Source organism: Microplitis demolitor, chromosome 4 (assembly GCF_026212275.2).
Source record: "Microplitis demolitor isolate Queensland-Clemson2020A chromosome 4, iyMicDemo2.1a, whole genome shotgun sequence".
In the NCBI taxonomy this organism is placed as follows: domain Eukaryota; kingdom Metazoa; phylum Arthropoda; class Insecta; order Hymenoptera; family Braconidae; genus Microplitis; species Microplitis demolitor.
Window position 1 is genome coordinate 14096445 of NC_068548.1, and position 72089 is coordinate 14168533.

Sequence of the window (72089 nt, forward strand, 5' to 3'; positions counted from 1 at the left end):
GTTTATTTATTAATTTTTTATTCCATTTATCATAAACTTTTGATTTACATTCACTTGAAGTACATTCTTTTAATGTACTAGACATATATTCAAGTACTAATGTTTTTTCTTTTAAATTATTTAATTTTTCAATTGAATTTGAATTATTTTTCATATCTCGTTTTTGTCTGAAATTAATGTTTAAAAATTTTTCAACTTTTCTGTCCTCTTTCTTATTTAAATTCCGTGGCTTATTTCTATTGGTCAGTTCCCTACTGAATAGTGATAAAAGAGAAGTGTCATTATCATGATTAATTTCAGATAAATTTTCTTGATTTTCATTAAACAATTTATTACTGCTCATTTTTTTTACAGACGCTGTTGTTAAAAATTCTTCGTTTTCTTTTGATCCATCATATTTTTCCAATAATTTCAATTGTTTTCTCTGAATTTAAAAAATATATTTATGAAAAATTTGAATAAATAAAAAAATTTATATTAGTTACCAAATAATCGTGGACGGCTTTAACTTTTCTCTGTTCATGGTGACTCAAAAAATGGTAAGCTCTTAATAAGCGTTTTAATAATTTCATTTTTCCATGTAATTCACCAAAAAGATTATTTATTTTCTCAGTTGAATTTGATAAATTGATTTGTTTTGTTGTGTTTGTATCGGCAGATTTTCGTGCCAAGGAATAAATTTCAGGTGAAGTTAATTCTCTTGATTTTGGAAATAAAATTTTTTTTTGTTCCTCTTTTATCTGTTTACTGTCCTCTGTATCTTGAATCTTATGTTTAAACAAAACAAAATTTTTTGCGATTGAAAATTTTATAAAAACTTCTATATATAGAATTTATTAAAAAAAAAAAAAAATAATAAGGAACCTTGTATTTAGTATAATTGTAGGCATCATTTTTATTATCAACGAGCCATACCAAAAATTTTTTTAAATGTGGTGGTAATTTTAAACAATTTTTTTCTTCAAGTTCTTGCATAACGATATTATTTAAAAGTTCTTTAACTTTTTTTATAATTTCCTCTGTTTTTTCTTCCTAGATAATTATAAACAAAATGATATAAAATAACATGGCTACATTGTCAAAAAATCGTGGAGTGAACGTGGAGTGGATGATTTTTTTTTATTTATTCACTTTCTATTGGAGTAATTTACTCCAAAACTCTGAATGGTGACGCGAATTCTAATTTAAATAAAATCCATATTCACTCCGGATTTTTTACAGTGTAAATATACTACAGACATTTCCCAGATTTATTTTATCATCCGTTTGATTAATAATCTTATCATTAAATTTATTATTTCTCTGTAGTTTCAATCCACGTTTCAATGCTTCATTTTTTTCAACCTATTAAAATAAAAAAATTAATTTATTAAATTTATAAAATAATAAATTTGAATATCTGGCCATACTTGCTCAAATATTTTGTCAACAATCTCATCGGCAAGTGCTCCATTAACACGAAAATGTATTTGCGAAACATCTTTAAACTTATCTTCATTCTTATTCTCAAGTTCCCTAGCAAATCGTGTTAGTTTATATTTTTTTTTATAATATATTTTATTTTCATAAGGAAATGAAAACCTATTAAAATGGTTTTTTAAAGATTCGTGGTCTTTTGACGGGAAATTGGATTTTTTCATATAATACCTGTGGCTTGTAGAATTTTTAAATTTTAAATTCTCATAATAATTTCGAGATTTTATTTTATTATTTTTACTTTTTACAGACATACGATCTTTTTTATTAGACACTTGCATTAACCCTCGACCAAATTTTATTCTCATATCATCTTTATCATCATAATATTCCCACGGCCAATTTGATGGCTCTACAATAGATTCATGATGCATTATCGGCATACCATTTACAGACAATCGATTTTCTCTTGAATCTAAATTTTTATTTATTTTTTTATCAACTGATATATTTATTTTTCTAATTGGTTTTTCATTGTTATTTTTGGATAACTTTAAATAACTGAACCATTGATTTTTATTTAAATAATCAGGATTATATTTCTCTGGTTTTGTATCTGAAATCTAAAGGAAGATTTTTTCAAATCATATAAATAAAATAAAATTTTATTTTAAAAATATAAACCTGTGTAAGAGTATCAATTTTATCATCGATTGAATTTCCCTGTTCGATTCCTCCTTTGAACATATCATCTATAGCTTTAAGAGCATGATAGTCACTTCCAGATGACGAGGTATTCCCTACTTCTGGAGATGATCTAAAACAATGTTCCAACAAATTTATTCTAAAATTTTACCTCCTTAGTGTTATATTATTAATCCGGGTAAAAATATTTGGCCGATAATTTGATTCAGGCCATTTTTCAGTCTAATTTTCACTATAGTAATAGTTGTTAATTCAAAACAGTGACAGAGAAAAAAGATAAGATCCCTTTTATAAGGATAACAATTGTTAACAAAGTAAACTTTTAATAAAAAAATATGTGCAACATACAGATCTAAAGGAATGTCATCCAAGTAATTGGAGATATCGTCATCTTGAATCGTTCTTTTGTACTTCTGGCTATCATCTAGAGAATCAGATTCCGCAAGAGCCAACTGCGCCTGGTGATCTTGATCTCTGTGATATCGAGCTTCATGTCTGTGAAGAGTTTTAAATTAAGAAAAAAAATTCAGGATCATACCTCATTGATATTCTTCAACTGCTAACCCTTTAACGTGATCCTCCTTATAATTCTCTCCTCCATATCTTAAATTATCCGTAATTTCGTTATCACTGTCATTATCATCATCATCATCATTATCATTGTCATCATTCTGTAAATCTAATATGAATTATAAAAAATTTACTAATTAATCTTTAACGTTACATTAAATATTATCTATGTACCATTTTTAAATTGAAGACTGTTTCTCTTAAATGAAAATTTTCTAGAATTAAAATTTTTCGGACTAAGAAAAACTGTCTTAGGTTCTACATATTGTTCAGTTTTATTATTCATTTTTTTAATTAGAATTCCTCTATCTTTTACGGGCTTACATTTCTCTAATTAAAAAAGAAAAATAAAAATTCAAATTTATTTTAAAACCGTAAATAAATAACACCATTACTTAAATTGAAAAAAAAAAAAAAGGTTAATGATTAAAGTAAAATTTTAAAGAAATCAACCTCGGTGATCAATATCATAATCATTATATTCAAGAACACCATCGTTATGAAGATTCAATCTCCGATTTCGCTTTTTGAAATAAAAATCATTATCGTTATCAAAGTAATCTTGATAATCTTCATCATCATCATCATCATCATCATCATCATAAGTACTGACAACTGGCTTAATATAATTTCCATCATGGTCCCAATGACGTTTTTTATTAACTGACCGAACATTTCTGATTGCAAGTAATTTACGCCTCGTTTCAGGATATTTATTGCTGTTCATTTTAGGGTAAATCATTTGATCTATCCACTTCAATTCATCTTTGGCTTTAAGCACGTCCTTGAGAAAATTATTTAAAGCCGGACTGTTTCTTTCTCCATTTTCTATCTTAAAATTATATTATTTTCAATTATGTTTTAGTTTAACAAAAAAATTTAATTTCTATGAAATGTATGAAGCCAAAGAATTGGTAAGGTGATTGGATGATGATTACAGCATAGAAATATAGACCATTGAGACAACAATATACATTTAAATAAATGTATGAAAACCGACACGCGCGCGAAACAAGTAGACTATAACTATAGTATAATATGTATAAATGAGCAAGTAGCAGAGGGCAGATATCATGTTTGAAGAAAACAGACATCAGAGAATAAACCAGAGAGTAAAATATAAATCAGCATGTATAACTTTCACTCTTTCTCTGTCTTTTACTTTTTGTATTCTCTTTCTCTGGTTGTGACAATCCAACTGTACTCACTACTTTCTCAACTTTTTTCTGCTCTGGTTGACAACTTATAAAAATAATAATAACAATAGTAAATGATAAAAAAAGAAAAGCTCAACTATTTTTTTTTTTTTTTTCGACGCGTGCTTCCTTTCGTGGACACACGATAAGACAATGGCATTTTATACATACAGTAAGAGAGAAAGAGAGAAAAAAACAAGAGGGTGACAAAAAGAAAGAAGATATGGCGGTGCGTTATTAAAAATTCACTCCCTCCAGCAGTTGAAGTAGCCTCTGGCAATCTGCATCTCATTCCCAGCGGGCCCTTGCCACCGCTCTTACAACCGTTCGTCGTCCTTTACTTCTTGTATTCTACTTGTGTGTGCCGGTCCATCGGTCTTCTCTCAACCTACTACTATTACTAGTTGTCCTCGTCGTTGTCGTCCTCGTAGTCTATACCACTTCTATCTAGTATACCAACGTCATCTATACTCTTCTATTCAATCCAACCCATTTCCTTTCGCGTTAAATTCTTACCTGACAAACTCTCTCTCATCTCATGAATTTATTTTTATTTTTTATTCTACCGGACGCCGGAAGCGTTACCAGCGAATCAACCGATAAATTATTTTTTTTTCTCTCTTTCTTTCTTTCTTTTATTCTTTTTCTCTACTATGATGTCGTAGTCGCGGAGTCATCAGACAAACACTGATTGTTGCGATATGATGGGATGCTGATGGCGGTGGCACTTCTGTCGCCGATGGCAACACTTTTTTTTTTATTTTTTTCAAAATTTGGAGTTTCTTTTTACGCGAGACTGATATATGAAACGAGTCATCGTGTGCCACGACACAGCTACACTGAGATCAATAAGTAAATCAACTCTGTGTAATAGTAAATTTTAAAGAGAAAGAGGAAAAAAAAGTATAAATGAGAAGTGAAAATGAAGATGGAGCCAAAACTATGAGCTGTATAATCAATCAGGAGGCTAAAAGCGTACTTCTTGCTTCAGTCTCACTTACATTTTTCGTCTTTCTCATATTACGGCATCTAATGCTTCTATTAAAATTAAAAAAAAATTTTTTTTCAACTCAATAAACTTACTTTTGATTTTTTATGAATTACTTTTATTTCATTATTTTGTATTGTTATGGTGAAAATACTCATTAGTATTGATAGAAATGGTATTATCAGGTAAGTCATCTTTTTACTGATGCTACAAAAGCTTTACCTGCAAATAAAATTTATAAATTATTTTATTAATAGAGTAGAATTTTTTCATATTTGGAAATTTCTTTGAAAAATGAGAAATTTTCCGAAGCGAGTAAGTACGGATCATATTTCAATCTGAATTAACTTTGATCTGAAATTTCAGTGTTAAATTAAACATCTGTCCGAAGTGAATTTCATAAATTTTTTCAAGTCTACACGAAGAAAAAAAAACAGCAATCATTGATGCGCAGAGCAGTAATGCAGTAAATGTAAATATCATAGAACCATAGAGATTATTTTCTCTAACTATAGTGAGTAAAGTTAAGCACATGACGATAAAAGCAGTAATTGTTACCCTACTAATATCAATTGTTGACCTTTAGGAACCTAACCACACTTGTGAGTACTTGTCTCTTAATTTTATTTCAGGGTTATGACATTCATGAGTAGTGCGTACTTCACTTCAGTGGCGACTGCCAATCCCAAACACACTCGCAGTCGTACTGCGCATGCCTTACTATTGTACACTCATGAGACATGCGCAGTAGGATTGTGAATGTGATGGACAGTAATCGCACCAATGAAGTATACACTACTCAAAACTCTGTAGTAATTACGTAAAGAGACGACTCGATAGGGTTACAGTTACTTTCCAAGAGGGGAACGATTGATATTTGTAGAGTAACTATTGCTGTTATCTCTGTAATGTGCTCAGCACTAGTTACTATAGTTCGTGATAGTACTCATTGCTGTCAAAAGAGTAGCTATCGCCGTTATAGGGGTGATCCTGTTGATATGCATTACTGGTACACTATTGGTTAAAAAATATTTTTTAAAATAAAGTCATAATATTCAAAATTACAGTCTATTTAGTCTAAAAATATATATGTATATAATTAATCTTTACTTTGTCCCACATACTAAAGTTATTAATGATTGCATTATATCTAGTTTGAAATTTAGAAACTACCGCAACTAATAATTCTGAGTTATAATAAATTTATACTACCTAATTTTAAGTATCACTAATTCTTTGGTATAAAATATATATTCTTTACAAAGTAACAACTTTATTAAACTTAAATTGGATAAAATGAAATGAATAAGAAAGTATATAATACAATAAAACTCAAGAAAATAAAGTTATTTGTAGCCTTTTAACTAAATTAATAATTGCAATGACAGTAAAACAATTAATTATTAGTTTAAGAGCACTTAAATATTTCTCAATAATGTCAACTAGGTTAACAAAATAAATAAATAATGACATTAAAACTTAATAGTTTTAGTTGATTTAAATAATTAACTAACTTATTAGTTATGTATTGTCTTATATATAACTAATTTAAAAGTATATTGATATTAAAAGTAAAATAAATAAAAAAGTTTGTTGACATTATAAATCATGAACCAATAGAGTAATAAGAAGTATAAAGACGTAAATTTTATACTGGTGTAATTTTGTCGCGTCGCAATTTGCATTCTCTTAATCTAAACTCCCTCTACTTTTCGTTTCCTCTCTCGTTACTCACACTATTTTTACTCTTTATATCCAGCATCCCCACTCATACCCCATTCATACCCACACCATCTACACACACGCACACACTTAACATTGGGAAATTAAAAAACGTCCGATCGTAAAGCTTGAAAGGTGAAATATTGTTAGTGAAGTACATTGAATTATAATCAACTCTTTTTAATATCAAATAATAATTCTTTCAACAAATATATAATAAAAATATAATTATTATTCATAAACTATATCCGTGATATTATTTCCATAAATTGTATTAACGAAGTTTATGTACTTTTATTTTTAATTTTGGTGATACCCTATTTTGACCTTTACCCCTTTCTCTAAACAGTACAATTTTTAATAAAAAAAAAAAAAAAAAAAAAAAAAGATTATGAAGATTATAAAAATATAAAGAAAAAAGATAATAGTAGTCTGGTTTACTCACTAAAGACTTAAATAAACGTTATATGCAGTACTATAGTATGTATAGTGTATGTTGTATATACTACTCAATAGTTGCACGGAAGTTGTGCGCGCCCATAGAAATCTTTGTGAAGCTTACGCTTGATTTCACCCGGCTGGTTCCTTGCGATTTTTCGATTTCTTCATGTTTATAGAAAATACACAGAAAAATATAAAAGTATAAGAATGATAGAAATCGATCAGTTTCTATTTGTCATTCTTTGTTTGCTCGACCTTTACGTTTATCGCAAAACTAAAATATTCTTCTACCACAAAGTGACAAATTCCAATATTACAATTTACATACCATAGTTTGTGCACTTGCAAATTATTATTTTTTTATTTTTTTTTTCAAATAAACCCAAAGTAATTCAAGACTATTAAGACAATAAAAACTTTTAATTACTTTTACTAACTACTTATTTGCAGTAACGGATATTATAATTTTGTTGGCTACAAATTACAATAAAAACTAAGTTGACATCATTTAGTTAATTTTAAATTTATAATAAATAAAAAAGTATTAAGTAAATTTACATTTAAAATTAATTAATAAATTTTTATATATTCTAGTATTCAACTCACTGTCTCAGTATTTTATTTCAAATATTTAATTTTGATGTTCAAAAACGCAAGTTTAAATAATAAAAAAAGAGTAAGGTCGAAAAAAAAAGTGAAATTTAGCTTGAAAAGTTGAATAATGGAACGATATATTTTTTGGTTCTCTTGTAGGTAAGATTAGGGTTATGAAAAAGGGGTAAGAGGTATTTGTAGTCGTAGTAAAAAGGTAGTGAGAGAGATAAAAGATAGTAAAAAAGGTTTTTGGATTTAGGGTTTATAGTTGGTGATGATGGGACGGGACAAGGATAATGTACCGCGTAAGAGCCATTAGGTTATTAAAAACGAGATGCTGGAAAAATAGCAAATGAAAAGGAACAGAGGGAGACTGCCCATGAAGGTCCTATCCACGCGAAAAATTACCCATCTCTGTTTACGTTTCGATGATAATTTTTTATAAAAAATATAAACTTCTGAGACACTGAGAGCTTGTTGATTAGAAAAGAAAAAAAAAATAAAAGCAACAGAAATATTTGATACTTTTCAATAAATACCAGCGATATATTACCATGAATCTCTATATCTTCTCCATCCAGTCTAAAACTCATCGAAGAACGTTTAAAAATAGTTAGAAAAATAATTTAAAAAAAAAAATAAAATATAGTAAATAAAACGTGTATACTAAATATGGAGTCTTTTGTGGTTAACCGTTAGGAGACTTCGAGAGATTGTTTTTGTTTTGTGGCTTTATACGTTATTCAATGCTTTTTATTATTTTTAAAAGCTAAAAGTATATATGTATACTAAATTATTTTTTTATTTTTTTTTTACTGGCTGGACTAATTAATTAATTTTTTCCATAAATAATAGCCGGCGATTTTCGCATACCGCGGGTATATAAAAATACCGTTTAACGGTATTTACGAATAATGAACAAAAAACATTTATTTTTTTCTCATAAACCACTAAATAATGATAACAATATAAAATATAAATTCTATGAGCACATAACATAGCAATTGAAAAACAATTATTGATTTTTTTTTAATTAAAATTTTAATTAAACATTTAGTAAAAGACCTAAATACAATAATAATAATAAAATTAAAATTTTTTTTTAGCTTTTAGTAAACATAAAGTTGAAATTGTATTATGCGTATACTTAAATAAAATTAAAATTAAAATAAATATTAAAAGTTGTATTTGTGTTTTTATTATATAGTAGAGCTTTACAATGAAAGAATAAGAGAGGGAGAGAATGAGAATGAAAACAAGTAATGTGTAAAAGAGAGAATTAACATTGTCAAAGCATTTGGCTGGTGATTAGACGTAAAGTAGACGGAAATTATTGAACTCGTACAATAAAATTATTGGACGAATTTAGTTATGATGCTTGCAGCACACGCCCGATATATGCAAACTCGCGTATACGAGTATACTCTCTTTCTCCATCATACTTTGCCGTATTTGCTCTTTGTCGTATTTCTCTTTTATACTCTCGCATTTATGTTTTCTCCCTTTTCAGTATAAAGTGTGCAAGCTCGTACATAAATTTCTTGATACCACCGCGTGTACTACTTTCACCCTCTATATATATTTGCTAGCTATATCACAGAAAAGCGTACAACCGTATAACCGTATATACCGTCTACAACCATAATCATCATCATCCAGTAATTTCTAATATTTCTACAGCTATTCCATATCAGATTCGTTAATATTCAACGATCGCTAAACTATACGATTCTAGTGAATATTCAACTACTGATTGATTTCAATCCATATCCATTTTATGTATCTAGCTTTCGAATTCGAGTTTAGTCTCTAAACATATTACGACATTGCAAAAATACTATAATAAATAGTAAATATTTTTTTGAAAAAATTTCCTCAGTCAGAAATGTATATTCTTTCTCCGAAAGGTTGACGTATCAATTCTTTTTTTTTTTCATTCCGTGAAAAATTATTTAAGTAACCATTAATATTAAATATTAAAGTTATAATGAATATAGAATATACTATAGTACAATACAAAAAGGTACTTGTCGCTCTGTCGAATGACAGAGGAGTACTCGAACAAAATCGTGTTCAAATTTGGAATATAAGAGTTCTGAAATAAGTTTCTTACCAGGGACACTACAAAATGTTGGGCGCGATCTCGTGGCGAGCTCCGAACTACTTCTGGTACTGCTGCCTAGCATCGGTAACTTTCCCCTTTTCCATATCGATCTTTTTTTCTAAAAAATTTTTCTTTTGACTTGAGCAACTTTTGTTTTCTTGTTCTTTATTTTTTTTTTTTAAACAAAAAGAAAAACTTGGAGGTGTTGAATTTTCCAAAAGTACATGGTTTCTTAATGACTTTATTTTTTTTATATTATAATCAAGTCTAAGAAAATTTAACGGTTTCTGCTATCTGAAAAATATTATATACACTTTTCATTATAAAATTAAAAATTCTTACAGTTAATTAAAAAAATGAATTTTAAAAAAAAGTAAATATTAAAAAATCTTTAATTTCAGAAATATAAAAATAGATGAATTTGAAAGAGAATAAAAGGAACATAGTGTGACGAGAGTAGTGCATACAATGTAATACGTATTCCAGTGGTTGTTAAAAAAAAATAAAGCGAGAGTGATAGGAAAGGATAAAAATATAAGAGAGTAAAAGTGAATGAGTGAGATGTAAAAATGTAAAACTGCAACGTCAGCAAAACATGGTACACAAAACGCACGACGACGTTGCTTGGATTTAGCTCTTGGTGTACAACAACCCGTTGAGTTACGCAAATGCGCAAATGCGCAAGAGAGAACAAGCGAATGCACCAGCGAATAGTAGAATACAAATCGAGAGCGATACGAACAATACCCGGGAGAGTTACCGGCTTCTAATTGAACCCAAGCTTCGTTTCTCCTCCACTTGTATATAACTATATACTTGATATATACAAATAGCTTATAGGTATGGTGTATAGTGTATGATACATAACATGTATGACTTTATATGTAGTATAGTTAATTTCTTTTTATTTATTTTTTTTCTTATTCCCCTAGACGCCTAATCGTCCTGCACAGATGCGTGCCATAGTATTTTCATTTCTCTCGCACGCGGATTTAATTCTCTTTCTTTCTCATTAAATTTCTCAATTCACTCATCACAAACAAGGTATACAGGACCATATATACCATACGAAATAAAGTCAGTACACCAGCACTAGTATACGTCCATACAGTGTTTTATAAACTTCTCTTACTCTCCTTATTCTTTATTTCATACCACTTCTGCACATGTATTTAATGAGAAAAGTTTGACTATGTTTAACCCACTTAAAGAACTGGGATTGCATTTAAACAAATGGATATTTTTTTTTTATACTTATTCAATGCGAATTTAATGTATATTATTATTGTTATTATTTCGTCCATTAACTTGAATTTTATGTTTAAGTTTAAATTTAAAAGCGGCATTAAAATTATTTTTAGATAGAATTTAAAGATTGATAAAGGTGTTGAGAAAATTATAAAACCTGAACCTTTGGGAATTATACATCGTCGAATCGACGAGTAAATTATTATTTTACTATATATGAGTCACTAGGGGGTAAAACGTTAAAATGTCAACTCGAATTGTTTACGCAGTACGTATCGTCCCAGCACGTGGTCGTGGTGGTGGTGGAATTTTTTTTCATTTAAAACCAAGGGATAGAGAACACTTAACTGTAAACCGACACCTTCTGCATGTTCCTGCATTTGTAAAAAATAAAAATAAATAAAAAAAAAGTTTTACTGTTGAACCTAATCTTACCTAAAGTATCATAGAATTATTTATAAAATTACTCGGAGGATTCATATACAAATATATACTATCACAGATAAAACCTAACTTTTTCCATAAACTCTTTTTTATATTACTCTTATACATAAATTTTTATTTTTATTTTAATAAAATTTATTTAGGATCTTTAAGTTTCATTTTATTGATAAAAAAAATTTTTTAAATAATTAAAAAGACGTAAAAATACTTATGAGATAAATTGTGCAATAAATAAAAATAATATTAATGAAAAATGTTGTTAAACATTTATATTACCAGGAAAACATGATATTGTAGTAGCAGAAGAAGAAGAAGTTGAAAGTGTGTTAAGGATAAGGGAGTTTGAGAAGTACGATAAGCACTTTACTCGGAGCAGTATCTATCAAATATAACCCTTATGCTTGGCACAGTGGCTCGTGGTACACCCCGGGGATTCGAACCGGGACAGGACAACCTTATGGAATTTATACCGCGGACCTCGAGGTTGCCCTTTCAATACTATTCCTGTGCTACTACTATACCTTACATTTTTCCCTGTTCATCGAGTGTCTCCCTCTATTATGTTCCCTTTTACTCCCTCAAGATAGCCCACTGCTATCATTTATTCATGCAGCGTTACACGAGAAAAAGTTACTCCAAGTACCTCAGAAACGTTTAGTCTTGCTGCCTATACCAAGAGGACTCTTCTTTTAGCCCAGAATACACCGGGCTTGCACTTGCCGTCAATGAGTTTCGTTCTTTTCTGCTCTCTTCAGCTCTATTCTGCTCTTATGCATCCGCTCAAATATCCTATTTGAGTTTACCATTCAGCTCAATAAGGACTTCTTTATTAATTTTCATTTCAATAGTTCTGCTTTTTTTACTTCGTCAAAGGGCAAACAAAAATTTTAAACAAATATCTACTCAAAAAAAAAGTTTACTAATGCTTTTAAAAAATCATCATTCCAAGCATCACTTAAAAAATTAATGACAGTACGAATTAATTATCGATTAAATTATCAGCAATTTTTTTTTTCATTTTTTTCCTTGTAATTAATTTAACGCTTCTGTTTTTTTTCTTGTTACTGTCAAAATGAATATGCACTGTTTATCTATTGCACATAATTACAGCGATACCAAACTTGCTAAAGCTCCCCGACTCTTATCGTACAAATTCGCCGCATTTCTGTTACGCAAATTATGTTCAATATTAGACGGAAAAAACATTCGTAAAAGAAAACTAAAACTTGAATATTAACTATACACATTATATTACATTGTTTTACTGTTTGCAAGATAGTGACATGAATTATAAAAAGAAAATAATTTTTTTCTTGTTCTTTTTGATTGGTTCAATAGCAGGTCTAATTAATAGAAATATTTAGTTGATAGTAAAAAGTGAAGTAATATAAATTTAAAGTAATTTTTTACAGCTTGGGACTATAAAGACGTTGAATCATGGAAAGACGAATTTCCACAATGTGGTGGGAAACAACAATCTCCCATAAACCTTGATCAAATAGATCTATTCGATGACGTAGCAGAAGAATTAAACCTTCAGAGTTATCACATTAAACCTGTGAAAATGGCATTATCGAATAACGGACATACATGTAAGAGTAAAAATTCTTTATTTTTTCTGTTAATTTCCGTAATAAATAATCAGGAATATAGTTGATCCTGTAAGCCAGCCCCAAAACGTCCCGTCGTTTTTGAGCTCCTTAAGATTCCAGATTTTTTCCCCGTATGAAAAAAAATATATAGTTAAAATATATAAATTCATATATTTTTGCAACAAAAAAATATATGATATAGTATATTGTATATTATAAAAAATCATATAGCGCTTTTGGCCGATTTAATATAAAATTATATACAGTAGTAAATACATGTATTCCATATATGTAACATATGTTTTTTATATTAAGCTATGTATACATTTACATTTACCTTATACTATATTGTATTGACAAATTCCCTTTTATATTCAGAAACTATAAAATTTTTATATGAAGTGAAATATATGATAGCATATAATTTATATTATATATAACACCATATATTTTCTTTGTTATATTTTAGCATATATCTTATTCGGTGTACGTATATGTATATGGGTATATCATATATTCGCATCAAATTAACTAATTTTGAAAATTTTATTTGCAATTAAAAGAGTATATTAAAATTTAGATCTAATTTAATTGGAGTTGGTCATACGAATAAGAAACTTTTTTTTTCCATACACAATATAAATATATGTTTTTAAATATGATCAAAGTATATTTTTCGTATATAATAGAAATATATATTTTTATGTATGATAAAAATATATATTTCGTATATGATTGACATATATATTTTATATATGCTAAACATATACGGACTCGTATATGATGAATATTATATTTTTTAACATAAAAAAAAAAATATATCAGAAAATATAGTTAAATTCGCGACATATATTTTCTGATATTTATCATATATTTTTATATATTTTAACCATATATGTTATTTTTATACGGGTCGATTTAACCAAATTTTTTGCCACTTTGTTATGTTCGCTTTTCCCTCGTTAACAAAAAATTAAGGGTCCATTGATAGTGTTCTTTTGAATTAATTAATTTTCATAAATTTCAGTGGAATTGAAACCAGAATGGGATGACGCATTCGGTCCACCCACTATTACAGTACAAGGTATTGAATATCAACTTCAATCATTGCACTTTCATTGGGGTCTGAGTAATGATAATGGAAGTGAACACATTTTTGTTCATGATTTAAGGTTTCTATTTTAGTTTTATTATCAACTTAATAATATGTTAATAATAGACGATATTTAGCACTGCTTTTGTTTATTTTGTATATGTATAAAAAAAAAATAATATAGAACATCATTAGAAATGCATATTGTTCATTACAATCCTGAATTCGGTGATTTTGATAACAAAAACGGAGACGCAATACTTGTCGTTGGAATAATATTTGTAAAGTTTATTTACTATTTATTTTTAATTTCAAATCATTGACAATCTTGTCATTTATTCCATTGTTGAATTCAGGAAATAGGAAAATATTCAAATGCTTTGTGGGAAATATTAGACAATGCTTACCAAGTCCAAGAGCCAGAATCTGCAGTCGTTGAAATAGAACCATTTCCAATTTCAGACTTTCTCAATGAAAATTCATTTAATTATTACATTTCTTACAATGGATCTTTAACAACACCGCCATGCAGTGAAGGTGTTACATGGATTGTATTAATTCCGTTAATGGAAGTTTCTGCCTTACAGGTTAATATCATAATCAAACATATATAAATTTTAAATGATTTTATCAGTATTATGTGGATACACGGAGGAAAAACCGAGTAACTATTGCTTCATGAACAGTAATGCAGTCAATATAATATATAAAATAACCGAATATCTTATAGAAGATTACTCATGACATTGAAGACTAATACGTACTTCACTTCAGTGGCGACTGACAGTCCCAAACACAATTACAACCGTTCTGTGCATGCCTTACTATACAATGTTCAGTCGTGAGACATGCGCAGTAGGATTATGAATATAGTTTATGACACAACTGTTTACTGCGAAAGACAGTAATTCCAAAAGGGAAACGATTGATATTTGTAGAGTAACTATTGTTGCTGTCTCTGTAGTGTGTTCAGCACTATTTACTACAGTTTCTAACAATATTCGTTGCTGTGAAAAAGTAGCTATTGCTTTTATGAGATCCTTACGGTTCTATATGATATTTAGTTATTTTGTATATTATATTGACTGCATTACTATTCTGTGCGAAAATGGTTACTATTTTTTTTTCGTGTGTGTACACATGTAATGTTAATATACTATTTTTTACTTAGATGGAAGTCTTTCGATCCATAAAATTAAACCATGAGGATGATCACAATAATCGTCCTGTTCAACCAATCAACGATCGAACACCAGGAAAAATCGGTTTCTTGATCTATAAAGAAAACTCGTTTGTAAACTGAAATGCGTGGTTTTTCTTCCTACCTAAATTTACATGAATAAAAATTAATTTTTGAGATCGTTGAAAAAAAAAACATTCCCAGTTCGTCCGAAAATTTTCTTTTTCACAAATCCATTACTATCTCTAATTTGAGTGTATTTAATTGCTTCTAAACCAAAATTTTCGAAAAAAAAATTTTTTTTTAAGTTATGTAACATTTCCTGAGTTATTTGGTATAAGAAATAAAATGAAAATTTTGTAATAAACTTGACCCAAAAATTTTAATAAATTTAAATTCAATATTTGAATTAATTTTGATTTAACAGTTAATTTATCAGCTCTCTTATTTACACTGTTGCTGTCAAATTCAAAAACATTCTTTATCTTTTACGCACATAATTACAGTGTAAGTAAACTGATTAACACTTCTCCACGCTTAAGTTGTCAAAAGATAATAACATGAAGTCTCTAAATAAAAAAAGTATTTTTTTCTTAATCTGTTCAATCAATTCAATTATAGGTAAAAAAAAAAATTTGGAAAATCCAAAAGTGCACGACTTATGATGCTCATTTATTATGAAATAATAAAATAATAACAAAAAAATGGCGGGAAATACCAATTAATTTAAAATATTTAAAATTTGTTGTTGTTTTTCTTTTTTTTAATTATATTAGTAATTTTTTATAATTATGAAAGAATTTTCTTAAAATATCTCAATTAATAATAAAAAAAATATATATATATAAATAAAAACAAATAAAAAAAAAGAGAATTGTATTGAAAAAAAAAAAACGAAATAAAAAAAAACACATGAGTCGTGCAAAAAAAAAAAAGAAAAAAAAATTTTTAATTTAAAAAAAAAAACAGCTGTACTAGGAAAGTGATGCACAGGCGCCCCTGGTGGAATAAAATGTACATAATATCTATAGATATAGATATATCACCATCCATGTTAATTTTACATGGATATATATAGATATACAGTCTTGTAGTTTTCGTTTTTTATTAATTGTAATTAAACGACACTGAATTAATTAATCATTCGCATTCACCGACCTACAATCGTCGATTAGAATTTAAAAAAAAAAAAATTTAACTCAAATAATGGATTTTTTCATAAGTTACAGTGTTTCCGGGGTTTCATACATGACAGACAGGAAAATTTTTTGACCTATTTTGGTGTTTTTTTCTGATTCTATTGCAGTAAATCAATTTTTAAAAAGTATGGAATTAATCTCCATTAAATTATCTCGACAATAGTATGCAAAATATCTTGATTCCGTGAACTAACAAGGTTATAATAATAAAATAGCTGCCAAAATGAGGCGAAAAAAATTTTTCGATCGTAAAGCACTCTCTGATGCTTCGCATCATGAGTCGTGCAATTTCTAAAATAGTTTTATTAAAACTTTTATTCAGTTAATAATTTTCATTGACGGTTATACAGCCTGGAATTATAAAAACGTTGATTCGTGGAAAGACGAGTATCCAAAATGTGGTGGTCAACAACAATCTCCAATTAATCTCGACGAAATGATATTCGATGACAAAGGAAAAAAATTAAAGCTTCAACGTTAACCCAATGGGCATACACGTAAGAATAAAAAATATTTGTTGATTAAAAAAAACATTTTATAATATTTCAACGTAATTACAAGCTTCGAACATGTCAATGTTTATCAGTTAATTTATTTCACAACAAAGTTAAAATAGTTGAAAAATTTTTTCGATAAAAATAGTATATTACACACCAAGGGTATGCTATTTTTCATCAGATCTGCACCTGAAAGTTTAAAATTTTTTTTCTGCTTGTGAGAAGAATGACACATGCGCTAATTTTCATCACTTTTTAACTTCCCGCTAAGAAAATCGACGATTTTCAAAAATTTCGGGAAGTTATTGTTTTCACCCCGATTTTTGAAAATCGAGTTTTCATCAGATGTCGACGTTTTGAGGTCCTAGGAAGCTATTCTGACTATTTTCAGAATGATGTCCGTGTGTGTGTATGTGTGTGTGTGTGTGTGTGTGTGTGTGTGTGTGTGTGTGTGTGTGTGTGTGTGTGTGTGTGTGTGTGTGTGTGTGTGTGTGTATGTAAACTCTTTGTAACTTTTGAACTAATAAATCGATTCGGGTGGTTAAGGTAGCAATCGAAAGATCTTGTTGGCCGTCAACTTTCCTGAAAATTTCAGATCATTTGATCGAATAGACTCGAAAATATTTGCGAATTACGAAAAAAAAAAAAATTTTTTTTTTAGTTTTTTATTGATTTCTCAGAAACGACTCATACGATCGACTTCAAAATCTAATCAGCTCTAGTACTCAATAAAACGCGTCGATTGCTACCTCAAACATCCAAATCGGATAATTCGTTCGAGAGTTATCGCGGGAGAAAGAAATGGTGAAAAATGGTTTTTTCTAAATATTTTTGAAACGACCGACGCGATTAATTCCAAATTTTAATCAGCTCTAGAATTCAATAAAACGCGCCGATTGCCGCCTTAGATATCTCAATCGGTTAATTTGTTCGAGAGATATCGCGGGAGAAAGAAATGGTGGATAATGGTTTTTTCCAAATGTTTTCAAAATGACTGACCCGATTAATTCCAAATTTTTTTTTTTAGTATTTTTAAAGTATTTCAAAAACGAATTGATGAATCAATTCAAAAATCTGATCAGTTATAGAACTCAATAAAACATGTCGATTGTCGCCTTGAACGTCTTAATCGGTTTATTCGTTCGAGAGATATCGTTTGAAAAAAAATCGTAAAAAACGTTTTCTTTCGAAAACAAAGGCATACAAAAGTATTTTCGAGCTCGAAGAGAAAATGTATCTACAACAATTTTCTGAGCTCAAGGAGCTCGAAATAGGCGGGAAGTTTTGGGGCTGGCCCGCAGGGTCAACCGACAGACCGATTTTTTTTCTTATTACTCTCTAAAAATGAATTAGCAAAATTCACTACAAATTAGTGAAAATGCACTGAGAACCAGTTATATAATTATACCATTGATTGAATTAGTGGTGTACTTATAGTTGTAGAAATAGTGACTATTCACTGATTCACACTGAATTTCAATAATTCATTTTTAAAAAGTAAAGAAAAGAATGATTTTCTGGCCTCTATAAACAGGGCAGGAATTTAAACTTCAGCTGCAGGTATGATGAAAAACGGATTTTTGGCCATTCTGCCGTGTCCCGTTTTCTCTACATAATCGAAAATTGAGGGATCATAATAAACAATAATCCTTTTGATTAATAAATTCTAATTCAAGTGGAACTGACACCAGAATGGGATATTTCATCTGGCCCACCGACTGTCACAGCACAGGGTATTAAATATCAACTTCAATCATTACATTTTAATTGGGGTCAAAGTGATGGTAGCGGAAGTGAACACATCTATAATGATTTGAAGTTTGTGTTTTAATTTTATTATCAACTAACTAATATGGCAACCTTAAGAAGTAACTATAAGATTGCCTTTGTTTCTTATTTGCATACGTAAAAAATAAAATAATATTATAGAACACCTTTGAAAATGCATATGGTTCATTATAACTCTGAATTCGGTGATTCCGATATCAAAAATGGAGACGCAATACTTATTATTAGTATATTATTCGTAAAGTTTATTCATTATTTTTTTTTTAAATTAAAATCGAAAATAATTATCTTATTTTTTGAATTGTTTGATTTAGGAAATAGGAGAATATTCAGATACTTTGTCGAAGATATTGGATAATGCTTCTAAAATTCAAGGGCCAGAGTCTGCAGGTGTTGAATTAGAACCATCTCCAATTCCAGACTTTTTAATGAAAATTCATTTAATTATTATATTTCTTATACTGGATCTTTAACAACATCGCCATGCAGTGAAGGAGTTACATGGATTGTATTAATTCCATCAATGGAAGTTTCTGCCTCTCAGGTTAATATCATAATCAAATATATATAAATTTTGAATGATTCTATCAGTACTACGTGTATACGCGGAGGAAAAAATTAGTAATTATTGCTGCACAGGACAGTAATTAAGTCAATATAATATACAAAATATCTTATAGTATACGGATTACTCTGACGAGAGTAACAGCTTTTTTTCTAATGGCAGTGAGTACTGTCTCTAGTGAATAACGTTAAACACATTAAGGTAAAAGCAGTAATAGTTACTCTACTAATGTCAATTGTTGACCTTCAGGAACTTAACCATCATTTTGAGTACTTGTCTCTTTATTTTATTACAGAATCATGATATTCATGAGTAGTGCGTACTTCACTTCAGTGGCGACTGCCAATCAGCCAGTTCCAAACATACTCACAGTCGTACTGCGCATGCCTTACTATACAATGTTCACTCATGAGACATGCGCAGTAGGAATGTGAATGCGATGGACAGTAATCGCACCAATGAAGTATACACTACTCAAAACTCTGTAGTAATTACGTAAAGAGACGACTCGATAGGGTTATAGTTACTTTCCAAGAGGAGAACGATTAACATTTGCAGAGTAACTATTGCTCTCATCCCTGTAATGTGCTCAGCACTAGTTACTACAGTTTCTAACAGTACTAATTGCTCTCAAAAGAGTAGCTATTGCTGTGATTAGAGAGAGCCTTACAGTTCTATAAGATACAGTCGAGTCTCTCTAACTTTGACTGAGACGAATCCAAAATTCCAGGAATCAAAATTGTACAAGTACCCGTTCTTTTTACTAGAAGGGGTAGCTTAGAAAAAGTGTGAGTCAGTCGAAACGACCAACGAGTTTTAACATTTTAAAGGTTAGGTTTTTCAAAAATTAATATGTCAACTTTATTGTTGTTAAACTTCTAAAATAGAAAATCAATTTTTCCAGTGAAACTCATTTTTCATCAAGTAATAAGGTAGAAATACCGTTTTTGGCCACTTTAGGGCCTGTTTTGGCCATTTAGAAATTTCAAACAATATAATTTATAAAACACGTGATGGCATAAATAATTTTTTAGATGTATTTGAAGATACTTTTATCACATTATTACCATGAAATTTTTTTTTAATACGTTCTCGTTATTTAAAATAAAGTATTAAATATCCAAAAATGGAGCAGTGGCCACAAATGGTACTTCTAACCTAAGTTTTTTTTTTTTTAAATGATTTTCGCAATATTAAAGCTTATTTAACTTAAATGTTTATTCACGTACACGAATTTAGGGTTAGAAGATTCAGTTTACGCGCAACGCCTATACGCAGAACCGCGCTTTACCTTTGCGCATGTACAGTTGAGTGACAAAGTGGGAGAACACTTCCTCTTCAGTCGGAGGAGAAATGACAGAACGAAAAAGTTATAGAGACTCTACTGTACTTAGTTATTTTGTATATTGTCTTGACTGCATTACCGTTCTGCGCAGCAATAGTTACTGTATATTTTTTTCATGTGGATATACATCTAATATTAATATACTATTTTTTACTTAGATGGAATGCTTTCGATCCATAAAACTAAACCATGAGAATGATCACAATAATCGTCCTGTTCAATTTATCTGTATTTAATTGCTTCTAAATTAAAATTTACGAAAAAAAATTTTTTTTTTTAAGTTATGTAACATTTCCTGAGTTATTTGGTATAAGAAATAAAATGAAAATTTTGTAATAACCTTGAGCCATAAATTTTAATAAAGTTATATAACAATTAATTTATCAGCTCTCTTATTTACACTGTTGCTGTCGAATTCAAAAACATTCTTTATCTTATACACACATAATTACAGCATAAGTAAACTGATTAATACTTCTCCACGCTTATTTTTTATGCATATTTGTTGCACCTTCATTGTATAAATTGTATTCTGACATCCAAACAAAAAACATTATTCGTAAAAAAAAATGTTTTAAAATTGAATATTTAATTGGTGCTAGACATTATATGATATAGTTTTTATTTAAGTTTTCAAGTGATAACAAATGTTAACATGAAGTCTATAAAAAAAAATGTTATTTTTTTTATCTGTTTGATCCAATCAATTGCAGGTAAAAAATTCTAAAATACTTTCATTATTCTTTCATTCACCAATAATAAAAGGAAAATTGATGAAAACTTTGATTGACGATTATACAGTCTGGGACTACAAAAACGTTGATTTGTGGAAAGACGAATATCCAAAATGTGGTGGTCAACAACAATCTCCAATTAATCTTAACGAAATGATATTCCATGATAAAGGAGAAACATTAAAGCTTCAGCGCTATAACATTCAACCCGTAAAAATGACAATATCAAACAATGGGCATACACGTAAGAATAAAAACTATTTGTTCATTAAAAAAAGAAAAAATTCTCGATAATATTCTAACGTAATTATAAACATGGGTAAGTTATAAATATTTATCAGTTAATTTATTTAACAACAAAGTTAAAATAGTTGAGAAATTTTTTCGATAAAAATAGTAGATTACACAACGAGGGAGGAAAGTAGGACATTCCAACCCACATGTGTAATTGCCTAACATTTAATCTAGGACGTCCTGCTTCCCTCTCTTGGTGAGTATTCTATTTTACACCAGATTTGCACCTCAAAATTTAAATTATTGCCTCTGTTTGTGGAAAGAATAGCATATGCGTTAATTTTAATCATATTTCCTCTAAATTTTTCTAATTCAAGTGGAATTGACACCAGAATGGGATGTATCATCTAGCCCACCGACTGTCATGGTACAAGGTATTGAATATCAACTTCAATCATTCCATTTCCATTGGGGTTCAAGTGATGATAGTGGAAGTGAACATACCTATAATGCGTCAAAGTTTGTGCCTTAATTTTATTATCAACTAACTAATATTGCTACTAACCAATATTAGAAAATAACTATAAGATTACCTTTCTTTCTTTTTTGTATACGTAAATAATAAAATAACATAGGACACCGTTGGAAATGCATATTGTTCATTATAATCGTGAATTCGGCGATTTCAATTTAGAAAATGGAGACGCAGTTCTTGTCATTGGAATATTATTCGTAAAGTTTATTTACTATTTATTTTCAATTAAAAATCATTGACAATTTTCTCATTCATTAAACTGTCAAATTCAGGAAATAGGAAAATATTCAAATGCTTTGTGGAAAATATTAGATAATGTTCACAAAGTTCAAGAGCCAGAATCTGCAGGAGTTGAAATAGAACCATTTCCAATTTCCGACTTTTTCGATGAAAATTCATTTGATTATTATGTTTCTTATACAAGATCTTTAAGAAAACCGCCATGCAGTGAAGGTGTTACATGGATTATATTAATTCCATCATTGGACGTATCAGCCTCGCAGGTTTTTATATTTATCAATCAATTTACGCTATCTGTCTGTGTATTTATATATTCAATATTGATATATAATTTTTTATCACAGATGAAAATCTTTCGATCTATTAAATTAAATTGTGATGATGATGATCACAATAATTGTCCTCCTCAAACAATCAATGATCGAAAACCGGGCAAAAAGGGCTGTCTAATATATTCTTAAGAAAGCTCGGTAGTGCGCATGAATACACTGATTTATTTTTGTTTTTCACCTGTATTTCTATAAAATAAATTTTTAATTCTGTTGAAAAAAGAAAAAAAACAATCTAATTTTCTTTTATAGGACAACAAAATAGCGGGAGGAAAATGTAGGATATTTCAACCTGCATGTAGAATTTCCTAACATGCTGATTAAGATGCCCTAATTTCCTCCCTTGGTGGGTATGCTATTTTTTATCAGATCTGTACCTTAAAATTTGAAATGGTGTCTCTGTTTATGGAAAGTGTGGCACATACGATAATTTTTATCATTTGTTTGCTCTTACGAGAAAAAATTGACTTCCTTTCCGCTAAATTTATAGATGGATACTGATAGATTAAATATTTTTATTCTGCATCATGAAATAGGTAAATGTGATGGGAAGTTAAATAAATAATAATAAAAAAAAAAAAAGGTTATTTTTTTTACGACAACCGGTATTCAAACTACATCATTGAATACGGAGATAGAAAAACAGACAAATTATTACGGCGAGCGCGACTACAAGTGAAATAGCTCAGTACACTGTGATATACGACGTAGAGACAACATACTTCGTGTAAGACACTCCTGTAAATTTTTTTTTGTTTTTATTTTACCGCAACAGAAAATAAAAATATCTTAAAGTAAATCCTTGGATCTACACTGACATCTCGTAACCGATCTTACGACTGGATTTCGATTTCACCCTCATGCCAATTTATTTTCCTGTAACTTTCTTTTTTTTATTTTCTTCATGTATCCAATACTTTGATACTATGAGTACCCATATGTGACAATATATTGTCTCCTCAAAGTACTTTTTTTATTTAACTATTTGACAATTTGATTTAAGCAAAAACTTTAAAATAAGTTTTTTTTTATTGATAATCATTTGTTTTAAATTGATATAAAAGTAAAATATAATTCAATTGATATTTAATATTTTCAACGGTTGAAATGTGTTAACCATGCAGTGGCTATTTCTCGACAATCGATCGTGATGTCACGTTTGCCTCGTTTCATTTCCAATCGAATTAACGTCTGTCAAATGACATTTTTACTTCTATCTAACCGGGATTCCCAGCAATCCACTGGCATGAAAGCAGTACACATCGATTCATTACAAAAACATGTTTATATTTACAAACAATGCTTTATTAATACTCGTTTCATTATATTATATTTTTTACTATTAACAAATATTATTACTTTAACATTTATTCAATTTATCTTTCTTATATTTTATATTTTTTCACTGTAAAAAATTTTCGGAGTGAATTTGATGTGGATTTTTGGAAAATGGTAATTAGAAAAAAAACCCCAAAGTTAAATCGCAGTAAAAACTTACGGAGTAAATTATTATTAATACACTAATCCTGATTTTCTGTAAATCCTATGACTGTCTTTTATATTTTCATTTAATGTATTTTTGAGTAGAAAAAGCAAATAAAAAACTATATAAATAGCCAACTAATGAAACAATTTAGTCGAGTTGTTTTTTTTATAATACCATTATTAGCAATCTAATAAGTAAAAAAATAAAAAAAGAATAAGAGGTTTCGTAAGCTATCTGTAGTGTGATCCAAGGAATTCCTCGGGGGAAAAAGCATCAACGAATGGTCGAGCACATCAAAAAAAAAAAGAAAAAAGATAAGGTAAAGATGGAAAAAGTAGAAAGTCGCGAATATCCCATCTTATGGTGATCCCATGGCACACGTATTGCTGGAAAAGTACGACTCATAACTCGAGCGCCCCTCGTACAGACAAGGATAAAAAAAACAAGAAAGAGAGGAAGAAGAAGACGAAGAAGAAGGTGACTCTTAATGGTATTAGATATCACTGTAGAAATACCAAAATAGGCCAACTGTAAAACTTAAAAATAAGAAAAAAAAAGAAATCAAGTTGCATGTTTAGTGGAACTAAATGAGTGACTAAAAGTAAAATAAAATGTAAAAAAAAAAATGAAGTATGATCGGTAGTAGACATTATGTCTTGTAAAATTTGTTGAAAGTATAAAAGCACTGAGGCGGCTGTTAAATAAAGCAAAATGAAGACTGAAGTCTAGGAGTAGTCGCCGGAGGGGTGAGCACGCCGAAGAGACAGATTTTAATCCTTGTCGTGTAAAAGAGACGAGTAAAAGAGGAAGGAAGGAAAGAGTAAAAGAGGAATAGGGTGGTTGTCGAAGTGACTCAAAGTCTCTTCCGGCGAGATGCTTAATTCCTCCCACTAGTCTATCGGCGACCAACATCCCCATTTTACACCCCTTTTATTATAGATATACACTATATACAGTGCATGATTCTCTTTTTACCGAACTTACTTCGGACAGTACTAAAAGCCTTTTCCACAACCATCAATGCTATACATATTTAATTACTCTCTACTACACTTTTTTATTAATATTTTTAATTTAAATCAGCCGATCGATTTGTTGTTATTTTATTTTATAATTCAGGATAATATATCAGGAAATGTTGAGCAAGATAAAAAAAGAAAAAATGAAAATCCAGGGCAAGGCACAGTAAACAATAAGCGAGCTTGATTGTAAGCATTACATAGGGCAGCAGCCTTTCATCTTCAGGACGTACTCGTGTACTCGTACACTCACTTGTGTATAACCACGAGATGATGTCGTCTCTTTTCCATGTTTCATCCCTCGTTTCTTTCTGTGATGATAGCTCTCTCTTGAGCAACATAGCTTTACGTTTTTTATGTATATTTTTATCTCTACTAGAATCGTATACATATATATATATATATATATATATATATATATATATATATATATATATATATATATATATATATATATATATATGAATATGAATAAAAATTTCGGTATAATGTACAAAAAAAGTTGTACCAATGAACAAAGAAAAATATAAAAACTCAGTACACTGATGACGATGAAATATCTTAGTATGATTTTCATACTTTTAAACACTTGGACACGTAATCCGCTTTGCTTTAGTCTCTGTATCTCCTTGAGTGCATTTGTCATCGCACAGCCAACACCTTGAATTTAATCGTAATTCAGACTATATTTGTTCTATACAGAGTAAATATCAAGAAAAAAATGATTAAGACACAATAGAACAAGTTACTCTCCTTTGAATTTATATGTACAAATGAATATATAAATATATATTTGAGATGTGTTGAGAGTTGAGTATAGGATATGAACAACAGTGTAATTTAATAATACGGTAAGAATGACAAGACAATGAGAATAAGGGGCGCAGCAATTGTTGGGATTGTAAGTGATAAGGAGCAAAACCCGCACACGTCTTGTGTTTAATCCCATCGCGGTCTCTGTTTGTGGTATCAGCTCCTTTACTTTACTGTCATGGAGAGTAAATCCAAGATGAACAAATTACCCTTCTATGTACAACTTGAGCCACCGTCCTAAATAGTGTGTGCGTAAGTTACTTGAGGACTCATTCATACGTACATATATTTACGTCTCAAAAATATACTTTACAAAATTTTATTCACTTAATAATTATATATGTTTATTCATTCATTTTTGAGTCGGTAATTTCTTTTTCTCAAAAATTGAATTCTTGTTTCAAGTTATTCTGTTTTTTTTTTTTTTTTTAATTCCAAAAAATGTTTACTTGCATCAAAAATGAGAAAATTCTTTGCTGAAGCATTTTAATCTCAGTTGTAGAACTTTTTTTCTCTAATCAAAAGTTATAATGATTTCAACTAAATTATTTTATTCATTGGCCAATAGCAATTAATTAAATAACGTCACGGCTATTCAATATTTTGACTTTTCAATTTAGATTTAAAAAATCACTAATTTTGGGCGGGATTAAATTCCCGTCTTTTGAATTAGAAGTCTGCTATATACTAAGCTGACGTACATCCATGATATTAGAAACTAAAATTTGAACTATAAATACTTTGATAGCGATATAGAAGTCTCTATTCTCGATGGTTTGAACAGTCATACTCGTGTATTAATTTTAAGAAAAAAATATCCTTTATACTATTATTTTTGGGTTAAGTAAATTCTTCTTGATTCAAGTTAATTTTTTTTCTGTACCTATCGATGTTCACTCCCAGACAAAAATTTTTTATTTTTTATTTAAATTTATTATGTCATACCGTAACTGTGTACTTATCACGATACGGTGAGCGTCAACATTTGCTACTTATATATAGGTACCGTAATCTAACTTTATTCAATTAAAACTACTGTTTTATTTACATCATGTCATTTTGACAGATTTATTTTGAAAAATGATGACTCCACTTCTCACAATTAATTTAAAAACTTTTAAAAAGTTTGTCAAAAGTTGCTAAAAAAAATAAGCTGTAAGGTTTTCTATATAAGAACTAAAAATTAGATTATAGCACATGTTCGAAATGTATGTCATTTGGAGTCCACCTGTTATTACTATTTTGAGTATATTATGAAAAAGTATACCGCATGAAAAATTCAAAATATTTAAACCAAATGGTAATTTATTTAAATGTGGCGTTATTTATATATTAATTCCTTTTAATACTGGTGCTGAGTAGTTAATTTTGTGAAGCTTGATGTATTCAACGTCACTGGAATTCATAACAAATGGTATTATCAAAGTGTCAAGCTGTCTGTAAGATAAAATCAACAGATTATAATTTTAAAAATTACATAGATTGTTCAAATGTAGAAGAGGGTTCAGCAAAACTATTATTTTTCAAAAACAGTTTATTTTTCCAATTTTTATTACGCTACATTATTTACTTCTTATTTAAATTTGAAAAATTAAACGTCAAAAAATTAATTTCAGATAACAATTATTTAATGAAAGTCACAAAAATAAATCTTAAATTATTTCAAAATTAATGAATAACAAGCCTGGACCATTTTACAAAAAATTGTCTTTGCAAAACAATTTTTTGATACTCAGTTCTCCCCTCTCGTATTCGTAATATTTGTTGTAATAATTATGAATAAATTTTGGCTCAAAATTATAGATAAAAAGTAAATGATGAACGATAAGATGTTATGCCCGAACAAAACATATGATTTAAATCTCTATATGAGCTTATATTCCATCAACTATATATAGATATATATACGATCAAGTACGACTACTTCAGTTGGAATTTCAATAAAGTGTTGAAATACTATCAAGGTTGTGTATATACTTCTCTATTATATGTACATTTATAAAAATCTCTCTCTCTCTCTCTCTCTATATATATATATATATATATATATATATATATATATATATATATATATATATATATATATATATATATATACATATATATATATACATATATATATATATATATATAACTTGCTCACAGAGTAAATTCAGTATAAACTCGCGTGGCATACATTCGGTATGAACGAGGCCGCACCGATGCGCGTCTTCTGACGCGTCGAGGATGTCGCGGAAACGCGACGTCCGGCGATAATGTCCGTCAACAGCGACGAGCCAACCATTATACAATACTCTATTGTTGCCAACTTATTCTATTACAGATAACTCAGTCTGTTTAGTTAGTATATAGTGTATACCTCTCACTTATGCCCATGTAACTCACTATCAACTTTCTCTGTTACTCTCTTTCTCTGTTACTCTGTTACTCAACTCGTCCCTTGTACATTACTCTCTTCATACTCTGTTCTAGATCGTTACGTACTACATTGATATAAATGTTTTAATACACATTCTTATCAAACATATATATTTATTTTAATACCTGAAATTAATATTCCATTTATTTTTTTATAAAATCTCATTTTCATGACAATTACTCTTAAATAAAATTTTATTTTCCATCCATTTAAAAACTGAATAGATAATATAGTGATAAGTATTTATATGAATTGAATAAGACCCTTGAACTTCGAGAGCGGAATGAAAACTAGCCATCTGGCGGTCTGACAGACACTATAGACTTTCAGTGTCGACGTATTTTTGTACTTAGATGCATAGGATATAGAGGAAAGTATAGAGGGAGTATAGAGTACAAGTCTTTTTACAACAAAGGGGAAAGACGTTAGAATCGCGCAACCGTTGACGGCGAAAAGTGGCGCTGTTTAATATTAATAAGCAGCCGGGTTTTCTGCTCTTGGCAGGCACGTAGATACATATCGTTGGTTGCATTATGAAAAGATGCTGGCACTTCTCGCGCCTGCCACATTTTTACAGGGTAAAAGGGAGGGCATGACAACAAAAAAAATTTAAATAACTTGGCCTTAAGGTAACAAGTACATGAGGAGGAGGCTTAAAGATCCAGCTAAACTCAGCATTTTGTCATCTCTTTATCTCGATTACCCTTTAATCCAGCTCACGCATTTTTATAATATCCGTAAATTAATAGCGATAAGACGCCCACACAAATGCCAGTTACTGTTTAAGATAAATATATAAATATATTAATGTATACACTTGTTCTCGATAGTCGAGTCTCCAGACTTGGAACTCGGGATCATTCATTGAATCGGTAAGGGTGTGCGGGCTTAAAATCCGATATATCAGAGTAATAACTTTTCCATTAAAATGCTTAAGTAGTAATAAGTATGCAAGCCTAACTGACAACCACTTGGAAATTACGCCTGGATTAAAGTGTCTAACTAAATGATATTTATTTAAGTAAATAATAAATAAATAACTCGAGAAATAAATTATTTTTTTAAAATCAATATTTAAGTCTACGAGAAAATTTAAATATATATAAGAATTGTATAGTAAAGAGATAATATTAATTCTTTAATACAGATCGAATTTAAAATACTCAATGGTTTTACGTGATAAAAATGTTTTTTTTTTCAGCATCACCTTGAGCTTCCGAGCCATTCCAAAGGTCAAGAGTGTATACGAGCAAGACATCGGTTGTAAAAGTCCTGGTATAAAGTAGCTTGGAAAGGAGATGGGATAGGAGTGCAATGTTGCCAAGAAAAAAATAAAGGAAGGAAAGTTGCACACATGAAACCGAATAGACTAGATGTATAGCACGTAGCGAGAGGATCAACGAGTACGTGGAATACTCGTATCGTCTGGGACTGGGAGTCAAGTAAAAACATCCGACTCCTTATACCGTTACTGTTACTATTTCGTTTTTCATGATGCCGGTACCATCCAAAATATTTCTCAACTACCCGTTACTCTTGAGTGGTTAATAAATAAACTTTGAAAAATGGCTACGTCTTTTACTACTCGCTTTTTCAATTATTTCTAATACTATATCATTAAACATTCAATAAAATCAATTGCTTTTTCTATCAATGTTTCATAAAAATTATCGTAATCTCCTTTTTACACTGAGGATCTTACGGTACTTTTTTTACATAGAAAATTTATAGAGGAACTACTGCATAGTAATAGTAGCATCGAATTGTGGTAAAAATTACCGGTACCCTTGAAATTTTTCAAGATATACTGAACAGAATTTACAAAGTGCGTTGTAATTTTCATAAAAGCAACACATTAAATCTTATTTTATAAAACTGATAAATTAAAAAAAAATTATAACTGAAAAAACGGGTTAGGTGTATTCATTAGTTCAACATACATGCACTTACTTAATAAAAACAAAATATAATAAAAAAAAACCCCTAATAAAAGCAGCCCTTCTACTAAATTTATCAAAAATTTCATAAGCAAATCCAAAATTGACTAGATTTTTTCCCTAGAGATATTCACTAGGCCTCAATACGTCTCGTAATGAATTCTAACCTATAAGTACTAGAATGAACGAAAAAAGCCGAATATTTCCGAGTGAACTCGAATTTGAAAGATTTTTGATAAAATTACCATGCTGCGTAGAACAAAGTATGCGGAGAAATTATTCTTTTTTAAAATGCTATATGGTGTTACAGTAACTTTTACTATGGTCATGGTAATTTTTTCATGTGATCATTTCAATTTCCATCAGGTGGCCACCATGGCCCGGTTTAAATGGCGCCATAGCATTCAAAACAAGAATACTTTTTCTGTATACTTAATTCTTGAAATTTTTCAACGTTTACACGGAAAAATTACAGTTTTTAGTGTATAAACAGAGTTCTCGTATGAAAACTCCAAGTGTTATAGTTTGTACTGTAAAATTGAGACTACTTCTTGTAACAAGGTAATTACAATTATAAATACCAAATTTTAAGTTTTTAATGCATTTTTAGTCCAACTTTATTATGAATGAAATGTCTTTTAATTTTGAGTTTCAAAGTAGAGGAACTTTGCTGATATTTGAAAGTGTAATTTTGTCCACTATTCGTTTTTTCCGTGTACACATTTGTATTTTTATAAAATATTTTGAAAAATTAAAATAATTGGCATGTAAATGTGAACTGTAAAATTTACCATTGATTCTTTTTAATATGGTACAAGGTATCTTAGGTATTGAGAGTATCGACTTGTCTTGTCTAATATTGTTCACCTGTATTTCCACCTGTTCAACTGGGCGTAACTTATACCAAGCTCCACCTACATCCCACCTAACGACACAAAACGTCCAACGACATGACGAGAAATACCTTTCCCCGATTGGTCCACAGCATCGACTTGGAACTCGTTGTATTTTATTATTTCGCTCATCTACCTATCCACCTTGCCAATAGTACCTTTCTATAGACCAAAGGATTGTACAGATGACCTAGCATCCTGGTTCGATGCATGCGCCTTTGCTTCCACCGGTTCCACCAATCTTTCTTTTGCACCACCATTCACTTCTATACTTAAACTTTTTTTTACACTTATTTCTAGTCAATCCACGATTTTTCGAATATGCGCAACGCCCGACGAATCCTACCGTATCTGGAATACAAGAATGAACAAAAAGAATGGATTCCCTTCGTCTTTGTTTTTCTTGTGCTTCGGTAGATTCATTTCAAACGTCTTACTCTAGCCAGGGATTTATACTTTCCTTTGATTTCATAGGCTGACTTGTAACAACTTTTTCTACTTTTAATAAATAAATTTTTTTTAAATCCCATAAGTAATTTGTTGTTGATAAAATTTATTGGATTTAACCAAAACGTGATTTAAAACAAAAAATGTGTGTTTTTATTGTTTGATCTTTCGAGTAAAATTTAGTAAAATAACCAGTGTAAAAAAAAATTTATTGGTTCACGCACGCAACAGCAGATGTTAAATGATACAATTGAATATCGGTTATTTAATTCGATCATACTATTGCAGTATATTTAACATGAAAATAATAAATAAATGTATGATTATATACGTCATTGTCTTCAATATACAATATACTGATTTATAGAGTAGAAGTATATTATTTGGGGCTGAAATCAGAAGGGATAAATTTAAGAAAAATAATTTATTAGTGTATTTATCGGATAATGTTATACTACATGACATTACATAAAGAACAACAAAGTAAATTGAAAAGAAAAAATAAAGAAAAAAAATTATAAAGACGAATGACTCGGTGTGTCTGTTAGTCGTTCCTCTCCACCTGTATAACCGCAGCATCTTCACGAACAATGTTATACAAGGACACCAACAAGGGCTAAGCCACCAAAGCCGATGCAAGCGCGAGCCAACACCTGGTGCGTGAATCCTCGAGGGACGCTGATTGTTATTCGTTCCACGCTCATTCTTCCTCGACGTATAACCACCGTATTCTACTTAAATTCTTGTTGCTATTTTACTCAGCTTTTTAGCCTTTATGCCGTCTTCGTCCTTGTCCTTGTCTAAATCTACTTTTTCAATCCTATTTATTGTTTTAAGCAAAGTCCGGACATTTTATTTTCATCATCACCGATTATATATTTTTTGGATTTACTTTAACCCCTTCTTATGTTGCAGTATCTCAAGGATGATGACTATTTTCCGACAAATCCTCGACTCAAATTACAAAACTCACTAACAACTATTTATCTGTTGATGCCCGTGGACATTCACACGTACACGTTGTCCTGGGAATAAATGGACGATGGAAAAATCTCGGAAATTTATAACCCATCACAGCAGCTTTCACTTCTGAAATATAAAACAATTTCTGAGACATTTTCTTGTGAATATAACTTTTAATTTATAGAAATAATTTTAAAAGTAATATATAATGATCCAGAGCAAAATGAGACAATTTAAAAAAAAAATTTTTATTTATGATGATCATAAGTAAGGGGGGAGGGTTAATTGGCTACTAGTAGTAGTGCCAAAATTTTTGCTTAAACAAGTTTTTTTTGTTTAAGTATTTATAAATTTTTTTTATTTAATTGAAGAAGAAAACTTTTAGTGGCCAAAGTTTTGGAGTAACCACACTGAGAGAACAATTTATTTGAGCTAAATGAGATTTGTTTCAAGCAAATATATCCCATATTTGAATGGACCCAATTATTGTTTATTTGAGACAAAGATATGGTTCATTTGAATGAAATAATGATTTGTTTATAGTTAACAAATCTGTATTTGATAGCGCCACCAGCCGCAGTGGAATTTTTTTCAACCAAGATTTGTTAACTATAACCAAATATATATTTAAATGAAATAAATGATTTTGTTCAGTCAAATAAATCTATTTAGTTGGCTCAAATAAATTGTTCTCTCAGTGCACCTTGTTCAGGATAGACGACTTTATCATATTTTTCTCTATAAGCTCCGTGAGCATAAAATTTTATACAAAAAAAGAAATTATTTTTCCCAATAATTGTATCTCATTTTGACCCGGGACCCCGACTTTTAGAAGGAAAAGCTTTCAAACAAAAAATATGTTTTCGGAAATTATATGGACCAAAAAGGTACATGCAGAGAATTTTTGAGTAAAAATTACCCATAAAGTTTGGTACTGTAAGGACATCTAGCCATTAACTAAATTTTTACTATAGTAACAACATATATGTTGTTAGTAAAAATATTGCATTGCATTTACATGCTATCGAGTAGTATATTTTATAATGTGCATGGGAAAAATTTAGATATTGATCACATATCCTATATAATAGTAAAATTTTATAAAAGTATTTTATTTAATAAAATTACAAAAGTTTTTTCATGTAAAGTTTATTTATTTGTAAATATTGTATTAAAAGTGTTAAAACCCAATTACTTATTATTTTTTTTTTTAATAAAGGTTGAATAAAATATTTTATTACTTAATATAAATATGGAGATAAAATATAAACTTTTTATTCGCATAAAATAAACATATCTTAAGTTATTTTAAAATATAAAAAATGTTAAAATTTATAAAAAATATTAGTAAGATTATTTTATTTACTTTATGAGTTTATCCATGAAAAAAACTTGAAAAATAAATTTTATCACCATCTTAGTGTATATATATTTGTATATATACATATATGCTAGCAATACGAAAGTGAAAACCTCATGGGGGTTAAAAGTAAAGGTACGCGAATCATGTAAATTGTGAAAAATATGTCTGGCTCTCAATGATTTAAAATATATGATACAAATATATATACTTAGTTTGATATATTTTTTGAGTATCAATTTTGATTTTACTCAAAACTTTGTATAGTTTTTTATATTAAAGAAAAAAATAAATAAACAGAGTTATCTTTACATACGATTTTAGTAAATTCAATAAAACGAACGAAATAAGGTCTGGCTCGATCGTAAAACAAGACAAACAAATTTCGAATCTCGTATATGTCCCTGTCTTATTACTCGTCTTCTTCAACTCATCGATACCATTTTATCCACCTATATATACCACACATCAACATATATATACTTTGTGTTCTTTTATATAATGATAAAATTCAAGCAATATAGATTCTATGACCGAAGAACACACTTATAAAAACCTCAATTAATTACTTATTATTATTTCGCTCAATCGTATCACAAATCATTACGCTTTTCGAATAAAATATACCTAAGGATAATATAACCACCAATAAGCTTTCATCGAGCGATTATAATAGCACAAGTGCACACATTAGTCAATTATATATGTATAAAGTATATATAAGCGTATATATAAATCGAAAGAATTCGGTTCTTTGTTTCATACTAAATAGTTTCGGGTATTTTATAAATTTGTTATTGAACTCCATTTTGTTCAGGCATATCTCTAATTTAGTATTCATAAGAATAAATATTATACATACTAAGAATTTTTTAATTAAATGAAAAAGGCGGTAATTTTATTTAACATTTATAGAAAATATTAACCAAGTAAAATTATGGATGTTGAAAAAGGTAGAAAGGGCCGAGGAAGGGCGAGTTGTAATATTTTGCTGTGATTGTTTTCAACAATTCAAAAAGTACGGCAAATATTCTTACGTATCTTCAAACACGAAAATATAAGACAACTACCGAAAGCTTGTGTTTTCAGTCATTTCTGTTAGCAGAATTTTTAGTCAAGCACCAATTGAAACTCGTAACGTTAGTCCAGATGTTCCAAAACATCAACGGAGAAAACTCGGAAGGCGAGTATAACATTTTAATCTACACTTATGTTACACCACGGCTGATTCAGTGGAAATTTAAATTGTAAGATTAAATTACATCCTATATAATATATTTGATAAATTGTAAATTGTTGTTTATATAGTAGACGTTATAAGGTAAATGTCCCAATACCGGAACGGCGAAGGGTATATGACTGATTTTTATCGTTTTAAAAATATTCAAATAAATTATAAACCAAAATAATTTATTACATCATATAGAATAGACATTTAACAATTCAAAAATAATCAAATAAGTTCATTTTTCTTAAATTTAATAAAAGAAAAAAATTTTTTTTTATTACACCCAAAAGACCCAATACCGGAACGCTGAAATAGCCTTGTCCCAATACGGGAATTCGGTTGTCCTAATACCGGAACAGTAAATAAAATAAGTTATTTTTTGCATTTATTCATGGTGAAAATATTAATAATTATTAAATAATATTAATGTAAGACGAGTATGAATGTAGCAGACATCAGAGAACTTTAAAATTATAAATAAATAAGATGAATAATTAAAAAAATAATATTTACAAAAAAAGCACTATTAATTTCAAAATTTTTTGAATTTCCATTTTTTTTTTAATTTTATATTATTAATTATTTACTCGATTTATTAATAATTTTAAATTTGTCTGATGTCTGCTATATCACACCCATAATGTAAAATGTATTTAAAATTTCAAAATGATTGAATATTCAATGAAAATAAATATTTTGAACTAAAGAATAGAAACAAAATGAATCATTTGAGGTTATACTAGAAAAATAATTAAGAAAAAAAACTAAAAACAAAAATTTATTTTTTATGATTTAAATTAGAATTTATCTATACTTAATCTATTTTTTATAACAATCATACATACTGCATTAAATATTAAGGCTCCAGTAATAATTAAATATTGTACTTGATTTAGCCAGTCAATAAAACTCACCGTTAATGTCTATCGATAACATTAATATGGTTGGCTGTTCCGATACTGGGCACGGGTTCATTTTGGTGTGCCAATAGACGAACAGTAAAATTAATATAATAATACTATTTTTTTCATATTTTTAATATATTTTCTTGAATTTTATGTCATTCAAGATGCATATACAAAAAAAAAATTATTGAAAAGTAATTCTATGCATTTTCTATATAAGCTTAAGACCATGGACTGATGTCTTAGCAAAACCATTAAGAGACATAAAAAATTCATGAATCCGAGACTATTGCTCTAATCAACATTTTTTTTTTTCATATTTTAAATATTTTCTAAAATCTATTTTATATTTTATTTTTTAACTGAAAGATTAAGGTTTCAAATAAAGAAAGTTTTATTTAGTTTCATCGCGTACGAGTTGAAATATAATATAATGATTATCAAATCGTTCCGGTAGTGGGACAGTTACCTTCTTATTAGAATAATTTTTTTTTTCTAAGTCCAAGTTTAATTTCGCAGAATAATTATTCATGGAGGCATTGATAATAAATTCTAATGACACGATGTAAAATAGGACATAATATGTTACCATCAAGAAATGTATTTATTACTCTGCCAAATAACAGAAGAGCACTTGTACTAAAATTGCTCCTAGCATTGGTATATAACAGTTCTGAGATAAGTTTCTTACCAGGGACAGTACAACTGGTGGGCGCGATCTCGTGGCGAGCATTGAACTACATCCGCTGCTGCTTATAGCACCGGTGACTTCCCTTTCCTACCTGTATACACATATATATGTATTTTTCTCTTAGTTTAAGCATTTTTTTTTCTTGGTTGGAGCATACAAAAATTTTTGCGTTTAAAAAATAGTACTTATTCCGAGAAAATTTATTGTCTTCAAACAAAAAAATGTTATATTGTTTCAAAAAACTAACACATCTTTCTTAAAAAAAAATATCTCTCATTTAAAAAAAAAAACTCTTAAAATAAGTAAAATTTTTTTTTGTTTAAGCATAAAAATATGTTGGCTTGAGGAGAAAAAATTTTGATTGAAGATAATTATTTACTAGGTGCAAGAAAATTTTAATTTTCTGAATTGTTAAAAAAATTTTTTTGTATCAAGATTAATTTTCTTGGTTCAAGTGAATTGTATTACTTTGTGAAAATAAGTTGTAGGAAATGAAATGCAATTATATTTTTTAATTTTTTCATTATTTATAAAAGTAACAAATGATCTCCAAATCAGAAAATAAAATTATCATAATGGGAAATAAATTTAACAATTATGACTATTCAATTTATTTAGATTTTTTTGAATTAATTTTATTTAATAATTTCAAGTACTTTTATACATTTGGGTGTAGTTCATTATATTACATGGTTTTTTCAATTCATTCAAAGGAAAGAGCGGCGTGAAGAAAGATTACATAAGTAATTTAATTATTAAAAAACTTTTCTTCATCATTATTTGACAAGTAGAATTGCAATTCTCTGAGAAAAGTATGTGGAAGATGTAATTCATCAAAAATATTATAAATATTCTCCTCAAAATATTTTATGTAATAAACTCTCTTCTGAACAATGTGCAATTTAGAAAGAATCATAAGTTCATATATTGGATATTCTGAAAATGAATTTTCAAGTCCGAGTATATTCTCGAAATCAATAGACTTCAAATAAGGTGCCAAGTATAGCGCATTTTTATGTAAAAGTTCTAAAAACGTAATATTACTGCTTTCTAACTGTTTTCTTTTCATTCGTTCAATTTCTAAGTGACACTCTGCTAAATAATAATCAAATTCTTCCATACTCCTAACATCTGTAATATTTCGATCACATACATAAAAACCTGCTGCTATTAATTCTACAATGTCTCTGATAACACGAGTTGATCGTGAAAAAGTTGGTGATTCATTAGTTTCCGACCAACTTGACGACAAGTTATTGACAACTTCAGCTTTTGCAACTTTTGGCTACAAGTTACCGCCAATTTGCTCGGAAAGTTGGCGCCAGTATGGAGCCGCAACGGGAATGCAAGTTTCTGAGGAAATTGAAAAGAAACTTACCGTCAACTTATGACCGTCAACTTTTTGGATTTACAACTTTTGCCACCAACTTTCTCAGAAAATGTCTATCAACTATTGGAGGTACCAACTGTTAGCGGCCAACTTGGTGTCCAGTTGCGGCTGCAAGTTTCTCGTCAGTTTCTCGCCAACTTGGCTATCAGGGGTGCTTCCTAACAACTAAAATACCATCTGGATTTCTTTTTAATACGGATTTATCCTCGATAGCTAATTTACCGTCAGAATCCAGAGCATTAACAAAAATACCGACATTAAGCAGATAGTAAATTATTTCTATATAGGCCTCGGTAGGTTTCATCCTAAGAGCGTAATGAACTAATTTTTGGGATTTAAAGAATGAAAAAAAATTGTTATTTATATTATTAACATCAACTGTGTCAGCAAATAAAAATAGCCATTCATATAAAAATTTCCAGTTGAGAGAGTCGACAGCTAAATGAAAAATTGTTTTAGTGTAACCACGTTCTTTATGTGTTAAAAAGATCAGGCGAATATTCTATTAATGTATCCATGGCTTCGTAGTTTTTGGCTCCAACAGCTCTCATGATAGGAGTCCATCCCTGCATATTATTAACATTGACGTTCGCGTTGTTATCTAATAATAATGTTGTAACTTCCTTTGTTCCTATCGAAGCAGCAATATGCAATGCAGTATCTCCAACTGCGGTAAGACCTGAGCGAAAATTAAATTTCATTGCTACATTAACATCTACACCATTTTTTATTAAATACTTGATGATATTGCCATTTTTAGAAGCCATGGCGTATGTAATACTGTCGTTTGGGTTTCCGGTATCCGTTTGTGTATGTCAGCACCGATTTTGATGAGATTTTTAAATATTTCATAATTTCCGATTCTCGCAGCCATGTGTAGAGGTGTTCCGTAAAATCCGTAAATGCCATTAATATCAAAATTTTTGGTTGTACCATTTACTAAATCTTTGTCTAAATGTCGTACAGAGCGAATGAGATCCTGGAGTAGTCTGGCTGGAATTTTGCATTTAGATTGTCGTATTTTTATTTTGCGTATTTCCAGTATTCATTTTCTCAATAGTCGTATTCTGGACCTTTGTTCTCTTAATTGTCGCATTTTTGATTTTTGTATTTGTGATGGATACTCGTGAGACATGTTGTTATTACTGTTTTCACAATAGAAACAACAATTTTTTGCACTTGATAAGTTCTGGAGCAGAAAAAAAAATGAATGAAAGTTAGTTTTATTTCAAATCTAAAATTTTACGAAAGAATTGAAGGACATAAACAACAAAGACTCCATAAATTTTTATATGATATTTTGAAAAAGCTGTCATTTAATAAAAAAAATGGTCGTACAATTTAATAAATACAGTCGAATATTTAAAATATATAATTTATCAAACAATGATAAATTAATTTATCAAATTTTAGTAAATTTTTCTCTCAATGTAGTGAAATACAAATATATGTGCAAAACATATCGACGTTTGTTATTAAATATATATTACTTTTTCAAGTGGATATCTTTTAATTTTTATGACCAATGTATAAAAAAATTATAAAATTTTTAATAAATAAAAGAATATATTTACCTCAGATTTTTAGAAATTGATAATTGTTTAAAACACAGAATGTATAAATTTATAGATTAAAATAAAATTTTAAAACACGTGTTACAGTAGATATGACCTTCCAACAGACGGGACACGAGAAAATGTTCAGATCAGAATATTGCTGACCAAACGTATATCCCTTAATGAAATTCTACCTGGGGTACCCGAGTAATTACAATTTTCACTTATGCTATTCTTTGAAAAAAAAATGTATAGTATAGATAAAAATTGTAATTACTCAGTGGCGTCGGATGGACATTCATTAAGATTTTAAATGTGATCAACAATAATCTTTCGGTTCTTCTATTGTAACACGTCTATTTAAACTTAATTTTAAACCATAAATTCATCGTTATACTTATACCCTATTTTTATTTGTTGACTTGAAAATTTCATTTAATATTTATATAATACATTACAAACTTTAATAGCTTTACTAGAAAATATAATCTTAGACAAATCTTGTTATGTAATCACGTAAGTTTGATAGAAATTAATTATTAAGATACAATCAGTATTAAGAAAACACGAGATCCCACATGTCAGTTATTACATATAAATTAACCTATGTATATTAATTTCATACAAAATGTGTCATTAACTATAATCAAGTAATATGCCACATGAAAAAAATATATATCCGTATTCAATATAAATGTCAAAAGATTATTTCACTATGTATTAATGATTTACTTGGCAAGTTTTTACTAAAATTTCACGCTGTGCCGAGTTTTTTTATAATTAATAATTTCGAAAATTTTCATGTCTGCAAATTTTTGACAGTGTATTTATTATTTGTCTTATTGCATGAATTTATATAAATATTTTAAATTAATAAATAAGCAAAATTATTATTGATCTTTTAATAGACAATTATTTGTATGACATATATTAAATTTGTAATTTGCCAGTAGGAGGCGAAGGTCGATATAGATACGAAGAAGAAAGGTCCGCGTGCACTTTCCATAAAATCTCATTGTATATGAGATCACTTAGTAAGGCTGAGACATTAACGACATGCGAACACAAGTGTTTCGTTACTATATCCACACATATACATTTATGTATTACAAGTATCTTTATGTTTATTTCCACGTAACACTTTCAAAGTATATCGCTGATGTTTATATTATAAGTAAAAAGTTTTTAATTTTATTTACAATAGTAGATATCCATATTGATGTCAATTACCTTGTTTAGTTATATTCATGTTTTGTCGACAAAATAAAGCTTAAATCTATAATTAATCATTAAAACTAAAATAATTATGAATCTGTTGAAAAATTTCAGCTTATTTTTAGTCAAAGTTTTTTTATTAAATGAGAAATATTTAGATAATTAATAAATAATTTATGTAGCAATGTCCTTGACTTGATACAAGTCCCAACGGAGTAATTTAACGATTCACACGACGAAGACCAACAAACAATTGACTCTTCGTTCCTCTCTCGGGAATCAAGACTTGTGTGTTCCTTTCTTCTCATTCATTTTTCTGTTGTCTTGTATTTGCATCTTTGTTTTGTTGTACAACAAAAATCGAGTGTACCCTCTTCGTTATCGTCCTGTTCTCTTTAATATTTTATGAGAGGTCGAGCGATCTTCTCGTCACCGAAGAAAGCGAAAGATCCTTTCTTTAAAAATAAAAAAAAGTCTACAGACTATATTGAGACATATCAACTTTGAAAGTGAAGACAAAAACCTCGGAATAAATAAAAAAACTAGCATAGAAGTAAGAAGAAAACAATGGTCTACATCATAAAAGAAGAAAGTTAAAAATAAAAAGAGGTTCTTTACACGAATCGTCGATTTTCTTCACTAGAATAGCCTTAAGGTTACTCTTACGAACTCGAGATGAGAACTTATGTGAGAGATCGCGTGTGATGGCCTCCCGGCATAATCTCTTATATATCTCATTCTTTAACCTCGAGTAGCAATGTTCCCCTCTAAAGTCTTACGAATTTAGAGATTTTCTGGCTGCATATGCCAAGCGATTTCTTTTTCCACATCTCAACATAACGGCAAATACATCGACAACTAACTCATCGTTGCGCCGACTACTTTGTCTGTCTGGGTTTCGACAAGTATTTTATCCTAATCCAGAAAAATTTATTGAAAGAGTTAGCAAAAGCCTATCGAAAGACCAAAGTATTTTTTGATTTGTCATTTTGGAGAGTTCTCTGTGAGTATCATTGCACAGATGCAGTACAGTAAAAAATATTGTACTAAAATTTAAACGATTTAAAATTTTTAAGTAACACAGTGAAATGTTTTAATCAAATATAGCACAGATACACAAAATTTTAATTGTGCACATAACCATCTACTGAAGATGGTAAATGTCCTCATCAATGTATCCTCGTTCAAATGTTCGTACATATATATAATAGATCGGAAGGAACTTTGGTCACTCACGGACGGAACAAGATACCAAATGCAGTAGCATTATTATGATCCTGGACCTCTTCTATTCGTTCCTATGGCCGAAATGTAAACATATGTGTGTATTTTTTTTTTATTATTATTTAGATAATTATCTTTTATGAATAATATTATCTTTGTAAATTAAATAAATGTTTATGAAAAAATAAAATAGGTATTTTTTTTATGCGCCCAAAAAAGTAATAACTGAAATAAATTTATGTTGTATACACAGAAAACAAAGAATCCTTTCTTTTGGTGTGTGTTTCAAATTGTATTTTTTTACTGTATAAAAAATTGTTTTTTTTTTTTGCTTATTTTTAATTAAAAATTATTCAGCTCTATTTATAATGGAAATGAAATCCTTAAAAAATATCTTGCAGAATAAATTAGTATATTAATATTACAATAAATTTATGAAATCAAATATGTAAATGATGTAATTAGATTGACTTTTATAAAGGTATGTCATCAATTAAACATAAACTTGATGAAGGAGGTCAAGGCAATGGGCAGGTCAGGATGAACGGGATAGCAAAGCAAGAGAAATGTATGGGGTATATATACTACATATACAACAAACACTGTGTTCAGTTGGGCGTGGTTGCTTTGCAGTAAACGTCATCCTCAGGATGCACTAGACGTCAGTGGCCGCGTGCCTATCACGTGTGTGTCACATTTGCATGCCTCTGAATGTCTGCACATTCATGATCACCAGTTCATTGGTACCCACAATTACATTTGTCTATGTATACATATATATATATATATATATATATATATATATATATATATATATAATTGTCAAATAGTGCTGCAATATGTATGTACACACCATCGATGGTATATATCTGTATATTTTTATATACAGATTAATACAAATTTACTATATATACATCTTTATACCTTGACAACGCGACAAACTACAAATGAATGTGCAAAACGACGTACTCTGACTGAAATCGAGTCAAGTGGTAACACCATCACACCATCACACCAACAATTCAACCAGATTCACATATTATGTTCTAACGTAATGTTCCATGTGTTTTCCAGTTGTTATATGTATATATATTTATACACGTGTATGTATTTATAATATGTTTGTATACCTGTAGTATTCATATAAACTTGGATGAGTAAAATAAGGGGAATATAATATATAAATTTATGGTTACATCCCCATGGTATGTATATTTATAAATTGGTAGTATAATACAAAAGTGAGGATATCAAATCGATTGGATTTTCCATATATGCACACATGGCTGAATGACAAATCGAATCATCTGTCGTTATATGGGCTCGGTGAATTTTATTTCTCATATTCTCATTCGCTAATCCGTAATGAACAATGCATTTATATTTTGTAGATTTTGTTGACGGTCATTTATGCAACACTTATTTGACAACCATTGAGAGATTAAAATATTACACTGAGAGTATTACTTAATGGGAAATAGTTTATTCTCTTTTTATAAGTATTAATTTATTATACAAATGCTCACAACTTTTTAAGGGGAACAAAAAAAATTTTTTAATCATTATTTCAATTTCAATGGTATTATTTTTTTTTTTTATTACAATGTGACAATTTTCAGTGTAAAAAAGATTTTTTGAATAATTATTATATATGTTTGAAAATTATCAGTCATTTTTTTTTCAGTAATGTTTCTTTTGGTAAAAATCTTTTTCCTGCTTATTTTATGGCATTTTGTAACATTTAACAAAATCAGGAGTATCCCTTATCTGAGTCAGCTCCAAAATTTCATGCTGGTTTCGAGCAGATCTACTATACTGAAAAAAATAATCAGTAGCCACTACCGATTATTTTTCGTTAGCAGTTACCGATTATTTTTTGATAGCAGCTACCAATTATTTTTCAGTAACAGCTACCGATTATTTTTGATAGCAGCTACCGATTACTTTTTGATAGCAGCTACCAATTATTTTTTGGTAGCAGCTACTGATTATTTTTCGGTAGCAGATACCAATTATTTTTCGATAGCAGCTACCGATTATTTTGGTAACTGGTACTAAAATAATAGGTAGCGGCTATTGAAAATAATCGGTAGTAGCTACCGAAAATAATCGGTAGTGGCTACCGATTGCCAACCGGTAACTGCTATATCAAACAGTCAACATCTGATAGTACTTGATTTTCGAAATCGTGGTACAAAAATTAACTTTTAGAAGTTTGTTTAATTCCAAGGGTATATATTTTAATCAATAAATTAATTAACAAATTAAATTTCATATTAATGTATAAAAAAAATTGTTAAAAATTTAATTTATGAAATTAAATAAAATATCCATTATTTATAAAAATGACTCGACAATGTGGTAACAATACAGATATACTGTAGAATAATTACAGGCCTTATTCCCCAATACATTTCGCTAATCGCCCAGCATTTATCTCAACTAAAGTTGTAGATAAAACGAGGAAGAAAAAATAGTGGGTTGTGGTATTGCCGAAAGTCAATGGTGGGCTTTCGCGACGATCGCAAGTATCGTGGGCATTGTTTTCCGCTGTAGAATCACTCGTCACAAGTATTTGTGTACTGGGAAATAGGCGTAGGGTGCCGGGAGGTGTACGAGGGTGGTTGCTGGCTGGTAGTTCCAGGGGGTAGAGTAGGATATAGTTATCGGAGGTTGAGTAAAGTAGAGAATAAAAGAGTAGAATCATTGAGAGTAAAAGAAATGAGAAAGAGAAGTTGAATTTAAAAAAAAAAATAATAATAATAAAAAAATTGAAGAGTAGGAAATAGGGGGTGGGCGCGTGATAGACGAATAGAGGCCGACTTTTTAATATCCAGGGATGATCTGCGGTAGTCGGGTAGCTGCCGCTGCGTCAGCCGTTGTCATTGTTATCCCCCCGTTTGTTACAATGACAATTTTTTTGGTTTTATTCTACAGTAAAGGTACTCTTTTCCCCGTTTCCGCCCCGTGTATTACTCCCCCCCCCCCTCCCCCCCGACTCCCGTTCAATCTCCCTCAACACTCATATCCTCTTCACCGCACTCAGAGGCATCCTCTCCAGGAAAAATGTTTTCTCTCTTTCTTCATCATTATTTGTCTCTTTATCTAGTCGGTTATGTTTGCCATGATACCACGATACACAAAATACATTGCGATCTTGCCCGTATTCCTCTTCCTCGCCCTCGTCCTCGCCGTCTTTTATACAACAATTCTCTCGTCATGAAACCAACAACTCTACACTATACACTATACACACTATACTCTTTCTCATGCTTTCTACGAGGCTATAATAGGTACAAGTATGTAAGGGGTATCCGTTGGCTCTTACAAACTACAACTATCCCTTCCAACGTTATCAACGTGTTTGTTGATAGGGAGCCCAGTTGTACTGGGAACTCTCGATATAGGACCACAACATCGTCGTTTCGACGTTTTGTATATGACAATTGCCTGGAAAGTGCTATGACAGCGTCCCGTTACTTTATACATCGTTTATCGTCAGGGCATTATAGATGGCTTCCGGAATTCATTCCAAATGTTTTCATTGATGATACAATCTTTTTTATTTTTTTCGGTCTATCTACATTTTTTTTTAATTTTAAAATCCTGATAACTTTTCAAGACTTTTTTAAAATTCAATTATTCTATTAAATACATCTATAACATATAGTTTTTTTTTATTAATATATTTATTTCAATATTGGGGGAGGACAAAACGGAAACGCTAAGGAAATAAAACACTTTTGTGAATTTTTATGTACGGGATCGATTACTTCTCACTTATATTTATTGTAAATATATACAAATTTTTCAATGTCCTAAAAAAAAAAAATTTTGGAAAAATAGTGTATAAAAATAAGAAACTTTTTTTTATAAATATTTTTGATGATATATTGTGATGTTAAAGTGATTAAAATACACAATTTATAGAAAAAAATTTTAAAAACTCATATTCAAAATTTACGACATTTAGCGCCTATAGACGACAGCTTTAAATATTAGATGTCGCACAGTAGATAACAAAGATACCTAATCGTTTGAATTATGACGACAGAGTGCATGAAAGATTATTTTAGCCATACGGAAGTACGTGAAAATACGTAGAAGAAGGGGGGGGGGGCCCTTAAATTTTGGGGGCCTATTTCGCCCCAAAATCATTCGAGGAACTCAAAATTTTAAGCCCCCCCTTTCCCTATTAGGGGTGTGTGGGGCAAAATGGGCTGAAATTTATATTACATGTAAGCTCTCATTTCTTAAGAGGCCCATTCTTAAGATGCCCCCCCCCCTTCCCATAAGTAAGTCATTAAGCCATCTAGAAGAATTGATTTCAATGTCTGATTTATCTTACGATAAATAAAAAAATATTGTAACTCATCTTTTAATACATTTAGATTACTCATATTAATTCCATGTACTAACAAATGTCTTTTTCACATTAATTATTGTAAGCTAAATAAAATTATAAGTGATTTAATAATTAAACAAAAATTAATTAAATTGATGAACTAAGTCACAATTTAAAAGCTGATATATTTAATGTACATTGAGTTCTTCTGTATTCCTTAAGGAATATGATAAATATAAAATATAAGAGAAAGAAAGTAATCGACAATGGAAATTCCCGCAACGTCAGACACTTTTTTTAAAATTTTTTTCAACTATTCATCATGGATGATTCAATTCTGACGCGACATTTGTCATCCGTAATAATTAAGTGGTTGAAAAATAAAAAAAAAATTATACAAATAGTAATAATAATAATGGTGATAAAGAAGTAAACAACAAAACAGACACATCAGTCTCTGGAGAATTTATAAAAACGAAAAAATATGTGAGACGTATAATAATATACCGCAGCGGTAGTTGAATATATGTAGGGGGTGTTTGGGTCGCGTGCCAGGGGTACTGGAGATTTGTTTAGAATGGGAAAGTCCTGGATTCTGGATATGGGGAATATGGGGGATATGGGGTTACCTTTGATGAGTAGATCTGTAATACACAAGTGCAAGACTCACTCAGATACTCACTGGTTCACTGTTATGTGGTCTACAGTGGTTGAATTTAGACCAAACAGGGAAAGCTATGAAAGAACAAGAGATATATGTATTGTAGAAGAGAGAGAAAGAGAGAAAAAGAGGAATGAAGAGAAGAGAAGAGTACAGCTGGATGATGTTGAGAGTCGTGTTGGGGTTGAGGGACGATCCCTCGTCCGTCTGCACGCGGCGCGCACCCCTGGGGCACCCAGTAATAGATTTATTGGACACCCGGTACATCCTGTATAGATATGGACGCGTTATACGCGAGTCAGTGATACACAACTCTCGAGGTCTTTACTCATACTCCCTGACTCTCACTCTCCATCCTCTCCATACTCATTTTCTGTCTTTTTTTTATTTTTCCTCTCACTCGACGCCCCATATTCTCAAGTTTTTCGTCTTTAATCCGTCAAGGAACTGCTTGCTAGTGCGGACGTCACTGACTCATGAGTTGTACATATCATATATGCCAGGTTTACGATAGCACTGAGAACGTCACCTTTCACAGTTAGAAGATTTATATACGAGTTGGATGGAGAAAGATTCTTCCACTTCAAATCCTGTTGCTTTATTCGTGAAATCTTCATTTTTTTTTTCTTTCCTCAATATTATTAAATTAATATTTTCAAAAAAAAAAAGAAAACAACGATGAAAATGAGTTGATACTTATAATTCTATTTATCTTCTGACACATTTTTAATAAAATTTTGCAGACTGTTAATTTGTTTTAAAAAATTTTCAGACAATTTAAATAATAAAATCTGAAGCAACTGAAACTAGTTTTACGTGTCATATAGAGCCCCGACTAGAAATTTCAGTTCGTTTTTTATTAGCTTCGAATTAGGCATGCCGAATTCCGAGTTCGCGCCAAAAAGAGGCGACCGCATAAGGCTCGTATCCTAAAAATAACGCACGTCCAAAACTCTGCATAATTAGGAAAGTCGAATTCGGCACAAATTCAGAAATCGAAATCGCCCCGAAAAACCGTAATCTATCTGTGAAAAATGATTATACATAGAAATTGGCAATATATGGTCATGTATGACTGTAATAATATAATTTTGTTTAACTAAATTAAAAAAAAATACGTGTGGCACTCGGGGACTGCCGCGGTAAAGCTATTGCATAGCATTTTTTATCAACTTATGCAATTATAATTATTCATTTATTTGTTATTTATGCAGTATTTTTTTTTCTTTGATATTAATTCAAGTTACACTTTTTGAGCGTGGTGACCGATAAGAAAACAAATTTTTTCCTTTTATTGAATAAATGAGAAGTCAATATCGTTTAAAATATTTTTATTATCTTACAATACATGTAGGTTATTTAGGAATTTTTATCATTGAAACTATAGGTGTATGGTAACTGAAATAAGAAACATAAGATTGAGACTTGATATCCGGTAAATATTTGGAAATATCGCGTCAATTGTGGTCCCATATTTTGTTGTGGGTTCTTGTGGATCATTATTCATTTTTAAATTCAATTTTTCCGAAAGAAAAGTTGTCAACCGCTCTGATTTATTATCAGCGAAGTTAATCTATCGATATTTCAACTATCAATGTTTTTTTTCTAAAGTATTGATGTTTTCTATCGATATTTTTTGGAGACGATATATCGATACTCGAAAATAGAAAACTAAAACTATCGATGTTACGATACCGATATTTTTTTTAATTAGGAATGGGCGATATCTGTCGATATTTCAACTATCGATGTTTTTTTTTTCTAAAGTATCGATGTTTTCTATCGATATTTTTTGGACAAGATAAGATAAATGACCCAATACCGGAACGACGAAGAGTATATGACTGATTTTTATCGTTTTAAAAATATTCAAATAAATTATAAACCAAAATAATTTATTACATCATATAGAATAGACATTTAACAATTCAAAAATAATCAAATAAGTTCATTTTTCTTAAATTTAATAAAAGAAAAAAATTTTTTTTTATTACACCCAAAAGACCCAATACCGGAACGCTGAAATAGCCTTGTCCCAATACGGGAATTCGGTTGTCCTAATACCGGAACAGTAAATAAAATAAGTTATTTTTTGCATTTATTCATGGTGAAAATATTAATAATTATTAAATAATATTAATGTAAGACGAGTATGAATGTAGCAGACATCAGAGAACTTTAAAATTATAAATAAATAAGATGAATAATTAAAAAAATAATATTTACAAAAAAAGCACTATTAATTTCAAAATTTTTTGAATTTCCATTTTTTTTTTAAATTTTATATTATTAATTATTTACTCGATTTATTAATAATTTTAAATTTGTCTGATGTCTGCTATATCACACCCATAATGTAAAATGTATTTAAAATTTCAAAATGATTGAATATTCAATGAAAATAAATATTTTGAACTAAAGAATAGAAACAAAATGAATCATTTGAGGTTATACTAGAAAAATAATTAAGAAAAAAAACTAAAAACAAAAATTTATTTTTTATGATTTAAATTAGAATTTATCTATACTTAATCTATTTTTTATAACAATCATACATACTGCATTAAATATTAAGGCTCCAGTAATAATTAAATATTGTACTTGATTTAGCCAGTCAATAAAACTCACCGTTAATGTCTATCGATAACATTAATATGGTTGGCTGTTCCGATACTGGGCACGGGTTCATTTTGGTGTGCCAATAGACGAACAGTAAAATTAATATAATAATACTATTTTTTTCATATTTTTAATATATTTTCTTGAATTTTATGTCATTCAAGATGCATATACAAAAAAAAAATTATTGAAAAGTAATTCTATGCATTTTCTATATAAGCTTAAGACCATGGACTGATGTCTTAGCAAAACCATTAAGAGACATAAAAAATTCATGAATCCGAGACTATTGCTCTAATCAACATTTTTTTTTTTCATATTTTAAATATTTTCTAAAATCTATTTTATATTTTATTTTTTAACTGAAAGATTAAGGTTTCAAATAAAGAAAGTTTTATTTAGTTTCATCGCGTACGAGTTGAAATATAATATAATGATTATCAAATCGTTCCGGTATTGGGTCTTGTTCCGGTATTGGGACATTTACCTTATATCGATACTCGATAATAAAAAACTAAAACTATCGATGATTTTTTCAATATCGCCCATCCCTAGAGTGTGGCATTATAAAAATATGATACATACCTATAGAACTATATCGCATGCCAAAAGGTAAAAGGGCGCATTGCTACAGGTTAGTGGGGAATTATGCTAAAAGGACGAATGAAAAAATTTTTTTTTTGCCATTAGCTTTGAAATTTTCCGAAACGCCAAGATCTGCAAAAAAAAAATTTTAGCATCTTTGAGCTGAAAGGGCGTACCTCAAGACATACGCCCTTTTAGATTTTGAAAAGTAGTGCCTGTGGCTAAAAGGGTGCATAAAAAAAATTCAAGTTTTAATTCAAAATACTGACAAATATTTTTACAAAACAAGTTAGATGAAAAAAACAGTCTCCTACACTTTTTTTTTTTTTTTTTTTTTTTTTTTCAAAATTTATTACAGATAAAATTTTTAAAAAAGAAAAAAAAAAAGAAAATATTAAATTTCCAATTAAATAAAAAATTTTCATAACAATTATAAAAAATAAAAATTTACCGACTTTTTCTTCAATTAGTGTTTTGGATTATGGATCCGTCATAAATCAGAATAATATGAAAAAAAAAAAAAAAAAAAAAAAAAATCCAAGCCACTAAATAATAAAGAAATAATTATTTTTCTACACAGTAAAAAAGAATTTCTTGCCACAAGAAATATTTTGTATTATGAAGAAGACAACAATTTTTCTTGGCTCAAGAATTTTTTGTCTCGCCTAAAAAATTTTTTTCTTGTTTGAAGAAAAGTTTTTCTCACTCCATGAAAATTTTTGATTTCACTTTATAATACAAAAAATTCCTTGGGTCAAGTAAAAATTTTGTTAGATCAAGAAACAATTTTTTGCCCCAAGAAATCCTTTTTTTCTGTGTAGACATATTTTTAACTTTAATATTGAACGAAAGTATTAGTTGGAATATACCTTTATGACTGCAGCATTTTTTTTTTTTTTCATTTTTAGACTTCGGCTAAGCTTTTTAATGAATTTCTCAGAAAAAAAATTTATACGCCCTTTTAGCTTATGTTCACAAAATTTTCAAATTACTAAAGCTAAAAGGGCGCATAATTAAAGACATACACCCTTTTAGCTTTGGGAAAACAATGTAGGATTTTCAAGCGTAGAAAATGTTTACTAATCAATTGGCGATGAAAAAAAAATTTCTGCGCTTTTACCGTTTGGCACGGGATACATACTTTTTCACAAACAGCTGCTTACGTATTCGTCTGATTTCGGAGCAGCTCGTCTCGATCCGTGCGAGCTTCGTACAGTCGTACCATATACATACACGTTAAGCGAATGCTCGGCCAAGCTACATGGTAGGCGGAGTGGGGGGTGTTAGGTTTTATTTTCGTTACGGAATTTCTTGATTCGGTCGCCGCGCTCAAAGCCCGCGATAAAAGCTATGCAATAGTTTAAAAAAAAAAATTTTTTTATCGTTTAAAATTATTTTTGCAGAGCAGTTTATCATCAGATGTTCCAATTTAATTTCCAATCGAATTAGAAATTTTTAATTCAAGGAAAAACGAGGAACTTATGTATGTAGGATTCGAACCCGGGACCCTATGCACGAAAGACCGATGCTTCAACTACTACGCTACACTACCGATTATGGCTCCTAAGTTTTGTTATGCTATTAAAATATTATTCGGTACCAGCCAAGAATTCCAAAGATATACCTAACTTTAGCAAGCCTTCAGTCATCCCAATTCGATTTTAGTCAGGAATTCCAAAGATTCACTGTGTAACAGGGAATTTTGAATTTTCCGCGCTCAGTTGTCACGATTTTCTATCATGCGCACGGTCGATATAATCTATTACTGCCCCAGGGTTATCCGGGGTAGAGTGCGACTGTCGTCCCGAGCGGAAATCGTAGGGGCTTGTCTGTCAGTCCCACTTAGTGATAAGTAGAGGTGTCGAAGTTTCCGGAAGTTGCCGAATTCGGTCGAGTGGGTGCACAATGATAAGTGAAGAGAGAACCCAGGCGGAGACACACAACCGGAGGAGACGCCCGAAGGTTAAGACGCTTTCCAGCAATACAGGTAATTAATAAATTGTAGACTTGGATTCTTTTGTGGAACTAAGCGATAATTCTGTTGACTATTATAGATACCAGGCCATTAGCCGGTACCTTTGATCACATTTATTAATTAATTGGAAAAGCAGGTGAACGAGAGATACGAGGTAAACGAGAGGGTACGAGAAGAGAGCATAAGACGAGACGAGACCTGACGAGAGACGAACGTGACGAAACAAGAAACCTGACGAGACGGTGGAATCACCCAGAGGAGCCGAACCGAGAAAAGAAATCAGGTATTAATTAAATTAATTATTCTAGGCCGAAGCCAGAATACTAATTTAATTTAATGAATACCTAGTCGTTCGTCGGGGCAATCCGCGTCTAGGCCCGTAGTTAATAATTAGTCTATTAATAAAAATTAAGCCAGACGGTTGTCTAACCGGATAATAATAATTCTTCTTCAAAAATTAATTAATTAATTTATTAAAGTGCGTGGCGGGAACAGCCATTTTAAAATCAGTGTGTGTGAATAAAAGTCCAGAGGACTCGAGTGCGCGTGTGTGTGTAGGAACGATTTTAAAATTAATAGTATGATTAATAAATAATTCGGGAGGTAACCGATTTTTAATTTATAAGTCCAAAGGTAGTTGGCAACAATTTTAATTGAGTGAGTGTGTGTGCGATGCCAAAGTAGTGGCTATTTAGTCTTAAGTCGCCAAAGGTAATTGGTGAATTTTATATGGTCTATTATTATAAGGTCTAAAGGTTATAAGGTCAAAAGGTATTAGGTCTAATAGTTATAAGGTATAAAGTTATCTATATACATATAAGCGAAATACCACTGACTCATCACCAGATCTCCGAAACTATTTGACCGATTCATTTAAAATTTGGCATAGGTACTCCTTTTTCACTGTAGATGAGAGATAAGAAGGGATTTTGCGCAATTCCTAGCCAAAATGGATTTTTCGATAACCATCACGTATGCTACCCCCTCCCCCCAACGTTGCCATGGTAACCGTTGCCATGGTTACCGTTGCCATGGTTACCGTTGCCATGGTTACTGTTACTATGGTTATCAAGGTGGTTACCATGGTAACCGTTGTTATAATAACTGTCAAAATGAATAAATTGTAATAACAAATTCAGTTGTCAATTAAATTCAGAGGAATCATTAGAATAAAAGTAGAAAGATATTAAATACTAATATTCTATAAATCATCTACAGCATTATTTTATATAATGTTAGGCAAATATACTTTGATTTCAAATTTTCTACTAGGTCGATTCAGTCTAAACTATTGGTTAGTTAATCATTTTTCTTCTGAAAGTTATAGGTCAAAATTAACCCATAATTGTAAGATTCTAAAATGGTTTAAAAAAGTAATATTATAAAAAAAAAAAATATAAAAACGGTTGGCCTTAAAGGTCATCCCTGCAACTTCCCGTTAATTTTATATTTAAGCGCTCAAAATTGTACTTACTCCGAGCTCAAAAATCTGGTAAAAGTTTAATATAACATTATTTCTTAAATTCTAAAACCAAAATACTTTTGAATGAATTAACCGATTTTTACGCGATTGGTGGCATTCGACGCAGTTTTTCAGGCCTCATAAAGAGTCTGAGTTTTAATCGATCGAAGTATGAATTTCGATATAATTCAGAAAAAACATTTTTTTCTGTTTTTTTTTTCGACAACGATAACTCATAAAAGAATGAATCGATTGTGACCGGGCTAGCGGCGATCGACGTGGTTTCTTGATGTTGAGAGCTGATTAGTTTTTGGAATTGATCAGTAGTCGTTTAAAAATAATTCTATAAAAACCACATTTACAAAATTTTTTTTTTTGTAGTATTTTTGAGATTTCTCAAAATATACCGGTTCGAATCGGTATAAATTGTATTTAAAATCTAAGTTTGGTCGAGCCCTTTCGGATGGCACCAACCGAGATCAAATCGGTCGAGCCGTTCAAAAGTTATAAGAGGTTTACATACGGCCACACACACACACACACACACACACACACACACACACACACACACACACACACACACACACACACACACACACACACACACACACACACACACACATACATAAAGATATACGGACATCACTGCGGAAATCCGTTTAAAACTCGATTTTCTAAAAAAGGAGTAAAATTAATAACTTCCCGATTTTTCAGCGGGATGTTAAAAATGTTGTGTGAAGTACGCGATTAACTTTGAATTGAAGACTTGAACATAAAACGATAATAAAACTATTAGAGATCGGAAAGAGTATATCAAATAATAATAATTATTCAATTTTATTTATTTCAAACACACTTTCTATAAGTTAATGAATCTTAGATTATTAATAATCATAAAATGGTATTTGACGCAATTTATTGTAAATAATTCATTTGTGATTACTAATAATTATTACCAATACACAGTACCTCATGGGTGATGCGGAAATCTGTGAATGACAAATGCATTGACTGGTACTATTTTTCCTGACTAAAAATTTTAAAAATTCACTTCATTTATCGATAAGAAAATATACATTTTGTATTTAATATAAGAAATAAAGATTAAAATTAATAGTGTGCCCAGCGAAGCGGGCGGGTGGCTGCTAGTAAGGTATAAAGGTCAAAGGTTATAAGGTTTAAGGAAAAATTATAAGGTTTAATTTACAAGGTTATAAATTAAATAAAAGTGAATATTGTTATAATAAATAAATCTAAGTTATTTATAAAATTATCCTTCCTCTTCCTTCTCTTTTAATTAAAATTTACACCGACCCTGAGTATTAAGAACCGGTTCTGGAAGACCGTTTAATCCTTCCAGTGGCGACCTTAAAAAGTAATTTAAGGACGACCAGAGTAACAGCATAGCCCTGTTATAACTGAACTTACGCTCTGCCGAAATCTCCTAATGACAACCAAGTTTGGAAAAATTTTGGTATATCGAGTTTCGGTTTTCCTTATAAGGACGAAACAAGGTTCAAATTAGGCTTACTGTGTTCCGGAAAGCCTTATTCGTCCCGAATTGGTATTTTGGCATTCTACACTGAAATTCTAGTCGGGACTGATTTAGCATACCAGACTTGGGCAAGCCTTTGGTAATCACCATAAGGCACCAGTAACAATTTCCGACGTTGACTTAGCCATTCATTTTCCTACTAACTACCTGATTTGACATACCGGACTTTGGCAAGCATTTGGTCATCATTATTAAATATCAGGAATTCCAAAAGTGTTCCTAACTAACGCCAACTAACTAACTTCTTGTGTGGAGTAACTTTTTTTTTAACTCCAGAACTCCGAATTACGGAGTGAGTTCATAAATCAAATCCGTATTCACTCTCGAATAAAAATTTATTTTCTATTACACGACTTTAATTACGTATAAAAAAAAATTGAAAGGTTAATATTGAAATAAATTACCAATCCTTGAAATAGAAAAATAATGGTCGTCTAATGATAAGTGAATTGAAAAAAAAAAAAACTTTTTTTTGACAAAGTATACTATTGATACTTCTCTTACCCTCAATGATCCCTCGACCACAAGCATACGGAGATCCAAATAAGATTTATCCAACCATCATTTTTGTGGAACCCCACTATTTTTCTTACTTTTCTTTTCTCACCTACACACATTCATACTTATTCGTACGTATACCAACACATCATAGACAAACGATTAATCAAACTCTATATCAGATTTACATAATAGTTAATGTCGTAAACCAATTCGTCCAGGGTTTTCGCAATATCTTAAATTGACTCTTTTCCTCTCATTTTCCTTCCCCTTTAATACTTTATTCATGATTTTTTTTCCACCCTAAGTGACATTTACACCGTAATCTAAACTCTGTAGAAATAACAAAAAAAAAACTTAAAAGAAAAAAACATCAAGGAAAAATTTTTTCCCTTCATATTCATTTCCCCTTAAAAAAAATCCCCCAAAAATTATATAAACATGACAGATATTTTTTTTCCTTCAACTAAAAGAGAAAAAAAAATGAAAGCAGGTAAAGTGAAATGCAAGATTTTGGAAAGAGAGAAAAACAATTCATCCAGAAGTCATCGCACTGCAAAAAGAGAGTAAAGGAAACAAGAATATATGTATAGATGTATATAAGGTAAGAGAGTGAGGGCTAGAGGAAGATGAGACGAAGGGTAACCAGGCGAAGTCTATGCGGCATTTCGTTGAAAGGGGTGGTTTTGATTAGCTCCGTAGACAATACCAACTCTCTCTCTCTCTCTCACTCTCTCTTGACGATAGTACTGTGACTCTCTATGGTAACTATGAGATCCTCTCTCTTCCAACCCCCGTTGGCCTCATATCTCTATATAGGTATGTACCATTAAGCCCGTCCTTGTCTTTATTATAAAATCTAAATTCTTGTTCTCTCTATCACTCAGCCAGCAAACGCGACGCAGCCACTTTGTACTGCGCGACCGAGCTGTTTTGTGTTTATGAAACAATGGGCCTGCGACCACCGTCAGGGCGCATCGGCATCGCCAGCACATGGTTCGAGGCATAGTAGTATAGTAGCAGCACAACTGGCTGGAGAACGTTGGACAAACAGAGATAGAAAGAGTCTATGCTGCAAGAGTAAATGAGTGAGTGATAACAAGAGAGAGAGAGAGAGAGAGAGAGAGAGAGAGAGAGAGAGAGAGAGAGAGAGAGAGAAGTAAAATATCATAGTAGAGAAGCATAAGTACAAACTCACGCTCGTTTGTTTAGCTTTCTCTCTTGGTTTTGTTCTCCTCTCTTTTTTACTCTTGATGGTTATAGAGAGGCTAGGACGAGTGGGCGGGTGGTGAATGAGGATGGTTATTCTGCAACTACCACTGACGAGTATCACTACCTCGTGATGTATAGTTTGCCAGCGTTGATATCGCACTGGGATAACGCTGCTTTCTCTTATACTATCACTATCGTTATCTCTTTCTCTCTCTTTCGCTATTTCTATCACTCTGTTATGGGTCCGGGTTTGTTCGCCATTTAGCGATAGTTTCTATTTTGCCTATGAGCTGTATCATGACTTGGGTTTGTGCTACTATCGCGAATGAATGGCCATAGAACAACGTCGACTATATAAATATATATATATATAAAGAAACTACAGAAGAGGATGAGTTCAGGCCACCCGTAAGGAAATGAGAAACGGCCGGAGGATAAAACAAATCATTTTTTGATTTTAATTATACTAATATATAAATTTAATAGGATGAAATTAAATTTTAGATCGTAGTATAATTTTGTTCAATGGAAAACAAAAATTATTATTTGTAGAACTTTAAATTCTTGTTTCAGCTGTGTTGCCGATTTTAAACAAAACCAATAAGAACTCAGTTCAAGAAAATTAGTCTCGGTTTTTAAATACCCCCATTGGACTGTTCAACCCATCGAGAATAGAGAGATCTCTACACCATTATCATAATATTTATAGTTGAAATTTTAGGTTCTAACTTGGGCATACGTTGGTCTAGTGGATAGCAGACAAGACTTTTAATTTAAAGGACACGAGTTCGATCCCATCCATAGATTCAAATTTTTAAGTGATTAATTTTATTCGTTTTTGATACAAGCAAACACTTTTTTGCATTTAAAAAACAAAATGACTCAAAACAAGAATTAAATTTTGAAGAAAAAAAAATGAAAAAGGATAAAAAATATGATAGAATGATGTATGGTTTTATTGATTTTTGGTATGAGTGTAAAATAATTAGTGGAAGTGTCGAATGGACAGATGGAATATACGTATATATGTAGAATATATAGTTATGATCTGACACGTATATAGTGGGTACGGGAACGGGATATGGGACGCGTAGTCTGTGAAACGTTAAAACGGAGAGAACGCTTAATTTCCTTGACGGACTTGCGCCATACGTGTCGGCAAAGAAAATTAACCGCAACGCCGCGATGTAATTGCACGGAGGTTGAATTAAAAAATTGTATTATCGCGGTTTTTTGTTTAATAAAGAAAAAAGAGTGAGAGATAGAAGAGGGTTGAAAGTAAGAGAGAGTCTGGATGTGGAATACACTTGACTGGCTATGTAAATACTGTTGACTCTCGTTTTCTTCTTCTTTTTTTTTTTTTCTTTTCTTTTCATTCTTTAACTCTATCTTTTTCTCCTGTATATATATAGAAAAAAAATATAATATCGTATCAAAATTTAATGAGGTGTCTCGGTTGAAATTCATTTGCCTGTTTTCCTTTTTTTTTTTTTTTTTTAATTTTCTTCATTTAATTGTTATTTTAATATAATAGTCGTTGTTTTTTTTCTATTTTTAATTTCGAATTATCTTCCGTCTGATTCAAGAACAAATTAATTTTATTTATTATCATTATTATTATTAATTAAAATTAACAATATTTTTAGATTTAAATTTGTATCCGTGATTTATGAAGTATTTAAGTGTGCAAACTTTTTTTAATAATTTTCTCAACCCTTTTTTAATATAATTTTATTTTTCTTAATGTAAATAAAATATAAAAGTTAAATTTAAAAATAATGTAAAGAGTATTCATTTTTATTACGAGTAATTATTTAACTTTCTGTCGGGAAGTTAAGTCAAATATTAACTTGAGATTATTCTTTTCCTTATTTCTATTAAGAAAATGTATTTATGTTTCTACTTAATTATAGTGACATATTTTTTACCGATATTCATCTGTATGCTTTTAATTGTGTACCTAAATACCCCATTGGCTAAATAGATTAATATAGATATATATGTTTGTAACAAAGTTTTATTGTATGATTTAATGAATCGAGTAAAATTGTATGTATGAATGATTCGACCATTGCGAAAATAGTAACATTGGCAATATGGGCCGTCAGGCCGATCCACAATGCTTCTGGCAGATAAACCTAGTCTAATGACATCTATATAGTTTTGGCGGTAATACGATAGTATACATTGATTGACATGCCAGAAATTATGGCGGGAAAAACTAGTAGCATTGTGCCTACGGCAATGTAGTATGGGTCTCAGGCCCATACTGTTTCACCGAGCCTGCTATGCATACGTGTGAGCAATACAATAGCTCTAGTACTATACAGTATATAGTAAATAACGCCATACTTTTGGGACTCGTTGCAATACTGTCTTGGAATATTTCACATACTATTTTAGTAGCTGTCTTGAGACTATACCAGCATGGTGTTGAACGCCAGGCATTTCTTACCATGTATGTTTACATTTAAAAGATTCCCATTCTTTTATGTTAACTTTTTCCATCCAAAGAAATAAGTAAATTTGAGTTTTGTTTAGTTTTCAGATTACACCGCAGACTCTGAATTATTTACACTATAATTATTGTTAATTAATCAAAATTGGGCATTTGTTAGATAATTAGAAAAAAATTATTGATTAATTGAAAAAAAAAAAAAAATATTTATATTTATATAAAACCAACCACTTTACAAATCTAAAGTATCCAATTTTAATTTCACACCTTGATTTCTAAAACATTGAATTTTCTGATACAATCATATGAATTCTGATAAAAAAAAAAAAAAGTCAAGATATATTTGTATAAATGCATATAATATTTTTGTTGAATGCGCAGTAACGCACGCTCAAAGAGTAATGCAGAAAAAGAAAAAAGTATGTGGTATATATACACAAAAGCTTGCAGTAAACCATCATATACCCACTCAACGTATGAGAGTGTGAGAGAGATCGGAGTATAGAGAAAAGCAAAGCGGCGATGTATTGGATTTGTTCATACGAGCGAACATAGTTATGTAGGTATATATATATATATATATATATATATATATATATATATATATATATATATATATATATACACATATATATTGTATGCGTGGATGCAGTATGAGCAACATCACTGTACGTAAAAGAGTGTAAGCGAAAAAGAGCCCGTGGAATCCGATTTCGCGGTGGAATTTTTTAATTAGCGCAAGGCCTAAAAAAAAAATCCAAGAGAAAAGAAAATATTCGATAGTTCACGCTAGCAGCAAACGATAAAGTCGACGATAGTCGAGAGAGTATCGTTATCCTCTCGTTAAAGAGCATCATCATGTACTTTTTTTTACATACCGCTGCACCAGCAACTATCGCATTTTTACCCCAAAAATCTCGACAATAAAATTTCAATATAATATTTTACTTATTCAAGACCACTAATATTCATAATATATTTTAAATATCATCTACTTCTTATCTTATATAATTTACTGTAATTTAATTTTAGGTAAAACAAAAAATATCTATATAGATAAGCGCGTCTGGGGCACAATGGCTTACCTAAGCCGCTAATTATTTTGTGTGACTTTTGAACACTGAGTACAAGTTGTTTTGATCTGTCTCGAACAAATCCATCATACGGGGGTCCGTCGTGCCCCGGGTATCTCGTATCGCTTTGAAACTTGATGAGTATATTCTCTATACATTTGATATAAAAAATAGTTTGATATTAATTTAGACTTATTACTGACACACGCCAGAAAATTCTTAATTTAAAAAATTAGTCAGATGATTGTCATTCGGTTAATGAGCTTTTTAGTAGAGATTTTAGTGCCAAGACCAATTTACTGTCTTCTTATAGCAATTTTACTGCGTTTAGAGTGATTTATCCTGATGTATTCAGAGTAATTTCTGCTAAAGTTCTATATTTTTTTTTTTCTTTACATTCATGTGAAAAATGTACGAAAAAAATTTTATGTCTGTGTAAAAAAAAAAAAAAAAAAAGAAAAAAAAACACATTGAATAGATGAAAATTTTTTTAAACTTAAGAATGTAAATCTGTAACTATAATTTGAAAAATTTATAAAAGATAGAATATGTTACTCCTTAAGGGATAAATAGAGAGCGAGAGAAAGAGAATAAGGATTTAGTCATCACTATATGATATCTGGGTCTTGAATAAGTCTGTGTATAAGTACGAGAGGTGCACTAGGAGCAGCAGTAGTAGCAGCAGTAGAAGCAGTGCGTCTGGAAACAGGCTGATATCGGCTGGTGGTGTGTCGGAAATCATTCGCGCCTGCATAAGAGCGTGCATAAGCACGTAAGTCCACACTTGGACGCATGCCTTCGTTGCCGAGTAGCGGGTGAGAGTCCATAATGCGCGGTGTAAGTATATATATATATATATATATATATATATAATATATGTATATGTGGGCGAGAAATAAGCAACCCAGAGGAGTGAAAAGGGCTGAGGGAGCGATAGGGAACGCGGGGACACATTCAAGTCTACTCTGTAGAGAACAGTGAGTATACAAGAGAGAAGAGGAAGGAGTGAAATGATAAGGGGTAGTAGAGTTGTACGCATTGAACCCCCCATCGGGTCTCTCTGTATACCAGTAGTGTGGGTAGTGTGGTATAGCAATGGAGGGATATAGTGGTGGCAGAGCAGGAGCAATGTCATCCACTGTGAGCCGTCGGTCCACACACTTCACAGTTCACAGTACCCACAGTACACAGCGTACACAGTACCAACTCGACGTTTGCACAGTCCGACATTAACGATCGATGCCACTACCATCTTTACCGCTCTTACTGCACTTCTCCCACTATACTGGGGGAGGGTTGTCGCTATGACAACAGCATCCCTTCATCCCCTCTTTGATACCCATAAAACACCTGGTGGGATTCGCAAGCACTCGGACTCGCGAGAGGGGAGTTGACTACTTTACACCCGGATGGAATTTCGAAGGAGAAAACTCCAAAGTCGAAGAGAAAGAGTGAGAGGGATGGAACAAGAGAAAGATAAACTACCAACGTCGAAAACTTAGATGTCATATGTATGTACATATATGTATACATCACCGAGAGCTAGGTTTTACTCCCCTACACTCTGCTCTCACGTCACCAAAAACTCTTTACTACAGTACGTCTAGGGTTAACCGCGTTAACCCAACAAGAACTAAGAGATAAAGAGAGATACCAAATTGGACTTGACGAGAGAGTTTAATCACTTTGAGATCTTGATTGACGATGACAATATTGCAGTCTCGTCACCCAACAATTATATTGTCTTAACGTTTATTTTATTGCTCCATATCTTACTCTCAACACAACTTAAGCTTGTCGTTTATTATTTATTATGATAAAAAATATAATAATTATTCCCTAAGGATTAAAATGAAAAGGGTGACAAGATATGTACTTGCGGACTCTTAATTTTTATAGAAAACGAAGATTATTCATGCATCGGTCTCTCCAGACTCTCTAATTACTGCATAATTATTAAATGGGGGTTCCCAGCGAGCGCATGACAAGAAAAAGAAAGAATAATAAAATATAAAAAAAAAGAAAATTATATATATATATACATTAATAATAATAAGAGAAGAAAGTGACAAGCCACGAGGAGCGCGCGAGGTATCTACGGCTGGCGCGTCGCGGATAAAACGACGGGTATACTTGAGAAGAGAAGAGAAGAGAAGATAAAGTGGGACAGAGAGTGTGTGCAAAAGTAGAGAGAAAAGATCTATCTGCTCCCACTCTACCGGCAAGATTTGTGGTGGGAATGCCAGTCGAGTGGGGAGCCATAGGAGAATATGTCAAGAGTGGGAGTCTCCTATAAATACCGAACGCGAGGTGGGGAATGCTCAGTTCGTCCGAGAAGAGCGTGCCGCTCGCTCGGGTTGTTATTCGTGATTATCTTACTTGTTCTTAAATAATATTTTTTAATATACTAGTCGTTTTATTCAGACAATTATAACAAATTTAAATTTTTAAGTATTTACTCGGTATATTTATAAATATATTCAAGAAAAGAAGATATGGTGAGGGAAACTACCCGGCATCTACCCTTTTATTTCTACTTACCGGCCGATATATATACATGTATATATATACACACACACACACACATACACACAGCGGAACATCAAGATGATGGATTTTCCAAGCGTGTGCTGCGGAAAATCGAAGAGGAAGAGTGAGAAAATCATACCGTGACGGAAGAATTATTTTAGAAGGAAGTCATTACTAAATTAAAGAAATGGAAGGGCGTAAGTAGCAACAAAAGGTCACGATTTTGTGCGCATAACTATATTGATTTGATGACTTTTTTTTTATTATTATTTATTATTGTTGTGTTAAATTACATTTTTGTACGACTCATAATGACAAGCATTAGAGAGTGCTTTACGATTGAAAATTTTTTTATTTTCAGTAGTATTGTTCACTTTTTTTTTTTGTAGTAAAATAGTAGTTTAGATGAGTGTTTAAAAGTATATTTAACCAAAATTGGGTGTCGATTTCAATAGATTGTGATTCTCGTGATAATAATTAATTTATAAAATGAATTTGCTTATTGACGTGATCAATTAAATTGATTGTGGTCGGTGGGATGACAAATGAAAATGAACACATGCTGAGTAATAATTTAACTGCTTTCAAGGTTAATTATTCAATTAGTATAATTTAAAGGTTATATTTACGTTTTATGGAGTCGGCAACAAATAACATTAATTTTAATTTTAAAAGATTTTACCGGAATATGAGGAATTTTTGGTATTACAATCTTGCTCTCTGTCTCTCTCTCTCTCTTTCTTTCTCTCTACTGTTCTACCAAATATTCGACTTGCCGCAAGGAATCTTCAGCACCCCCTGTGGAATCCTCTCTCTTGGATTCCGCGTGCAGAATTTAACGTATTCAAATACGAAATGATTGTAAGGCATAAGATAATTTCTCAACTAAAATAGGGAGGAAACTTTACAGATAGAATGTCTTTTTTTTTATTCAATATCAAGAAATTTAAAATCTGTGGTATGGGTAAAAGATAAAAATGACAAAAAAAGTTAACCGTCAATCGGTACTTGGATCGTGCGGAAACCTCGAAAAGTGTAAACTGAAAATCCCACAGACAAGGACAGAAACACGAGGATGAGAGAAATGGGGACGGAAATATCCAAGAGATTGAGGCGACATCTACGCTAAGCTTCCCAGAGACACAAACGATTGTTCGCACTTTGTTGAACAGTTTTACCAACTCCGAGGGCGCTCTCATTCCTTTTTATCCTCATTTAAGCTAAAATTATTTTCCGAGCTCTAAAAATACACTATTTATTACTATATATTTTACGTGCATCTACAGACAACAAATTTAAACAGGAAAATTATTTATACAAGAGTAAATCAATATCAATCACTTGAGTTCTTTTTTCAATGAAAATAAAAATAAAATAAACTGTCTACGCCATTAGACTATTTTCGTGATGAATATCGTGCACAATAACTTGCTTCAAGTTTTCCCATGACAATGGCATCGTTAGCTGGTGCCTCCGGCTTTTTCCGCCAATCCAAGCCCTAGTTGCTCGCGTACACTTTTCTCTGCATTTAAAAAACGAAGCCACAGAAATAAAATAATAACTGAGCTTAAGAAAATATATATATGTTATATGTTTAATAAGAACCCGAGCCAAGTGACTTTACGACTCCTTATTCATTTATTTATTATTTTGTTCTTTTTACTTTATATTCCTACTGTCAATCTTTTTTCTTTCTTTCGCATGAGGGAAAATCTTGTGGAGCTTGCGTTTGACATTCAATTTACTGCTGGCTGGGCTTACTTGTTTTTTCGAACGGTTAATGTACGCGTCGTTAATGTCCCCCTTGGCACTCACATAGTGAATTTTCTTTGGATAAATTCCAGGTGCATTTATTTCTCCATAATCATGAAAAACAAATAAAAAAGAAAATATGTATAAAAGATTTTTCTTTGTAACTGTATATACATTTTATTAATTTTTTTTTTTCTTACCTTTTGCGTCTCAGACCATTTGTTAAAAAATACTTGTGATAATATAATGCCGAGAAAAATATGATTTTTTACGCTTATTCTTCTTGTTCTTGTTTTAATCACACGAGACCGTGATTTACTCAAGAAAAAAAACACACAAACGGTTATATAACTAGAACAAGAGGGAGGGATAAAAAACAAGTTATAAAGTAAAAAGGGAAATGATGACGATAAACATGTTGGCATGTAGACGACCGAGGTACGCGGTGGATTATGAGATGCGCGACATTCTCTGACATTTTAGTAATGTCAAAGCTTCAGCGCCATGGTATTCAATCGCCCCCAAAAAGAGGGTGGGGTAAGATGGGGGATATGCGGGTATGTACCCACACTTTCAATATATTCCCTCCTGTCTCTTGAACCCTCTCGAATCTCTCGCAGAATAGTTTGCCAGGTTGTTGGTACTATATTCCATACTAAGTTTCTTGCAAGCTGAGGCAAAGAGACTTCCCTATATGGAAACATCCTATCCGGGATGCCAGAGAATTGACGACACCGCTCTTCTCGAATTGTATCAATGAAAATTAGTGGCACTGGACGTCGTAAACTCTGCGGTAACTGTTTGAGCTTTATCTCCACAGTCATTTCCCGCTTTATACCCCTTTCTATTCTACTCTATTTCTCTCTTGCTCATATGAATTTCATATATAGATATCTTTCTCTCTTACTCACCCTTGGTGAACTACAAGAGTATGAGAGCCTCACGTAACGGGAACGCCCGAATATGCATCCAGAGATATATGAGATATCGATTACCATTTGGAGGTTCCGATATTACCTCCACGTACACTTTCCGTCCGTTTTGCGTATATGAGAGCCCGTTTCGCCCCCTACTACCCTCACTTTTAAACGTCATATGATTCCATTCGAGCAAAGATATATATATATATATATATATATATATATATATATATATATATATATATATATATATATATATATATATATATATATATATATATATGCTAAAGATGAAAAAATTCTTACATTATGCAACTTTTTTTTTATGGTTCTCGAAATTTTTTTTTTTAATCTACTACTAGATTATCTTTGAGAGTTTCCAACGAGGAAAAGTATTTTCCGATAGATTAAAACTTTTAATATCTATTATAATATATATACAAGTTTTTAAATATATATTGTTCGGAAGTTGTGATTTAGGTTGTTGAGAATTTAACAAGAGTGAGGAGTTTAAAATCAATGTTTCACGTTAAAAAGTATGGCTTCGTATCAGTAAAGACAAATGATATTTTTAACAGTAAACTATATATACTTGATCATTATTATTATTCACGGATGTTTTATTCACTAAAACTGTTGTTGTTACATTATTTTTTGAAAACAGATTACGCTTTAATAGAGAATTTCACAGATTTCAATAGCTTTAATGGTTTTTTAGGTCATGAAGTCATTGAATAGGGGAAATTACGTGGAGAATTGGATAAAACTTGTATCGTTTTTTGAGAGTAAGCGAAGTCATGCATCAAATTCTTAAATATATATTATTTTCATACTTTTATGTTATTAGTAAAACATACACTGATAAGAAAACTATCTTGATTCAAGAAAAATTTTTTCTTCAAAATGTGGTTCTTGTTTCGAAATTTTTAATTGTTTCAATTCAAGAAATAAGTCTGAACCAAAAAATTTAAATTCTCGGATAGAGAAAAAAAATTATTCGTTTGAGAATTTTATTCTTCGATCAAGCCTTTTTTGTTTGCAAACAAAATTCCGACATATTTCGCTTAAGAAATTCTTGTTCTTGGATTAATATCCACAAAATGTAGGTTTAAGACACTACCGACTTGTTTTCAGAATGGCGCGATTTTTAAATCAAAATATCAATTTACTCAGCTTGAAAAAAAACTTTTTTTTTATTTTAAAAATAAAAAATTTTAAAGTAATTTTTTAGGATAACATTCGTTTACTTCAGATATGTTAAAGTAGAAATTTATTTAACAAAAAAAATTTTGAAGACAAGTGGTCTTGCTTGAAGAATTCAATAGTATCGATTGAAGATAATATAGTTTTGGGTCAAGACACGAGAGTTATCTATCAAAGATACAAAATCTATGGAGTCAAGAAAATCTAAATCAAGACAAGAATTTCTTGAAGCAAGACAATTGCTTTTCTTCAGAAATAAATTCTTGGCTCAAGAAAATATTTCTTGAGTCGATTTAAAATTTCTATCAGTTTAATAATTCATAAAAAATATTTAAAGTTTTTTAATGTGCATTTAAACTTCTTTTTTTGATAAGCGATAAAAATTTATCTGTTACTTTTTTTGTATCTAGAGATTTTTCATTTATCAGTTTTTTTTAGTTGTCTTTTGAACTTTAAATACTTATATTAAAACTTTTATTCCGAATACTTACAGCCTATGAAATATAATATTTTGAATACGTTTTCTGACAAAAAAATTTAACTATTGATATTTTATTGTGTAAATATTTGAATCTTTTTTATCAGTTGATTTTAAGAATAAAAGTATTAAAAAATAATAATAAAAATATAGGAAATGAATGAAAATGTGGAAGAAAAGATGTCTTTGATGCATTTGAAAGGATCGCAAATAATTGGCGAACTTGGATGAAACTTTTAGATGACAATGGGCGCGAGCCGCGAGTCAACAATGCGTTCGTCGGGCACGAAGATAAATATAAAAAGATGAGAAATGAAGGGTGGGTAGGAGGTAAAGTGAAAAAGAGGGTTTTTTTTTTACTTTTTTATTTACAAAAAGAATAAAGAGAAAATGAAATACCAAAACAGAGTACTAAATGCAAAAGTGACGCAGCCAAACAAAAAAAAATGCATTTTCTCAATAATGGCCACATGTTTTTTTTTCTTGTTCCTGATTTTTTTCGTCTTTATAATCTTTTGGTTCTTATTATCTAGTCTACGTGAACAAACGTGATCCACTGAATAAAAAGAAACAATAGAGAAACCAAAAAAAAAAAAAGGTCTTTTGAAATTCGTTCTTTTTTTTCTCCATCGTCAATCCATATTTCTCATTCTGTCTGTCGCTCGGTTGTAACTTAAAGCAAATAAGAATTAGCATGTGACCGAGTAGAGTAGCGAGGGTCAGTTGAAAGCCATTGGCGAACACAAACTAAACCTCTAAGAGACTTTGAAATGACTTTGACTTGACAACAACACAAAGTCGTCGTCAAAAGTCTCTATTTATTGTCATAAATATCTCGTAGCTTCTACGTATAAATTACCACATACTTAGTTTAAATTTACAAAGTTATATTATTAAATAAATAAATTCAAAATATTTAAAAAATTTTTTTTTTCTTCAAAACTGAATTCTTGTTATGTTATTCTGGTTTTTGGTTCGCTCGCTTTAAAAACGAGATAATTCATCATTTTATTATTTTAATCTAATTGAAGGAAATTTATTCTCAAATCAAGACATAATGATTTTAACGAAATTATTGTATTCTCCCAAGTATTTCATTCTCTTGTTTGAAACTAGCGACTTGATTTAAGGCGGCAGTTTATCATATTCTAACACATGTACTTTTCTTATTTAATTAAAAATATGACGTCACGACTACTCAATATTTTAACGTTGAAATTAATTTTTAAAAAACACTGACTTATGACGGGATCGAAATCGCGTCCTTTGGATTAGAAGTCTTGTCTCCTACTGGACTAACATACGTTCGAGATACTAAGGCCTTAAATTTTAACTATAAATACTATGATAACGACATAGATGTCAAATATTGGTGCCGTCACAGAGTAATAGATCAAAAAATGTCTTTTATTCCTCTTTTCCTAGATCTAACTTTGCGAAATTCTCTCCACTGCATAGATTATTAACTATTTGTAATAATATTAATAGACACTCTATGGAATCAATTGACTTTCTATGCATGAGCTCTTGAATAATTGCCAATATTATAGCACGCATTATATCTAACGCCTCTGAGGTAACTTAGATTAAGAATTTCATAGATTATATATGATTTATTTTTTTGTTATCTAAATTTTTTTTTGTATAATATGCTGTTGGGCCTTGTTAAATAAATAAATAAATGGGGGTATTCAAAAACCAAGAGACTAATTTTCCTGAACTGAGTTTTTACCGATCTTGCTTCAAGTTAGTAATACTTTTGGAACAAGAATATCAAGTTTTCTGAGCAGTAATTTCTTATTTTAATTGAACAAAATTATACTCGAGTCAAGAATTTAAATTTATCAATCGAAGAAGTATTTTCTTGGTTCAAGTTAATTTTTTTTTCTGAGTAATAACGATGCTGTTATTATTTAGTTGCAGTACTAGGGTAAGTCAGTAGTCTGTAGTCAGTAGTCTGTAGTAGTATCGTAAACGCTTGCTTCCTCATTAGAACACACCGGACGATATTCGCACAGTAAACTTCCTATACTATTTCAAGTCCAATTCACATCGCATTTCCGCGTCACGTTTGTCACGCGCGTCATGGTTTTCGATTGTCCTCACACTGAGAAGAGATATACATGTCTGATTGGAAAGCAAACGGAGCCGTTTGTTTCCGTTATAGAAGCGGAAAGGAGTAGTGGCACAGGGCGATAATATATAGAGATGACGATACCAGCAAAATACTACAGTAGCGAGCTCCCCGATCCGCCCTATCATTTATTAAAAGCCTGAAGCATCGTTCTTTATTCCATTTCTTTTTCTCGCTACTTCACACTCATATATATACACTCACATACTCGGTATTTCTCTTTCTCTACTTTTTTACTAACACATAAAAAGTCTGGCCAGTACTGACTAGTTGTCACACCAGAGCAACAGAGCAACTGAGAATCTGAATGAGAAGTAAGTAGAGAAAAAGAGAGAAAAAGAGAGCTTCGCTTTCAAAGTATTCAAAGATGTAGTGCATTGTTAGTATGGGTATATCAGACTCTAGGCTATGGAGTTATAAAAAGGAAATATTTTCTTTACGATAATAGGCGATGAACAGACACATTATATTCTCGATGCCGTATATTTATTGCAAGTGCATATAGAAAGTGAAGAAAATATAAATAATAATACTGTAGGCAACCCACATTATTTATATTGTAATAATCATAACAACTCTTATTATTATTATTTATTTTTTTAAACTTATGCCAAATTTGACCATCGAATAGACTAGCTTTTATTCAATAAAAATATTTATCATCATTTTTTAATTATTAATTTAAGAGCAGTTTATTTTATATAATTTAATTTTAATAAAACATTTGTATATTAAGTGTGTTTTGATACTAGGTAACATATTTTAATTCGCACTGCAGTTGAGATTTATATATATATTTTTTTTTTTTTTTTTTTTTTTTTATGACTACATTAAATAGATTTAATAATTTTTTCACAAAGATATATTAATGACTAGAGTAAATGTTTGCATAAAATTACATATTTCTAAATAATTACCTGAAGAAATTGTTAAACAATAGACGAATAAGAAAATTTAGTAAATTTAATATTTGTTTACTGTAAAAAATTTTTGGTGTGAAAATGGTCCCCGAGAACTTTACATTGTCTTTGGTGTGAATTGATGGTGTTACATTTTTTCGAAGTTAATCATCAAGTAACGACTTTTAGCACGTTGTGAGTATTATCTCTTTTACACTATTCGATATTATTAGTTTAAAACTCTTACATTATCTGGTTATACCCGTTTGAAAATAACATATTTGGTCAAAATATATGATAAATGTCAGAAAATATATGTGGCGAATTTAACTATATTTTCTGGTATATTTTTTTTTTTTACATTAAAAAATATAATATTCATCATATACGAGTCCGTATATGTTTAGCGTATATAAAATATATTTGTCAATCATATACAAAAAATATATTTTCGTTACATATGAAAATATATATTCTTGTCATATACAAAAACTATATTTTTTTCATATATAAAAATATATATTTCTATCATAGACGAAAAATATACTTTGATCATATATAAAAACATATATTTATATTGTGTATGAAAAAAAAAAGGTTTCTTTTTCGTATGACCCACTCCAATTAAATTAGATCTAAATTTTAATATACTCTTTAAATTGCAGATGAAATTTTCAAAATTAGTTAATTTGATGCGAATATATGATATATACATACACCGAATAAGATATATGCTAAAATATAACAAAGAAAATATATGGTGCCATATATAATATAAATTATATGCAATCATATATTTCATTTTATATAAAAATTTTATATTTTTTGAATATGAAAAGAAATATATCAATACAATATATTATAAGGTAAATGTAAATGTATATATAGCTTCATATAAAAATCATATAAGTTACATATATGGAATACATATATTGACTACTGTATATAATTTTATATTAAAACGGCTATAATCTCCATATGATTTTTTATAGTATACAATATACCATATTATAAATTTTTTTATTGCAACCATATATGATTTTATATATTTTAACCATATATTGTTTTTTTTATACGGGCCGCCCAAATAATAGCTTATTTTAATTATTTTGTTTTTCGTTATGTCTATCAAAGTAATATTTACACCGTTCGTCGTGTAACTCTCACCCCAAATCATTCACACTACACAGCGAATGCAGAATTTTGCAGTGTCCTAGTATAAACTTTTATTTTACTTAATAATTTATCATATATAAAATTTTTTAAATTTGTTTATGAATATTATTCTTAAAAATAAATGATTATGTAAATTAGAATTATCCATTATTTCTATTTATAAAAAACTATGTCAGGAATTATCGTCCTTTCTTTATAATATTCCAGTAAATGTTTATCAAACTATGCTGGATTTAAATACCAGATTTAT

At 30.2% G+C, this 72089-nt stretch overlaps 5 protein-coding genes across 5 annotated transcripts; 3 read left to right on the forward strand and 2 right to left on the reverse strand.

The window, feature by feature from the left end:
* Window positions 1–1977: 1977 nt before the first annotated feature.
* Window positions 1978–4906, reverse strand: LOC103572859 (transcription initiation factor TFIID subunit 11). The gene is made up of 6 exons (XM_053737918.1): window positions 4889–4906; window positions 3145–3523; window positions 2866–3021; window positions 2470–2800; window positions 2101–2233; window positions 1978–2039 (listed from the first exon to the last, which is right to left on the reverse strand). Exons 1-4 carry the CDS (start codon window positions 4904–4906, stop codon window positions 2661–2663), a joined length of 693 nt encoding a protein of 230 aa, XP_053593893.1. The 3' UTR covers window positions 1978–2039; window positions 2101–2233; window positions 2470–2660.
* Window positions 4907–12692: 7786 nt separating this feature from the next.
* On the forward strand, window positions 12693–15497 carry LOC103570686 (carbonic anhydrase 2-like). The gene is made up of 6 exons (XM_014444612.2): window positions 12693–12769; window positions 12841–13020; window positions 14048–14192; window positions 14298–14394; window positions 14470–14700; window positions 15285–15497. Exons 1-6 carry the CDS (start codon window positions 12712–12714, stop codon window positions 15414–15416), a joined length of 843 nt encoding a protein of 280 aa, XP_014300098.1. The 5' UTR covers window positions 12693–12711; the 3' UTR covers window positions 15417–15497.
* Window positions 15498–21460: 5963 nt separating this feature from the next.
* LOC128667544 (carbonic anhydrase 6-like) lies at window positions 21461–22187 on the forward strand. The gene is made up of 2 exons (XM_053737919.1): window positions 21461–21665; window positions 22033–22187. The coding sequence occupies exons 1-2, from the start codon at window positions 21461–21463 to the stop codon at window positions 22185–22187; spliced, it is 360 nt and encodes a 119-aa protein (XP_053593894.1).
* A 116-nt stretch (window positions 22188–22303) lies between these two features.
* LOC103572862 (carbonic anhydrase 2-like) lies at window positions 22304–22891 on the forward strand. The gene is made up of 3 exons (XM_008551656.3): window positions 22304–22387; window positions 22463–22693; window positions 22775–22891. The coding sequence occupies exons 1-3, from the start codon at window positions 22304–22306 to the stop codon at window positions 22889–22891; spliced, it is 432 nt and encodes a 143-aa protein (XP_008549878.3).
* Window positions 22892–38783: 15892 nt separating this feature from the next.
* On the reverse strand, window positions 38784–41115 carry LOC103572863 (ankyrin repeat and protein kinase domain-containing protein 1-like). The gene is made up of 3 exons (XM_053737920.1): window positions 41097–41115; window positions 39049–39303; window positions 38784–38989 (listed from the first exon to the last, which is right to left on the reverse strand). Exons 1-3 carry the CDS (start codon window positions 41113–41115, stop codon window positions 38784–38786), a joined length of 480 nt encoding a protein of 159 aa, XP_053593895.1.
* Window positions 41116–72089: the final 30974 nt, after the last annotated feature.

What these genes read in the sequence shown, in the direction of transcription:
- LOC103572862 (XM_008551656.3), top strand. Translation starts at nt 22,304, where the DNA reads ATGCATATTGTTCATTATAATCGTGAATTCGGCGATTTCAATTTAGAA. An exon ending in TTGTCATTGGAATATTATTC is followed by an intron (nt 22,388 to 22,462) that starts GTAAAGTTTATT and finishes TGTCAAATTCAG; the next exon opens with GAAATAGGAAAATATTCAAA. An exon ending in TGGACGTATCAGCCTCGCAG is followed by an intron (nt 22,694 to 22,774) that starts GTTTTTATATTT and finishes TTTTTATCACAG; the next exon opens with ATGAAAATCTTTCGATCTAT.
- LOC103572863 (XM_053737920.1), bottom strand. An exon ending in AAAAATGGCAATATCATCAA is followed by an intron (nt 38,990 to 39,048) that starts GTATTTAATAAA and finishes ATTTTCGCTCAG; the next exon opens with GTCTTACCGCAGTTGGAGAT.
- LOC103572859 (XM_053737918.1), bottom strand. An exon ending in TTATGATATTGATCACCGAG is followed by an intron (nt 3,022 to 3,144) that starts GTTGATTTCTTT and finishes TTTTTTAATTAG; the next exon opens with AGAAATGTAAGCCCGTAAAA. An exon ending in CAGTCTTCAATTTAAAAATG is followed by an intron (nt 2,801 to 2,865) that starts GTACATAGATAA and finishes AATTCATATTAG; the next exon opens with ATTTACAGAATGATGACAAT.
- LOC128667544 (XM_053737919.1), top strand. Translation starts at nt 21,461, where the DNA reads ATGAAAACTTTGATTGACGATTATACAGTCTGGGACTACAAAAACGTT. An exon ending in ATCAAACAATGGGCATACAC is followed by an intron (nt 21,666 to 22,032) that starts GTAAGAATAAAA and finishes TTCTAATTCAAG; the next exon opens with TGGAATTGACACCAGAATGG.
- LOC103570686 (XM_014444612.2), top strand. Translation starts at nt 12,712, where the DNA reads ATGAATTATAAAAAGAAAATAATTTTTTTCTTGTTCTTTTTGATTGGT. An exon ending in ATTTTTGTTCATGATTTAAG is followed by an intron (nt 14,193 to 14,297) that starts GTTTCTATTTTA and finishes AAAATAATATAG; the next exon opens with AACATCATTAGAAATGCATA. An exon ending in TGGAAGTTTCTGCCTTACAG is followed by an intron (nt 14,701 to 15,284) that starts GTTAATATCATA and finishes TTTTTTACTTAG; the next exon opens with ATGGAAGTCTTTCGATCCAT.